The following is a 72089-nucleotide window of genomic DNA, read 5'->3' as shown; positions in this document are numbered from 1 at the left end:
AAAACACATGTTCAAGTTGATTGAGAATAATAATAATAATAATAATTCTGCCATGGTAATTATTTAAGGGGGGGGGGGCATACAAGTCTTTTGGCCATTCGTAGTGTTGATCAGCAGAGAAATAATTTGTCCGCAAAGACGGTGACGTTGCTTAGCAACGGAAGACGCTGGGGTTGACAAGTCACCTGACTACTACCCATGCAAGTGAACGGAGCGTTCCACGGCATTGAGAAGACCCGTGTAATAAAGGCCTATAATATTTCTGTTTATGGCATCGATTTCTCCTCAGATTAGGCCAATAAACCAATGATAAAATAAAAATAAAAACGCTCGATCCAAGGCCCGCCCCGAGGATAGTGGTGGGAAATATCGGCCCGACCCGGCCCGCGTCGGGCTCGGGCAGAGAATCTAAACACTGACTGGAACTACTTAGCAAGTGTCTGTAGGCCTATATCAGGAGTTAATGCACGCCCTGCAGCCAATCAGAATACGAGTATTCCCCCCCCCCCCAGAATACAGGGGGGGGGGGGACCTCGGACCCCCTGTCTATTACTTTGCCCCGCCAACATTTTTGATCACCAGCCGCCACTGAGTAGGACTGCATTTTCCCTCTGCGGTGGTTATCTGAGTTTCTGACGTTATCGGAGGGGCGTTACAGTTGATCGGAATAGCTTACGATGTGGCGTGGCATGGAGAGAGGTGGAGTTGCGCTGTGTACAGTAGTACGGGAGATGTTTCTACTGCGCATACAGGATAGGGTTAGTGTTGATAGATTGATTTTGATTCCCTGATTGATTTAGAGGATTTCATTTAATTTGTATGATTTAGATTTTCTAAGGAGGATATGATTGATTTTGATTAAATTTGGCATCAAATTAAGGCGGCAGCCAGCTCGTCAGGAGCAGTCAGGGTCAGACGAGCCGACAACACTGCTGCTAGGTAGGTGGTATGCATGAATCGCCTCTTTTACCCTTCAGAATAATCCAAGGTTGACCACAACGAAGGGATGTAAGTATTTGCTTCAAACCATGCTAGCCACGTTCACAAGCTAACCCGCGCGTCCTTTTTACACGTCACAAAGTAATCCTGAGCTCTATATAAACGCCGCGAGGGAGGGCTAGCGGAACGAGTGATGTGTACGGATTGAGGCGGTAACAGGTATGGACGTTTGGTATCGCTAGCGAGCCTGTCGCGGCTAATGCGCTAGGCGGTCGATGGCGCCTTCGTTCGGGCGTTTAGCTTGCGTCTCTTCCCATTAGGTGGTGTGAGTGAGCGAGGGTTTTCACTTAAAGGGTTTGGCCAAATGTGGTGGTGGTGGAGGTGGAGGCGGAGGAGTGGCGGTTTAAACTGGTTTTACGCCAGTGGAATATTAATAGGGAGAGCGATTAGGAGGTTTTGAAGGCCGTTGGTTTTGCGGCAAGGTTCCGCAAAAGGAGTTTTACTCCAAAATAAGTGATTGGAAAGTATTGAAAACAGTTATATTTTGCCAAACAACACAATATTTGTTTAAGCTGTTTCGCCAAAAAAATAGCAAGAGGGAGAGATAGGGGGGAGAGAGAGACAGACAGACGGGGGACAGAGAGACAGACGGCGGGGGGACAGAGAGACAGACACTTTTACATCACTCCCTCCAGCACCTTACCACCACCACCACCACCTTCTCCTCCACCACCACCTCCACCACCACCACCTTCACCACTTCCATCACCACCTCCACTACCACCTCCATCACCATCTATACCACCACCACCACCACCTCCACCAACTCCACCATCACCACTACCTCCTCCACCAGCACCACCACCACCACCACTGGGCTAAGCAGCTCGCGACAATTATCATTCAGGGCCGGTGAAGGACTGTGTGTGAGACGTGCCAAGGTAATTTAGCGGGAGAGATTGCACCAGCAACTCCCCACCCCTCCCTCCCCTCAACAACCCCCTCCACCCACTCCCCCACTCAGATTGGGAGAGTGACCCCCACTGCATGTGAAGTACACCAGCTGATTCTCTCGCAGAGAGAGAGAGAGAGAGAGAGAGAGAGAGAGAGAGAGAGAGAGAGAGAGAGAGAGAGAGAGAGAGAGAGAGAGAGACGGGGGGGGGTGAGAGAGACGGGGGAGAGACCCCACTGCATATGAAGTACCGAGGCTGATTCTCTCTCCGACGGCGAATGCTGTGGTCTCTGATGGGGAATATCAAAATAAAAGTCCCCCCTGAACTCATTCAGAGAGACATGAATAATGCAAATAAAGGTCTGAAATGGAAACTACGTCCCTGGACTGGGCAGAGGAAGGAGTGTTTGAGACGCAAGGTGGACTTGAGAATCGCTGTAAATAACTCCCTGATTTGTGTTCTGATTTGAAATGGGCAGCACTTTATTGGGTGACCTTTGATGGCTTTGCAGAGAGGCTACAACTGTTGTTTGGTGTGTTTGTGATTTGGGTTTGGAGTAAAAAAAAAACGTAGCAAGTACCGGGTTCAGAACGGTGATACACGACTGACCTGTTTGTGTCAATCTCGAGATGTCGGAGTGGAACTCACTGGGACTTCCAGTTGGCGGTTTGGAGGGCCTGAGTGAGAGATACTCTTACATTTTGTAGCTTTTAGTTATTTTAGTTGCTGGGAGTGTATGAACATTATTGTTAAAAGGTATTTTGCCCAAAACGTAATTTTTTAAAGGTATTTTGACATTTAAACACAGTATTCTTTTAAGGAATTTTGCCTGAAAACTGTTTTTATAAGGAATTTTGCCCCGAAAAGTATTGCAAGGTATTTCACCAGCTAATGGTCGAGTGTAGCTTTAGCTGCAGAAAGTAATGTGTTTATTCCCTTTTCCCCGTGTCGGTATCGTTCCTCGTCCAGGCAACATTCCCACGTCCTTCCCTCATTATCATCTAAAACAAACAAACTGTTGTGTGGCGTTTCCATTCCATCTTGCTAGCTCGTCCTCGTTAAAGAAACACAAACAAACTCTAATCTCTGGAAAATAGCTCTTTCCCCGCTTCCATTATGGATTATCCCATTTTCTTCCGCCGGATGAAACCCGACCTCGTTCTTGACGTGTTTTTAATAAACGTGCGATTAATCGCTTTAAATTACGACTAAATGTTCACCCCCCGGGTGTTTTGTGGTTATTGTGTTTCTGGAATGATGAACGTTTTCCGACGGGCTCCCCCGTTGGCTATGCAGAACAATGTTCTGTTGTTATGAGTTATTCTTGTTTGTTTGTTTGTTTGTTGTTGCATTTTCTTTCCACTATGTACAGCGACCTTGGGATTGAGAAAGGCGCTATATAAATGCAAGTTATTATTGTTATTATTATTCTGCCCCCTCTACAGTAGCGTCTGTCTGGAACTAGGCGAAACGTTGGTTTATTAAACTCTGACATGCGGCAAGCCGAAGGGCGGGGTCTGGTTAGCTTAGCACTGGAGAGCGGGAAATGGTGACACGTGTGGTCAGATGATGCAGCGGTCGCCATCATCCATTCATAAACACAGGGGAGTTTGTGTGTGTGTGTGTGTGTGTGTGTGTGTGTGTGTGTGTGTGTTTTGTGTGAGAGTGTATGTGTGTGTGTGTGTATTGCATGCGTCTGCGACAGTGTTTGTGTGTGTGTGTCTTCAAGTGTGTCTGTCTGCGAGGGTGTGTGTGTGTTTCTGCGTGTGTGTGTGTGTGTGCATGTGTCTGCGAGAGTGTGTGTGTGAGTGTCTGCGAATGTGTGTGTGTGTGTTTCTAAGTGTGTGTCTGCGAGAATGTGTGCCTGTGTCTGTGAATGTGTGTGTGCGCACGTGTGTTTGTGCCTGTGAGTGTGTGTGTGTCTGTCTCCGAGAGTCGACGGGGTGACTGTGGCCTGCCAAGCTAATTCTCCGAGGCGACCAGGGGGCTGAGATTAATGTGCGGCCTCTCCGTGTTTCAGTGAAGCGACAGGCAGAGCAACGGCCGTCCGTCTGTCTGCGTCTGGGTTTTATTGCCTGATAGATGGACCCTTCCGGACCGGACTGTACCACGTTTAACCGCGCAGCTTCCATGACGAGACAATAACATTTTTTTTATTGTGTGCTGTTTTTCGGTGGAGCGGTGGAGACTGGAAAGTGTTGCACACGCAAGCGCGAACACGCACACAAACCGGAATGTACCACACACACTCGCGAACACGCACGCAAACACTCACAGGCAAACACACACACACACACACACGCTTGCACCAACAGAGACACACACACGGACACACATGCACGCACTCACAAAAACACGCTAGCACACAAACAAACACAATTGCTCGCAACCAAGCATGGATACACACAAACACACACAAAAACACGCGTAAACACACACCCACACACACACGCACACACACACACACACACGCGCTTGGTTCCTGCGTTCAGTTGCTCAATCAGGAGAGATGGTTTTTCAAGGAGATTTACTTTCTGCTGGATTGTTTTGTCATCGAGGATGTGTGAGTGTGTGTGTGTGTGTGTGCCTGCCTGAGTGTGTGTGTTTGCTTGCCTGCATGAGTGTGTGTGTGCATGCGTGTGTGTGTGTGTGTGTGTGTGTGTGTTTCTGCAAAGATGGCTTTGAAAAGTATTCATCTTACTGTTTGGAGGTCGGCAATTGTGTTGAAAATAATCTAAAATATATATATAAATCCTATGCAGAAAGAGACGGTATCTGAGCGAAGTCGAAGAGGTCAAAAGGATTGCATCCTATTTTTGTGCTCACACGAGCATGCACCCAAAAAGATTATGTACCAACGGACAGAGTTAGATAAACTTTGAGCAGACGCTTTTATCCAAAGTGATATACAATGTTTCATGCACACATTCACCAATTCATACTCACATTCACACACCGACGGCGGTGTCGACCCCTCAAGGCGACAGCCAACTCATCAGGAGCAGTCAGAGTGAGGCGTCTTGAGAGAGAGAGTGAGAAAGAGAGAGACCACTTTATTGAACACCTGCTTTCACAATGTAAATGTTTATTTCTAATGCTAATAAGCTTTTTTCAATTTAATTGAGAGAGGGAGAGGGACAGAGAGGGAGAGAGATCGTCAAGGTGAGGGGACAATGGCCTTCGTCGCTGACAGCATGCAAACGATGTTGCTATTGATTCTAGTACACCCTCTCCTCTCGTCTGTACACCCACCTCTAGCATCCCCTCCACCACCCACAGCACCTCCATCCACACCACCACCTCCACCACCAGCACCCTGTCCTTCTCGAGGTGCCGTAATGTGCAGCTTGTAATTAGATATTGATTTGCCGTTGTTGATGAGTATTTTTAACCCTCTCTCTCTCGCCCCTCTCTCTCGCTCTCTACTGTCGTCCTCCAAACCAGAGGGGAATTGGGGGGGGGGGGGGGTGAGTGGGGGGGGGGGGGGGGAGCTCTGACTGAATCTTGTTAGGGAATAAATGTTACATCTCTGTACATGTGGGCTGTCAGTCGCCACGGTGAATAATAACTGTTACAGAGCTCTTTATCGGACAGCAATGAGCGCAAATTGCTAACGTTGCCCGGATTTCGAGAATTAGTTTGGATGCCCTTGTATGTTTCGCGCATGAATCAAAGGCTGGTTAAAGGAAATCCAAAATAAATACTGTTCAGTTACTGATTGTGCGTCGGGGCTGGGTCAATGATGATGGTTATTGGTCGTACGAACGATATCGTGCGTTGATAGGAAACAAGTTTAATAAGAAGTGCGTTCCGTTGTTTCCGAAGTAATTTTTAAGGCTCGATATAAACAACATTTTCTGATATGCGGTTCTTTAATGACCCCTGCGGCTCATTCTAGCCATCCGATAATCTCTCTTTGTCCCAAACGTGCAGACTCAAACCCACGCACGCAAACACACACACAGGAGACCAAATCCACAGAGGGTCTTTGTCTCTCTCTCTCTCTCTCTCCGTCTGTCTGTCTCACTCTCTCCCTCTCTCTCTCTTGCGCTATTTCCCAGCGAACCTGGTCCCTAGTTGTTGGTCTTCAGAGTGGGCTGTGGCCCCGCTTTATTAATTCACTCCATCTTTGGTCCGTGACTCATTCCGTCGCCGTGGCATCAGAGTAATTTTGCTAGGGGATTCGTTCAATTGCTTTAAAGTTATCAGTACAATTGGAACTCCCTTCTGTGCCTTGGAGGTTTCTGTCTGTCTGTCTGTCTGTCTGTCTGTCTGTCTGTCTGTCTGTCTGTCTGTCTGTCTGTCTGTCTGTCTGTCTCTGCCTTTCTACGTTTTTCTCTCTCTCTCTCTCTCTCTCTCTCTCTCTCTCCAAACGTCTCTCTCTCTGTCTCTGTCTCTCTCTTTCTCTCTAATGGGTTGGGTGGGGAGGTGGAGGCGGGGGTGTTTGGACGTAGCTGAAGAAAGAGCGAGGACATGGGGGGGGGGGGGGGGGGGGGGGGGTGGGCTAATGGAGCCAAATGAGGGGAGATGGATGCTAGGGTTGATAGAGGGAGACAGAGGGGGAGAGAGGTTGTGTGTGTGTGTGTGTGTGTGTGTGTGTGTGTGTGTGTGTGTGTGTGTGTGTGTGTGTGTGTGTGTGTGTGTGTTTTGCTGCCAGTGTTTGCCGACATCATTTATTATAGGGTAACAGGAATATTCTTAGCTTAGCTACTTTAGCTCGTCTCTTTGGTGTTAGCTGTAAGTGACGGTGTCTTTGGTGGTTCTATGGACATACTTACTGAACCGAAAGAGAGAGATATATTGTTGTTTCTCTCTCGTCTGACAAATGGACTTATTGTAAATCTTTTTGGTCAAAAGCGTCTACTAAACACCCTGTATGTAAATATAAATGAGTGAAATTATAGATTGATTTAAATAAGATATTTGTGTGGGAAGCCCTAACTGGTATCAAAACAGGAATGGTTCTCGTGGGCTTTGCTGAGTGAACCTACTGCAGTCAGGCCAGCAGGAGAGTGTAGACCACTTTCAATCAGTTATAGAAGTCCTGTTCGCCTGCAATTGCTTTTCCAACCTCGCTTTCCAGACAAGCGCACGCACAAACGCACACATAAACAAACCACACACGCACACACACAAGCAGACAAACACATACACACACACAAGCAGACACCCGCGCGGATGCACACACACTCACACGAATACCATACCATTCCATATACACATATAACATGTACACACTGTGGCAGACGCCAGGGAGGAGTGAGGGGAGTGGTAGGTCTGGCAACCTGCTGGCTCCACCCCCAAGCCATCTATGGACTTCCTCACGTTAACGAGGCGAGCCTGGGGATCATTAAGCAGGGGTGCTCTAGCTTAAGAGGGCTAGCCAACAGACATGTGGGGAGGTTGGAGTTGGAAGAGGAGCTAGGGCTAGGTAAGGACAGGCAGGATCTGTGTGATCGCCTGGCAGTGTGGTACGCCCAGAGAGAGAGAGAGACAGGTGGAAGGTGTTTGACGGACGATAGCATAAAGGAGGTGGATGTCCCTTTCCCACCCTGGTTTCCATTTACTAGGTAAATAAACCATTCTGCACGTGAACTGCTGTGTGTTGTGTCATTTATCTACTCAACTTGGTAGCGTGGAAACCCCACACCCACTGGCCCGCTACAACACATACCATATACCAACCCGGTATCACGCCGAGGCGTGAAATAGATACGTTGGTCCACATCGCAAGGCGTGTTCAGTGTCGCGCTTTGCCTGACCAAAGCGTGAGGAGTACACGCTTTCTTCTCCATTCTAAATGAATGGAGGAATAGCACCAACAGGGGGCGAGACGTTCTCCTAGCATTTGGTGAAATTGTTACGTAGCCTATATTAATCTTTATTATCTGAATGGGAAATGCAATATTTTAGGACAGATACACCATTAAACGTGTTTCTAATAACATTTATAGCGAGAAATATACATTTTCCTTGCATAATCTCCAGTAAGTGAATGTGTATGATGTTTATTAATCTTTATTATCTGAATGGGAAATGCAATATTTTAGGACAGATTCACCATTAAACGTGTTTCTAATGACATTTCTAGCTAGAAATGTACTTTTTCCTTGAATAATCTTCAGTCAGTAGCTGCGTTTCCATCTAAAAGGTGATGCAAATCTTTACAAAGTTCGCAAAAAAGTAATTCGAATTAGGTGCGTTTCCATCAAGTGTTTGGAGCGGGTAACTACCCTAGTTCTGCCTGGAGGTGGCGCTGTAGGCAGAAAATGTGTGCCGATACGTGGCTATAATAAATGGTAGAAGTAGAAAAGCTGTAACAAATGTAACAAAAAGCGGTTAGTCCGCCAATAGAGAAGAGTAACAACAAACAACAAACATGGAGAGAGGAATTCAGCAGCAATTGGTTTCCCTTGGGCAAGTCATAACTGTTCTTTCAGTGAAGTCATCATTGGCTATTTTAACTTCCATCCGTAGACGAAGAATTAGAGAAATTACAATGTACACAGTGGTAGCAAGGGAAATACGAGGAGGACGTTGAGTGCCTTACGTATGGGAGAGCACAATAGGGTGATGACGTTACACGTTGATGTTGGCAGGGTTGCTATGCCCGGTCATTATGCGGAAATCTAAAAGACTGTCAGTCCTGTGTGTTCAAAGTTCGCTACGTCACAGCTGTTTCGAAAAGTGTGTTTCCATCTCCCATTTTGCGAATTTACTCTCTTTCGCATTTCTCAAAAACCACCTCAAGCGAGCGGATAAACTTTTTTTCGAATTACAGGATTTGTATGTGAATTTTGGTGTTTCCATCACCGTTTACTGATTCGATACTTCAAAGTTCGCATAAAATCAGGGGGATGGAAACGCACCTAGTGATTGTGTCTGATCTTTAGTTTTATAGTTATTAGGAAGATTTTATCGGCTCGCTCGCATGTTTCAACGACGTCAGTTTGCTAGGGACCCTGCTTTCGCTAAACTAGCAGCTCACGTGTTTCCTGCGTTTGTGTTATTAAACCGTTACTTTATGTAACTTTTGATGAAATCCAATGATATCATCTTGTTAGAAACACGTATATCTGAGAGCCAACCCAGTCGCCAAAAGCATACGTTGACAGTGTACGTTTTCGTGAACACTGGATTACGTCGCATTTCAACATAAAATAGCGTGTTATACACACACACACACACACACACACACACACACACACACACACACACACACACTGCATTTCGCTGCTAAAACAACAAAAAAAATATTCCCTCAAATTTTATTACTTTCAAAACATTGGCCAAAATGGAATATCTTTTAATTTGGGCTGCTTCTAGGACATTTTGGGTGGATTTTGAACGGTATGTGGGCAGTATGTTTTTTGCAGGACCTGGCAACCCTGCGCTGTTGCCCGAGGTGCTGAAATGCTCCGGGACAGATCTGGATCCACCATGGCCAAAAGACTTGTATGCCCCCCCCCCCCTTAAATAAATACTATGGCAGAATAAAGAATAAATTCATGCATTATCATTCAACTTGAACATGTGTTTACACAGTATAGAGTGGTGGAGAGATGACGTATCTTGGCCAACCTGGAAGTGAGGGTCGCCCTGGGTTCCCTTGACAACAAGCCAACAGGTTTTTCCATTGGATTTTGGATTATTGCAGAAAATCTTGCATTTTTGAAGCACTTCCTCAAAAACTGAAAAAATAAATAAATAAAAATAACCGTGCTCCAAAGAACGAAATGTAAACCAATGCATTCTGAATGGGAGTGTTTCTCCGATTTTTCCATGCTAAACAGAACGAAATGTAAACCCATGCAGATAAAGGCTCCATGGTCATAATAATTTTCATATAATTAATCTGTGTGTAGGGTGGTATTCTATGGTTGCTATGGTGGTTGCTATCGACCGCCCCCTCTAATCCTTACATGGCTCTAAAAACACCGCGGCAAAGGAGCTGCCGTCAATTGTGTTGTTTTTGTCGTAAACCATGGTCCAATTGTTAAAAAATAGACAGATATTCCAAGGTATCCTTAAAAGGCAGCTTGGATGTTTTTATTTTCTACAGTTTAGACTTCTTCTATTACCTATTTTTTAAAGCAAAACACCAAGCTCATTTAACGAGGCAGGGTTATTTGAAACAATTGATTGAATAAATATTTGTGAGAGGTCATTCCTCCTCCTGAGTTTGCTTCCTATTTATGTCTAGTGTTCACCCCTACTGTCCACAAGCATCCCCCCCCCTCCCCATATGGATTTGGAGAATTGTTGCCACGTCCCAGTGGTGGAGGTATCATATATATGAAAGAGGCCATTCAATTATGCTACAATGATCAATTAGGAGGCCGAAGCCCTAAAGGAAGTGATGCAATAGGTGACTGAGTTGAGAACATTTAAGTAAGCTATACCTTGGGGTCTCTTATAAATCAAAGGGGGTCTCAAAGGACGCATAACCTGTGGCTTCAACCTGTGGCTCCAGCCCTACAGGAAATTACTCAGCAAGTGCTCCACCTCACCCAGCGGCTCGCTTGCAAGATTTTGGCCTGAAGTTCTTCCAAGACCTACACCTTAGCCATCCAACATGCATATCTGAGAATCAGGCCTCTCTTTAATAATGACAAAACGTTATGAGAGAAATACACATTAACTTTTTGTTATCTCATAAGTGGCGTGGTGCCGGCTCCTTTTGACCTTTTTACCCCAGACTTCAAAAACGTGGCCACAGGCCAGCTGTGTCTACACACCTTAAGCCAGAAATGCACACCTCCATCCCACAAAAAATGGGGAGTAGAAACTAACCTCTGTCTTATGTGCATTAACTGTACTGTTGGAGGTCACGCCCCTTTTCCGGCCTTTTCAAGATAGCTAGGGATGCTAAAATGTTTACACACATTTCCCGGCGTCCCGAGAACGACATATCCGAGATTTGGAGCTTTAGCACTTACAGAAAAAAAGTTTTCCCTAATGGACTGTTATTTGGACAAAGCCTCTCAGAAGTGTTGCCTGCAAGACCTAGTGATTCAGAATGTGGATGAAAAACCGTTTTTCTGATACGAAGGTCATACCGCCCTGAAATTTGAATACCCTATTCTAGGGCCTAACTGGGACCCCCGCGCAAAACTTGGCCCGGTCGGACCCCAATTGTTGAAAAAAAAAAATTCAACAATTGGCTTGTTGTCAAGGGAACCCAGGGCGACGCTCACTTCCGGGTTGGCCAACATACGGCATCCCTCCACTACTCTATACTGTATAAACACAGGTTCAAGTTGAATGACAATGCATGAACTTATTCTTTATTCTGCCATAGTATTTATTTAAGGAGGGGGGGCGCATACAAGTCTTTTGGCCATGGTGGATCCAGATCTGTTCCGGAGCATTTCAGCACCTCTGGCAACAGGGCAGGGTTGCCAGGTCCTGCAAAAAACGTCCTGCCCACATACCGTTCAAAATCCACCCAAAATGTCCTAGAAGCAGCCCAAATTAAAAGATATTCCATTTTGGCCAATGTTTTGAAAGTAATCAAATTTGAGGGAATATTTTTTCGTTTAGTTTTAGCAGCGAAATGCATTGTGTGTGTGTGTGTGTGTGGTGTGTGTGTGTGTGTGTGTGTGTGTGTGTGTGTGTGTGTGTGTGTGTGTGTGTGTGTGTGTGTGTGTGTGTGTGTGTGTGTGTGTGTGTGTGTGTGTGTGTGTGTATAACACGCTATTTTATGATGAAATCCAGTGTTCACGAAAACATACACTGTCAACGTATGCTTTTGGCGACTGGGTTGGCTCTCAGATATAGTCTTTCTAACAAGATGATATCATTAAAAGTTACGTAAAGTAACGGTTTAATAACACAAATGCAGGAAACAAGTGAGCTGCTAGTTTAGCGAAAGCAGCGTCCCTGGCAACCTGACATCGTTGGTTGCGAGCCGATAAACTCTTCCTAATAATGAATGAAATGCGACGTAATCCAGTGTTCACGAAAACGTACACTGTCAACGTATGCTTTTGGCGACTGGGTTGGCTCTCAGATATAGTCTTTCTAACAAGATGATATCATTAAAAGTTACGTAAAGTAACGGTTTAATAACACAAATGCAGGAAACAAGTGAGCTGCTAGTTTAGCGAAAGCAGCGTCCCTGGCAACCTGACATCGTTGGTTGCGAGCCGATAAACTCTTCCTAATAACTATAAAACTAAAGATCATACACATTCACTAACTGAAGATTACTGAAAGAAAAAGTACATTTCTCGCTAGAAATGTCATTAGAAACACGTTTAACGGTGAATCTGTCCTAAAATATTGCATTTCCCATTCAGATAATAAAGATTAATAAAGATCATACACACTCACTTACTGGAGATTATGCAAGGAAAAGGTATATTTCTCGCTTAAATGTTATTAGAAACACGTTTAATGGTGTATCTGTCCTAAAATATTGCATTTCCCATTCAGATAATAAAGATTAATATAGGCTACGTAACAATTTCACCAAATGCTAGGAGAACGTCTCAAATTCATTTAGAATGGAGAAGAAAGCGTGTACTCCTCACGCTTTGGTCAGGCAAAGCGTGACACTGAACACGCCTTGCGATGTGGACCAACGTATCTATTTCAAGCCTTGGCGTGATACCGGGTTGCATATACACACACACGCATGCACGCACAGACAGACACACACACACATACCATGTACTCACATACTATATACACACACAGGCACGCACACCAGAGACACACACACCACAAACCAAGAAGACAGACAGATGCAACATATCATATGCACACATGCATACGCACACACACACACACAGACACACAAACATAGACACACACACGCCGCCATACATGCTCACACAAGCAGACACCCACACACACAAACCATCTATATATATAAACAGAAACAACATATCACACACACACACACACACACACACACACACACACACACACACACACACACACACACACACACACACACAACTCCAGCCAGCTATATATTTAGCGCAAGCAGCAGGTGGTAAAATAACTAAGTGGACTCTTTTATGCAGAGCTTTTCACCACAGCTACACCTCACCTCCCAGAACTACTGTGCAATTAACGCACACTGTGTGTGTGAGCGAGGCGAGCTCGTTAACATCATGGTCTGGCCTCTGATTGGCTGCCAATTAACGAGCCGGCTCCTATTAATTACCGTCATGGACACGGTGAGAGAAACGCTGGGGCAAACAGATTCACACTCAGTGTTTGGCCAATGCTTTGGGTTTGGAAACTTATAACAAGCAAAATTTAAATACTTTTTGGGGGTTATGGTACTGGTTTATTGAGCAGGATATCAATATGTAAATATTGCATATATAATAATATTTACAACACAGTAAAATATAAATACTTATTTGGTTTATGGTATTATTTGTTTCATGAGCAGGATAACAATATATCACTCTTGAATATTGTTTTTAATGTTGTATAATATTGTTTAACAATATTATTTGACTGTATTGTAAATATTAACAAAAAGTAGAAACACACAAGCTGACACTCTCACACAATACACACACATTCAAACGCAGACAAGCACCATACGCACGCACACATGCACAACCACACACGAACACACACGCACACACTCTCCGGGGTCGGAGCTCAGAGCTGATGATGACTCCATTCGGCGGGCTGTCCCTCTGCGTCGCCGCGGTGACCGCTCGATACCGGGCGGCCATTTTGGAGGGGACGCGGCATGCTTAGTAATCAGAGGGGCGCAGACACACACACAGGCGCCAGTGAACGCACCCGCACACACCAGGACATGCAGACGCGCACTCACTGCACTAAAGGCACGCAAACGTGCACACATGCACACACAAACATGCATGCACGCACACATTTCCAGACACCGGCTCACGCATGCACACAAGTGTGCCAGACGCGTGAACATGCACACACACACACGCACATGCACACACACGTGCGCACGCGCGGATCACACACACGATGTCTCTCTTTCTCTCTCTCGCTCTCTCTAAGGAAAGAGTGTAACTCAAACCAAACTAAAGTGAATCACCATTCCGTGCAATAACCCCTTACCTCTGTGACATGACTCGTTTTCTGACAGAACTCTTAACTTTTAACGTTCCAACTTCTACTCCTGCTTTCCCTTTCCTCAGTGTTGCGTGAGGTTGCGAGTGCGCTTCTTTCTTTGCTGCGGCGGGAACTTAAGATGGCATTGGCGACGGCTACGTTTGAGAAAAGCGCAAACAATGAAACTGAAACTCCGATACCGAAGTGCAATATGATTTATTTTTATATATTCCGTTGCTTGCACTTTATTTAGTAGTCTTACAGAATAGAAAGACTCCGAGACTTCATATCATTGCAATGGCAAAATTAGTTTTGTGTTTTTCGAATTGGAATATCCAAAGTATTTTTTACCCAGCGTGGACGGCTGCGATGCGAAACGCTTAAACAAACTAAACCATCGGAAACTCAGTTGATGCAGAGCAATGTTTAAATTTGTTTCACATTTATCGTTTCAAATGTTCTTATCTTTCAAAGTGCGAGCCCTTCACTGATCAAACGTCTTTTACGGTAATCTGGATTTATACTGGGAGTTCAACCGGTGATCATCGGGTACACATTTCTAGGTTTGTGACTCCGAAGTCATGCGTTTGATGTCTTCCTGTTCGTCGTCCTTTGACTTCCTGTCTCCCCTGTTGGGTTCTGTCATCTCCAGCCGGCGTGTAATTATAGAGAGGTCTGTCAAGGGAGAGGGGAGATGAGACAAAGATGATTTGGGAAGAGAGGGGGGGAGGATGGGGAGAGAGGGGATGTGAAGAAGAGGGGGGCAGGGGGGGAGGGGAGAGAGGATGATGGGAGAGGGGAGAGAGGAGGGAGAGAGGGGAGAGGGGAAGGTGGTAGGAGAGTATGGAATAGGGGGAGGATAGGGGAGTGTTGGGAGGGGGTAGGACGAGGGCGGAGAGGGGAGAATGAATGGCAGGAATGGGAGTTGGGGGAAGGGAGGGGGAGAGAGAGAATAATGGCGCACATTTTTAAAGACATATAACTAAGAAATAAGAAATACACAAACTGTTTTGGGTTCAGTTTTCATTCGAGTCCCTACGGATAAAGGAGTGAATTCAGAAACAATGTTTAGAAAAGACCACAATTTCCAAGAAGCCCAACAGATCTACCGTGCATTCAGACGTTTCTGGGCTATGTTTACTTATACATCGGAAAGCCACGTGGATAAAATGTAGATAAATATGCTCACGGGAGCGCTGCCTGTACACTAGCAATCAGAATCGGATTTACGGGCAAGACAAATATATATATATATATATATATATATATTAGTGCTGTCAGTTAAACGCGATATTAACGGCGTTAACGCAAACCAATTTTAACGGCGTTAAAAATTGTATCGCGCAATTAACGCAATTCTTTTTTTTTTTTTTTTCTTGGCTCAAAACAGAGAAGCAGTAGCCTGACTGCTATGTTCAAGGCAGTATGTTTGCATGTTCATCGTTTAATTCCCCTATAGGCTTTTTTTTTGTATCGTCCTGTTTTGATCAGTATATGCCAATGTTGTTATCAATAAAAAAACATTTGCACAAGGCAAGCCGATGCACTTCTCCATGTTGATAAAAGCATTAAAATGAGAAATTAATGGGACAAAGAAATCAAGGGATATTTAGCATAGAAAAAACATTTGCGATTAACTATGGCATTAATGTGATTAATCGCGATTAAATATTTTAATCGCTTGACAGCACTAATATATATATATATATAAACAGTATAGATATATAGAAGGCCGTTATTTGATGAAAGCTCTTGCCTGGGCCCTCGATGTGCTTCAGTTAAAATCACACAGCTCTCTCTCTCTCTCTACATCTACTGCTCTCTCTCTCTCTCTCTCTCTCTCTCTCTCTCTCTCTCTCTACTAATTTCTCTCTCTTACCCTCTCTCTCACTGTCTCTCTCTCTGTTTCTGTCTCTCTGTGTCTCCCTCTCTCGCCCTCTTTCTCTCGCTATAGATGGAAATTTAGTGTAGCAAGAGAGGTGGAAGAGAGAGAGCGAGAGAGCAAGCAGTTGAAGCAGAGAGAGAGACAGAAAGATAGGTAGGTAGAGAGTGGTAGAGAGCGAGACAGACAGACAGGTAGGTAGAGAGAGGTAGAGAGCGATACAGACAGAGAGGTAGATCGGTAGAGAGAGAGAGTGCATTAGAAGCAGATGTAGACAGAGATGTCTAAAGATAGAGCACAGCAGGTAGACAGCTTGCGGTGTGTGTCCGCGGGAGGTGGTGGTGGCGGTGGTTACATTAGGCTCCACTCCGTGGGCGATCAACCCTAAACGGGTCGGGTGCAGAGGACGGCCGCGGAGGACGGCTGCGGTTCATTTGCCTGAGATGGCCAGCCCCGGCCCCGCACCACCCGAGATAATAGGACGGAGGTTAGGTGATGGTGCTCTCTCGCTCTCCCTCTGTCTCTGTCCTTCTCTCTCTCTCTCTCTCTCTCTCCCCCTTCTCTTTCTCCCTCTCTCTCTCTCTCTCTCCCCCTCTCTCTCTCTCTCTCTCTCTCCCCCTCTCTCTCTCTCTCTCTCTCTCTCTCTCTCTCTCTCTCTCTCTCTCTCTCTCTCTCTCTCTCTCTCTCTCTCTCTCGTTCGTCCCCCCTGCTGTATAAAGAGCCACTTTATATACCGATAAACTGCAGTCAACTAAAGGTCCTCACACACACACACACACACACACACACACACACTAACACAATGGCCGATTAAGATTAGGACAGATGCTTAGACACAAATGTAGACACACACACGCACATTGACACACACACACACACACACACACACACACACACACACACACACACACACACACACACACACACACACACACACACACACACACACACACACACACACAGGTGAATATTCACAGCCTTTCCGTTTGAAAGTACAATAGTCACGATATATTCGGACGGTTGTTATCTTAACTCCTTTATGCTCGCACAACAATGGACTCCATTTTGTGGATTCGCACAAAAGAAGAGACAAAAGCACTCAAGTAAAAACGGGTCATTAAGTAAAACTTCAAATGTGCTTTTTTAAAAGGTCAAACCTTTAAATAAATAAATAAATAAAGAAAACCTATCAAACAACTTAATAGTGTCTCGCAGGTTTTAGCGGTAGCATTGCGAATGCGTCCGGTGGTGGAGTAGACCACAGCGCCCCCAGTGGTCCGCGACGATACTGCAGATACTATCCGATTCAATTCTGGAAACACAGATGTACAATAACATAAATAAAATAATAAAATAAAATAAAAGAAGAACATAGAAAAATTAAATCTCTCCTGGGACACAATTTGGCCCGTTTTTCGGGGGAAAAAGCAAACACTTAAAATTGTCCCCGTTTTCTTCCCGTCTATGCGTACCAGGGATGGAAATTAACACCCGCCACACGCCATTTGCGGGTGGATTTGTATGGTGGCGGGTGAATTGTGTCACTTCACCCGCCACTGCGGCGGGTAATACTTTCCAGTCAGGTCCGATCAAATTTGCATATCTAATACATTCGTTATACGGCGCTGCACAGTTCCACAACCATTACTGTCAACATCCGGGCCCCTTCTTCCTCTACGCCTCTTTTGCTGAACTGCGACTGTCAATATCCGGGATAATATCGGTAACAGGGCTCTCAAGTCTCATGCGTTCGGCGTGAGACACACGCAATTCAACCCATGCACATGCTCACACGCCACACGTAGGGTAACCACTGCCAGACGTCCTCTTTTGCCCGGACATGCCCTCTTTTTGACACACTTTTAAAAAATGTGTGTCGGAATTTCAAAATCGTCCGGGATTTTATTAAAGCCTCATATATGTTCACATTGAATTTGAGTTGCGTTTCTCTGGGTCGTTCACAAACTAGTTAGGCTACGCCCTCCCCTACTCAGTTCTGTTCGCTTCGCATTGGTGGAAGTGAGTAGGGGGAGTGGTTAAGTAGAGCCTTCAGATTGGACGGTTTGACCTACTCAGTTACCGTCGTGTTTTGTATTTATTATTTTACCATTATTGTTTTATAGGGACAAACATTAACAAATTTCTCCTACAGGGGATTGATAAAGTTCTATCTATTGAACAGAAAGAAACACTTGGTCATACTTTACACACTTTACCACAGCATTGGCCTACTGAATGCCACAGATATATTTTCAGCATTGGACTGAATGCCACACATATTTTCTTCTGAATATTAGTGTTAAGGGCATATAATGCTTACTATCATACGTCAGTTACCATGTCTGTGTGGACACATTTGTATGCAGTCACATGTAAATACAAAAAAACAAATGTTCCTATTGACTTATGATGGTGTAGCCATGCATGTTGTTTTATTATCAATATGTCAATTCGTTTTTTAATGAAAATACTTTGTATAGATGAATTATCCCCAAACTTGTCATCGTAACACCAACTGATGTGTATGAAAAACACTTTTCTTATCTATTGTTACTATTATATTGTTTAAAATGTACGCATATATTAAAAAATATATAGCGTATAAAAAGTGGCTGGTAAAAAAGATGAGTGGCTGGTAGATTTTTAAATCTACCTGCCACAGTGGCTGGTGGGCAAAAAAGTTAATTTCCATCTCTGATGCGTACGTGACCGTGTCGCCCCATTCTTGCGCTTCTCAGACCGAGCGGGAACACAATTTCAAACATAAACATATTAAAGTGGAGGAAAGTCACTCAGTGTGAGTGGAGTCGAGCGCTGCGTCTTCATTTGCAATGGGAGGAGAGACTGACGAGGAAGGAGATGGAGCAAATAAAACATGCAAGCCACCAGTACGAAAAAAACAGTACTGTCAACGGTAATCTGATTTACACGCAGACCATTTTTTTCTATAATATCCACAATTTGCTCATATATAGCACGGCTAGTTTCATGGGGGTCTTCATAAAATTCCAATAGCCCATATTGATTTATTGATTATTGATTAATTTATTTTTTATTGGATATCCATTTGCAGCAGCACAGTAGCATAGCTATTCTTCCTGGAGTCCATAAATACAGTTCTATTAACCATACATTCCGAGTCTCGTACAAACATAAACACATACTAATCTAATCACATACGTATAATCAAACACACACACACACACAAACACACAGACACACACACACAACACCAAAACAAACATGAAATACAAAAATATAAATGCTGAAATAATAGCAATGTTGAAAGTTTGTGATCAAGTCTCATGTGATGTCTCTCTCTGTGTTCTAGTCTAGTGTGTTCTAGGCCTGCAGCGGATTCGAATTGTATCCGAATCCGTTCGGTTCGTTTACCACAGTTCGGAGCATTCTGGAGATCCGCGGATTTCGGTTTCATGAAGGCATTGCCTTATGTAGCGTATTTTGCCTACTGTAGCCTACGTCCGAAACAAAAGGGTGTTTAGGACCCAGCGGAATGCATTCTCTCCAGTGCTGCCCGAGCCAATGATACTTTTCCCGCCCCTCCCTTCAGCCTGTCAGCGTTCAAAACAAACTGGGCTTTTCAAGCGCACGATTCCTAAATTTAAAGAAAGTAATTGATACAATTATATTCTAAATATACGGGAGATAAATACAAACGGGTGATAAGCGGGATAACGGCCTTCGAGGTCGACCGGTTCGATGGAAATAATGGACAGGTAGAGGCAACTCTGGCTTCATGCTGCGCTCGTCGCCAGAGTTCTAAGCCTCGTCGGCCGTTATCCCTTACATGTTACACTCAGTGCACCATGTTTTCAAATGCATTTAGGGGAACATTTATTGCACAAAAAAGCCTTGCAAGTTGTCTGATTGCAGTCAATTAACACATTGCAAATAGCCTGTGGGTCTCATTCATTTTTGTGTTTCTCCCCCAAACCCTCCGTCAAAAAAAAGTCCGCCTATTTACTATCACGGACATGATCCTAATCCGAACCGTATCCGAAACCGAGGCCCAAAACGGTTATCTGAACCGAACCGTGGACACACTGATCCGTTTCACCCCTAGTGTGTTCACATTGCTGCTGGACTGAAATTATCTGCTGGTGTACATTCACCCTGGTGACCCCTGAACGAATACATTTATTAACATGACTTTGTTTCCGTCTCCTTTGTCCGAATTGTATGTTCATTGGTCAGTCTGAACTGGTAATAATGGCCGAGCCCTCCGCCCCAAACATTTGATCGAGTGTCCCTTTTTTTCCCAAATCCAAGGTGGCAACCCTAACCCTCACGCCCTCCCCCATGCTTTCTGACTGTGTCAACTCCACGGGGTGACGGAAGAGGGGTCTCCTCCATAAACCCTGGAGGCTAGGCATCACACATTGCATCTCGGTCACAGCAGGAGGGTGGAGTCGGCCTTTTGGGTGGAGGCATTAAGAGCTGACGGACGGCTAAGTCAGCTTGCACGCCCCGCAGCACAAACTGAAAATCTTTTTTAGTTAGGGGCGTGAGGATGTTCATCTTTTGTCGGATACGCTGTGATAATGTGTGCGGGTTTGTGTATGTGTCTTCTTTCTCTCTCTCTCTCTCTCTCTCTCTCTCTCTCTCTCTCTCTCTCTCTCTCTCTCGTCTTTTGTCGGACACAATGTGGATAGTATGTGTGGGTTTGTGTGCGTGTGTGTGTCTATATAAATATATAGATATATGTGTGCGTGTGTCTTTGACCTGTTAAGCTTTGGGTCATCAAGCTCTACAATATCAGACACGTGCGTTCAATCGTTTAAAACCGATAAAAGGGCACCATTATCAAACGAGTATGAATTAATTAATGAATTAATGCATGTAGGCTGTGAATGAGCTAAACCGCATTCCATAAAGCACCGGGGTATCGGTCAGTGAATGAGTGAATGAGTGAGTGAGTGTTTGATGTAATGAAGCTCAGAGACCTGCTGTCTGCGTCACAGAGCCAATAAAACAAGAGCATCCAGCGGTGGAGGACACAAACATTGCTCGCATGCAGAACACATCGCCCCCTTGCTCCTCGCTCCTACGATGTGGGAGCACACTAGTTATTTTCTCCCCACCAATTGCAGATCCACACTGCTGCCCGAGAGGCCAAGCCATTACACTCTGCTCTCCATCTTGTTTCCGGGAAAAGGGAAATGCAATTTTTATGTAAGTGAGGAAGTGTGTGTATGTTTGTGAGTGAGTGTGTGTGTGTAATATATATATATATATATATATCTTTTCTTCTTTAAATTCAAGGAGTATATATATATATATATAAAAGGTCTTCTTTAAATTCAAGGAGTATTCAAGTATGTGAGTGAAAGAGTGAGTGAGAGAATGCTCATGCGTTTGGGAGAGAGAGGGAGAGAGTGGAAAGAGAGAGAGAGGGGGGGGAGCCAGATGTACAGAGGGAGGGGAAGAGATAGAGCGAGAGAAAGGGGGGGGGAGCGAGATGTAGAGGGAGGGGAAGAGATAGAGAGAGAGTGAGAGAGAGAGAGAGCGAGAGAGAGCGAGGGAGAGAGAGAAATAGAGAGAGAGAGATTAATGTAGAGAAACGGCAGAGGGTAAGATAGAAAAGAGTAGAGGTAGAGAGAGAGACGTTGTGCGTGCGTGCGCATAGTTCACACTGAACTCCTTCTAGGGCATTGGGACTGTTGACTGGACTGAAAGAGGTTTGATAAACAGCAAACAAGCTTGTGATGAAACGAGGGGGGGGGGGAGGCAGTTTTAAAGGGAAGCCAAAAAATAAACCCAGGTTCTTACATTTATGCTAACAGCGTAACAAAACCCGAGAGGCGGTTGGCAGAGGTGGCAGGAGGTCAACGGGGGAATCTGTTTGACGTGCTAGGTTAGCTGCCACATTAGCCTGTTAGCATTTTATCATGCTAGCAGAGCTGGGCTACGACGTGGAGCTCTTAGCCGTTATGAAGACGAAGAAGACGAAGGGGAAGAGAGGGTGACCGGAGCCTAATTGAGTAGTCTTGCGTTATTTTAGGTCGCCGATGGATACGGCAAAGGGAGGAAGAGGGAGAGTGGAGTCAGACGTATAATAAAGAATGAGAGTAGATGGCGGCGTTATCGTTTCATCACAGCGGAGGGTGAGTAATGAGCGAGCTGATTGGAAGGGAAGTCAGTCGCCGGATATTATAATGCAGGGAATACCACTCGTTAGCAGACCGGGAACACTGGGCGCTCTCGCTCTATCTGAGTATGTCTGTCTGTCTGTCTTTCTCTCTCTCTGTGTTTCTCTTTATCTGAGTCTGTCTGTCTGTCTCTCTGTCGCTCTCTATCTGAGTCTGTGGGTCTCTCATTGTCTGTCTGTATGTCTTTCTCTCACTCTTTTGCTTGCTTGCTCTGTATCTTAGTCACTCTCTCAAACGATCGGATTGACGTGTTGATCGACATCGGATTGACATGCTACCCCATGCCTTACCATTCCTTATGGAGTTGTCGTCATGTCTCTGGTCTAGTAAATGTCTGCATTGTGCAATGGGGTCAGGTCCCAAAAGACGCTCTCTCGTTCCCTCTCTCTCTCTCTCTCTCTCTCTCTCTCTCTCTCTCTCTCTCTCTCTCTCTCTCTCTCTCTCTCTCTCTCTCTCTCTCTCGATGGAATCGATGGAATTGATGGACGGATTTCTTTTGGAGTTGTCGTGCGCTGGGGTCCAGTCCCCAATGTGTTGTATGTTTGCGCTAATTTACTCAAACAAGGTCAAATTATGAGTGATGAGGAGGGAGGAGGGGGGGGGGGGGGGGGGAGAGGGGGAAGGGGGGAGGAGAGGGGAGGAGGCGGGAGCTGAGGAGAGGTGAGAAGGGGGGAGGAGACACTAAACAAGTGAGGAGGGGGGAGGAGGGGGGAGGAGGGGTGAGGCGCTCTCTCCAAACTCTTCGTTCTTGGTTTCTAATTTTGTAACACATCTCTTAAACCAGTTGTTCTGAAACATTGTCATCTAACATAACCCCCCCACCCGAAGGGCAGAGCATGTATAGGGCAGTAGCTCAGGAGGCATAGTGGGTTGACTGGTAACCTGAAGGTTGCTTGTTGGATCCCTGGCTCCACCTAGCTGGGTGTCGAGGTGTCCCTGAGCGAGACGCCTCACCCTGACTGCGCCCTGACCAGCTGGCTGACGCCTTGAGGGGTCGACTCCGCCATCAGTGTGTGAACCGTTGTAAGTCACTTTGGATAAAAGCGTCTGCCAAAATGTATATTATATATTTTTTTTTAGAACCTTCTGAAATGGTTTTTGTTTTTTTTAATCTGACATTTAATTTGTATAACTTTTTTCATAACAAAACCCTGAAGCATTTTGAATCGTAAAGGGAGATATGAAAACCTTTCTAAAAGAATGAATATCTGAAATTTCATCCTCAGCGCACACCATCTTGTTTTTTCCAGAATCAAATCCAAGTCAGAAGAACACAGAACACACATCCAATCCAATTTTATAAAATCGTTCAATTAAATTAAGTTACCTTTAATTTGTATAGCCCTTAATCATAGTTCCAGTCTCAAAGGGCTTTGAACCCATGTAGGCCTACCTTCCTGACTGCGATTCAACCTTGACTCTCAAACTGTTCTCTCTTTCCCTCTCCTCCCTCTCTTCTTCCTCCTCCTCCTCTCTCCCACTCTCTCCCTCCCCCTCCCCCTGTCCTCTCTCTCCCCCCTCCCTCCCCCTCTTCCTCCCTCTCTCCCCATCTCTCCCTGTTCTCAGGAGGTAGAGCGAGGTTGACTTATAACCAGAAGGTTGGTAGTTGGTGCGTGGAGGTGTCCCTGAGCGAGACGCCTCAGGCTGACTACTCCTGACGAGCTGGCTTTCGCCTTGAGGGGTCGACTCCGCCGTCGGTGTGCGAATGTTTGTGTGAACCGTTGTAAGTCGCTTTGGATAAAAGCGTCTGCTGAACGCCCTGAATGTAAATGTAAAATTTAACCACTTCGCCTCCCACAAGCTCAGGGAACCGACCCAAACGACAAACACTTAACAGTCCGTCGCGTTTAGGGACCTCTTGGGGTAAGCGAGAGCCTCGTAAACAGCTCCAAAAAAACGCAAGAGCACTTAAAACACAAAACATCCACATTGTCTTCAGCCTTTTATTTCCTCACTTATTTCCCTATATTTTTTTAATTATTTACTGAATGAGCATCCTTATCCGAGAGGCACCCCGGGCCCTTCACATATCAGAGCGGCTCTTCGCTCAAGCTCGGGGCCCCGCAAGCTCCCATAAAAACAGCAGTGCAGGAGATTATTTACGAGGCTGAATATTAAGTGTGAGATCTCCGTCGTTCTCTCTCCGTCCTCGTCGGTGGCTCAGCGTTTTACTGATAGAGTTACCGGCAGATTAATGTAAAGACGCCGTCTTGTGAGGGTGGTAGTCATATTTCAGAGTGCCCCGGGCGTAGCTTTGCAGGGCAAAACAATCAAACGACAAAAACCCACTCAGCGGAGTGAGCATTTTCCCTTTGTTTCAGTTTCAGTTTCACTTTTTTTCACTTTCACCTTCACTTTCCCTTTGTTTTAGTTTCCGTTTCACTTTTTCACTTTCACCTCTCCTTCTCCTTCACCTTAACCATTCCCTTCACCATCTACGTACGTCTGTATCTGCCCACGAGATACATGTACTTCTATGCCAGGGATGGGCAACTTTCGTGATAAAGAGGGCCATGATAAATGTGTGTATATTCATGTTTATCAGTTGCGGCTGGTGATCAAATTTGTGGGTCAAAAGATTTGTGGAAAATGTTGAATTTGGTAGGTGTGATTTCCTGTATTCTGGTTCATTTTGGGGATGGCCAGTACCTAAAAAAGAATACAGATTCATAGCCCATGCATGTAATAGCTATTTCTCTTCAGCCAATCAGGACACAGCACAGAACAACTTGTCCGTCCCGGTCCCGTACTGTCAGCAGTACACGTTAGCTAAAATCGTTGTTATGGTTAAATGCGGCCATTCCAACATGCCCCACACACCTTTTCGTAGGCCTACCGCCATTCCGACAATCTACCAATCAGTGGCGGTGTCACACAAAAATTGTACCAGGGGCGAAAATTGTACTGCCTACTTAATCCAGGTTCCAACATTCCAAACCTGCCTGGCAACGGACGATCGCGTCGAACGAGGAAGTAGGAAGGTTCATGAACATCCGCGAACATTTGCGCTCATTCATTGAGCGTCACAAGACGAAATAACCTTAAACAGATAACACTTATTTTACAAATGACATTTAATATGATTCTGACTGAAACCTGGCTCCACCCTGCTATCCCCGATAACGCTGTGCAGTTAGCCGGCCGCACTATCCACCGACACGACAGGAACCGAGACTCCGGAAAGAGCAGAGGGGGCGGAGTTTGTATGTATATAAATAATAACTGGTGTTCACAGAGCCAAGCAACCCACAGCTACTGTTCCCCACACATAGAGGCATTGACGGTCATCTGCCGCCCTTTCTATTTACCTAGAGAGATAACTGTAGTAATAATTATGGCAGTGTACATCCCTCCAGACGCTAACGTTAGTATAGCTCTAAACTATCTTCATGGCGCTATTAGCAAACAGCAGCAGGCGCACCCAGATGGGGTACACATAGTCGCCGGAGATTTCAACCGGGCTTGTTTAAAGGCTGTCCTCCCTAAATTCATACAGTATGTGAAGTGTGCCACCAGGGAGGGCAGAATACTCGACCATGTCTACTGCAACATTAGGCATGCATACAGAGCAGTACCCCAGCCACACATTGGCCTGTCAGACCACCTCTCACTGCACCTCATTCCAGCCTACACCCCTCACATTAGGAAAAATAAGCCCACTACTAGAACCATCAACACCTGGCCAGAGGACGCCCTCTCCCAGCTCCAAGACTGCTTCTCAACAACAGAGTGGGGTCTATTTGAGGGTTTGGACCTGGAGGAGTACACAGAGTCTGTTTTATCCTACATCACATTCTGTGCTGAAAATGTCACCATCAAAAAACAGACCTGGGGCCGGTTGCACCAACTGGGCGTAACTAAGCCTGGTCGTAACTGCTAAGTAGGTCTTAGTTACGACCTGGCGTTAGAATGGAACTAACGCCGGTTGCACCAACGGGACTTACGACTGGTCTCAACTACGCCCGGTCTTAGCCATGCGCGGCCATGTGAATGTTCCATGTGATGCGCATATCACCGCGTTGCTAGGATACCTCGTGACAACAGCTGTTTACTATTTTACCAACATCCGACAAACCGACAAATCCGACAAACCGACATGATGGAGGAAAACAGAAAGAGAAAAGTTAACTTCACCGTTGGAATTAGAAAATTAATAGAATTATACAGTGAGAATAAGACGGCACTGACTGCCAAGCAGTCCAATGTCGTAACAAACAAAACAAAGCAAGAGACATGGAGATTTATAATGGAGAGTCTGAACAGCTGTTCAGACTCAGGCTGTCATCGGACGGATGGTGACATCAAAAAGAAATGGAAAGACCTCCTGTCCCGGGCCAAGAAGGACGTCTCTTCTCTAAAGCACCATCCCACTGGCGGTGGTCCTCCCCCGAAAACATCACCCTATAGTGACATTATCGTCGCTATTTTCGGGGAGGATTCACCAGCCTTCGTCGGGTTGGACGGTGTGGACAGCGGATGTCCTCAACCGCCGGAGCAGTTGGAAGAAGGTATGTAGCCTAGCATATTTATTGAGGATGGTTTGTTAGTTGAATAAGCAGGACTAGCCTTATTGCCCAGAATTAATAAATTCACATTTTGTTTCAGACTTGGAAAGTGCCACTACCAGCTCAACACCACCACCACCGATAGAACCAGCAGTGGCAACCCCTTCCTGTCCATCCCCACCCCCGGCAACGAAGCGGAGGAGAAGTGAGGACCTTCAACAGGTCCTCATGGAGAAGGATATTGTCAGGGTGGAGAAGGAGACCATTAAATTAGAGGCAGAGACCAAAAAAATTGAATTAGAACAAATTAAATTACGGCTCCAAATTAATTTGCTCCAGCAACAAATTAGGCCCCAAACAATTATTTTTGAAGACCAACCGTGACCATCCCTAATGTAAATAAATATTTTAGAGTTAGGATAATTGTTTGATTATATTTATTATATTTATTTATTATATTATTATATTTATTATATTATATTTCTGTGTTTTAATGTTTTACTTTTTACTGTTCAAATTAAGATTTACTGTTCAAATAAATATTCCTTCCAATCATTCTTTCATTCATTTTCGTTCATCAATTTTTTTAATGCATAACAATAAAATACAACGAGCAGGCATTTAGACGGGAATGGTTATTTTTGACAGAAGCAATGCAGTGAACATCATCAAATGACAAGGAGCTAATTGAGGTGTTTCGATTCTGTAGGAGAGATATGTTCGAATAAATAGAAGAGCTGTCACCGGATTTACAGTTCGTGTCGGCCTATAAAAAACATATATACATAATTAAAACAATATTTACAACTGATTAATGAGCTGAGCACGGACTAATCGGCCAGCGATGTCCTCAGGCCGAGTGGCTTGATGCACATCTTCCTCGGGGACTGCCGGTGGCTGATGGTGTCTGGGGAGAGGGATTCTTTTGGCGATGCAAATGTTGTGCAGAACTGTGCACGCTGCTATTACAGTGCAGACCCGTTCTGGGTGCATCCGCATCTCCCCATGAAGACAGTGAAACCTAAACAAAATAAGAAAAATTACATCTATATCTAGATATTTTTTTATGTCTTTTTAAGGGATGCATATTACTTATGGTTTACCTGCGTTTGAGAACCCCGATACATCTCTCAACAACTGACCTAGTTGCGGAGTGTATTGTGTTATACCTCCGTTCTTGGTCAGTTGTTGGAGCAATTAGCGGGGTCATCAGCCACCGTTTCAGCGGGTATCCACTGTCCCCGAGGAGCAGCCCGTTGCACCTATGAAAATATACTTTAATTAGGTTGCTGTTCATTACTTAAAGTGAAGCTCAAATTGTTTCAGTGTAGCTGATTAGAAAAACACGAGGCTATAGCCTACCTTCCTTCCTCGAAGTCCTGCAATAACGCACTCTCCCGGAGGATGCGGGAATCGTGGGTGGATCCAGGCCATCTCGCCACCAAATTAATGATGTTATAATTTGCGTCACAAGCTATTTGTACGTTAATCGAATGGTAACCTTTTCGATTAACGTACAAATACTCGTTCTCATGTGGGGCCTGGATCTGCACATGTGTCCCGTCTATGCAGCCCACGATCCCAGGCATACCGGACGCCTGGCGGAACCGTTCCTTCATCGCCGCCGCCTCTTCCTCGTTCGGGAGGTGGACTTAACGAGCGATGCGGCGGCTCAAAGCCAGGGAAACCCTCCGGATTACCCGACAGGCGGTCGATCTATGGACCCTCACCATGTCGCTTAAAGTGTTCTTAAAAGCCCCGTTTGCGAAAAAACGAAGCGCAATCAGCAGTTGCAAGGACGGTGGTAGCGCTGCATTGCGGTCCGACACGAACTGTAAATCCGGTGACAGCTCTTCTATTAATTCAAACAGATCTCTCCTACAGAATCGAAACCTCTCAATCAGCTCCTCGTCATTATAAATGTCCAATGGATTGCTTCTGTCCCTAATTACCCTTTCCCGTCTAAATGCCCGCTCGTTGTACACCCTATGGATAATACGTGCCATATTAGCGCTGGATGGATTGATTGTAACGTTTTTTTTATTATTGTAATTGCTATGGAAACAGCAGAAATTTCGACTCTACGCCTCCCCCTGACCAGGCGTAGGATTTACGCCTTGGTCTTAGTGAAAAGAACGCTAAGCCCAGTTGGTGCGACCGGCGTAACGGTTAGGTTGGACTTAGAACGCCAAGTTACGACCAGGCGTAGTTACGACCAGGCTTACGCCCAGTTGGTGCAACCGGCCCCAGGGTCTTTCCGAACCAGAAACCCTGGATGACGAGTAAAGTGCGGCCCCTTATCAAGGACCGCAACACTGCTTTCAGGTCAGGAGATAGGGCTCAGTACAGCACAGCCAGAGCGAACCTAAAAAGGGGCATAAGGGCTGCTAAGTTAGCATATAAAAGGAAAATAGAGGGCTACATCATGGACAAAAACCCTCGTCAGGTGTGGCAGGGAATACAGCACATCTCTAAGTACAAGGGCCACAACATCACAACTACCAACTCTAATGCTACAAGGGCAGAGGAATTAAACAGTTTCTTTGCCCGGTTTGAGGCGGATAGACAACCAACGCCCCCCCACAGCCTTCACCAACACCCCGCTGACCCTCCAAGAACATCAGGTTAGAAAGACACTGAGGAAAGTGAACCCGAGGAAGGCGACAGGACCCGACGGCGTACCGGGGAAAGTACTCAGAGCTTGTGCAGACCAACTCACAGGGATTCTCACCAAGCTCTTCAACATCTCTCTGTCCCTAGCCACCATCCCATCCTGCTGGAAATCAGCAATTATCATCCCAGTTCCAAAAACGTCAGCTGGTAAAAGCGGAAATGACCTCAGGCCCATTGCACTCACGTCAGTGGTGATGAAATGCCTGGAGAGGCTGGTTGCCCAGCACATCAAGGCCTGCCTCCCAGCATCATTTGATCCCCACCAGTTCGCTTATAGGGCTAACCGCTCTACTGAGGACGCCATTGCCATCACCCTCCACTCTACGCTGAGCCACCTCGAACACCCAGGCACCTATGCAAGACTGCTCTTCATAGATTACAGCTCAGCCTTCAATACAATAATCCCGGACATCCTGATAAATAAATTACTGGGCCTACACCTCCCTGCCTCCACCTGCGCTTGGATAAAGGACTTCCTTTCCAACAGACCACAACAAGTGAGACTCGGCCCCCATCTCTCTTCCCCCCTCACACTCAGCACTGGCTCCCCCCAAGGCTGCGTGTTGAGCCCACTTCTGTATACTCTATACACATCTGACTGCTCCCCCTCCCACCCCTCCAACCTCATTATAAAATTTGCTGACGACACCACTGTGGTCGGACTCATCTCTGGGGGCGACGAGACGGCATATAGAGATGAGGTCCAGCAGCTGTCAGCATGGGGTTCAGCAAATTACCTCCAACTAAACACATCCAAAACTAAGGAAATCATCATAGACTTCAGACGACACAGCCCAGCCCATGCCCCTCTGCACATCAACGGGGATTGCGTGGAGAGGGCTCCGTCCTGCAAGTTCCTGGGAACATACATCTCTCAGGAGCTTTCTTGGTCCACAAACACAACGGCAATAAAAAAGAAGGCCCAGCAGCGACTACACTTTCTGAGAATTCTCAGAAAAAACCATCTTGAACGAAAGCTGCTGGTGTCCTTCTACCGCTCAACCATTGAAAGTGTGCATCACAGCATGGTATGCTGGGAGTTCGGCGGCAGACAGGACGGCACTTCAGAGGGTCATAGGCACAGCTCAGAAGATCACAGGCTGCCAACTGCCCTCCCTGGAAGAGCTGGCCAGCTCCCGCTGTCGAAACAGGATGAGTGCCATTCTAAAAGACGCTGCGCACCCTGCTCACCACCTGTTTGATCTGCTTCCCTCTGGCAGGCGTTACAGTTCAATGAAATCACGCACCACCAGACTAACCAACAGCTTCTTCCCCTGGGCCATACGTACGCTAAACAAAAATAACCCCTGTGCAATACATAGACAACCACATAATCGATCACCACTACCTCTGGACATTCCTCATCTTGCTTTCCTTCCTGGAACTGCTGCTATTTAGATATATGTGGGCAGAAGGCGTTGTTGTCTGAGAGGGAGGGGAGGGTGTAGGACACTTTAATGTGCCTTAAGTGGAAGGGGTTATTGGGGTTATATATTTATTAATATTTCTTACTGCATTCTTATTTATTTATTTAAAAAAAGCACTGAACAAGATCTGCACCTTAATTTCGTTGTGTAAATACTTTGTATTTAACCCAATGACAAATAAAGATTCTAAATCCAACACTTAGTCAATTTTAACACCATTCCAGATAACATGCGTTCCCTATCTACAAAGTGTTAAAATAACACTGACCATAGTTACATTTTGAAAGTTAATCCAACTCTGATAAGAGTTAATATTTAAATAAAAATGTGTCCGCAGGATAAAAGCAAAACACAAGAATATATCCATGTCTTAATAAAAAATTAAGTTTTACAAATACTTTCAGGTGAAAAACAAATAAAAAATATTTAAGAGACAAACTTGCATACACAACCAGAACATACTCAAATTGACGTAAAGTTTAGTTTGACTCGGACATTAGTGTTAGGGTTGAAGGTGCAGGCAGGCAGGAAGGACCCAGACGCGGACGGTTTAGGGAGAACAGCGCTTTATTTATGCCTAAAGGCTAAGGCAAGGAACCAGGGAACTCAGGTGACAACAGGGAACAGGCAGGACGAACAACCACAATGATAGCACAAGGAACAAAGGAAAGACAAGGGCTTAAGTAACAAACACAACGAGGAACAGCTGAGACACATTAGGGGAGGGAACAGTAATCAACACAGGAGGGAAACGCAGGGAAACACACCAAAACACGACAAGCAAAAAAACGAAGAAAGTCAAACCCAAAACGGGTGGGTGGAGGGGCGCCAGGAGGGGGGAATCAAAAAAAAAAAAATGGACTGGGGCAGAGCGGAGGGACGTCAGGCGGGCGGCCTGGGGGGCAAGCAGAGGCAGAGTGAAGGCGGAACCCTTCAGGAGGCCGGCGGCAAGGAAGATGAGGGCTCAGTCCCTCAGGAGGCCTGCAGCGGCAAGGAGACCCCTCTGAAGGCCAGCAGTGGCGAAGTCGGAAACCTTCAGGAGGCCGGCAAAGGCGAGGTAGAGGGCGGGTCCCCTCAGGAGGAAGGCGAGGTGGAGGGCGGGTCCCCTCAGGAGGAAGGCGAGGTGGAGGGCGGGTCCCCTCAGGAGGAAGGCGAGGTAGAGGGCGGATCCCCTATAGTGGAAGGCCAGGAAGAGGGCGGGTCCCCTCTGGTGGAAGGCCAGGAAGAGGGCGGGTCCCCTCTGGTGGAAGGCCAGGAAGAGGGCGGGTCCCCTCTGGTGGAAGGCCAGGAAGAGGGCGGGTCCCCTCAGGAGGAAGGCGAGGTGGAGGGCGGGTCCCCTCTGGAGGAAGGAGAGGTAGGGGGCGGATCCCCTCTAGTGGAAGACCAGGTAGAGGGTGGGTCCCCTCTGGTGGAAGGCCAGGAAGAGGGCGGATCCCCTCTGGAGGAAGGAGAGGTAGAGGGCGGATCCCCTCTAGTGGAAGACCAGGTAGAGGGTGGGTCCCCTCTGGTGGAAGGCCAGGAAGAGGGTGGGTCCCCTCTGGTGGAAGGCCAGGAAGAGGGCGGGTCCTCTCTGGTGGAAGGCCAGGAAGAGGGCGGGTCCCCTCAGGAGGAAGGCCAGGTAGAGGGCGGGTCCCCTCTGTAGGAAGGCCAGGTAGAGGGCGGACCCCCTCTGTAGGAAGGCCAGGTAGAGGGCTGGTCCCCTCTGGAGGTAGGCGAGGTAGAGGGCGGACCCCCTCTGGAAGGCGGAACCCCTCAGGAAGGCAAGGTAGAGGGCTGGTCCCCTCTGGAGGAAGAGGGCGTGCCCCTTCCAAAAGGTTTGGAAGGCGGGACCCCTCTGGAAGGCCTTGAAGAGGAACCCCCCTCGGGAAGGAGTGGAGGAGGGCCCCCACAGGCAGGAGCGGAGGGCGTGCCTCCCCTGGACGGTCTGGAGGGCGGGCCCCCTCCGGCAGGAGCAGAGGCCGGTCCCCCTCTGGAAGGAGCAGGGGGCGGGCCTCCCCTGGACGGTCTGGAGGGCGGACCCGCTCCGGCAGGAGCAGAGGCCGATCCCCCTCTGGAAGGAGCGGAGTGGGCTCAGGAACCGGACAGGGCTCGGGGACCGGAGTCAGTGCGGGTGCTGGAGTGCCAGGAGGAACCGGGTGGTACCCAAAACTCACCACCCCCACTCTGATTGTCCGCAAGGGAGGAGGCTGGTAGCTAGGGACCGGGGGCAGAGGCTGGTAGTGGGGCCGGGGGCAGAGGGTGAGAGGAGCGTGGAGGCTTAGGCCGGTCACAAAAGTCTGGTGGCACCGGCATGTAGCTCTCAGGCCAAAAGACTGTGGGGCTGAGCAGCTCAACTGCCCACTCGGGCATGGCATCCTCCAACTCGGGCCTTGAAGAGACAGCCCTGCGTGTACGCCCCACGATAGCCTCCTGCTCCTTCCTGCTGGGAATGTTCTCCCAAAAATCCATTGCTTTCATAATGAACCATAATAAATCCTCCAACTCACGGCAAAATTGATCGTCCGCTGGGTCCAATGTTGGTGCTATCATTCTGTTATTTTTGAGGGTGCAGGCAGGCAGGTAGGACCCAGACGCAGACGGTTTAGGGAGAGCAGGGCTTTATTTATGCCTAAAGGCTAAGGCAAGGAACCAGGGAACTCAGGTGGGAACAGGGAACACGCAGGACGAACAACCACAATGATAGCACAAGGAACAAAGGAAAGAAAAGGGCTTAAGTAACAAACACAACGAGGAACAGCTGAGATACATTAGGGGAGGGAACAGTAATCAACACAGGAGGGAAACGCAGGGAAACACACCAAAACACGACAGACCATGACAATTAGGGCTTTTAGAACACAGCCATAGAACAATCTGCATTGTTTTTAAACACACCAGCATGTCAAATATTAATGTTTAGACTATTCTTGTTACTGATTCTACCTTCAACAATAAAAACACTGGTCAAGGCTGCACTAGATGGCAATATGGAACTATATAAAGAGAGGAATCTGTTGATCCATACACCATTTGAACATCCACTGGTTTGAAGTAGACTTAACTCTTGAACATCAACCACCTTAACTGCCTGGAATGGCTTTAAAACTATTTTAAATGCGTGGTAATGCTCATCGAAACAAACCGTTTCTGAGCCAGTTAGTGTTAGTTGCTCATCTTTCACAATAACAGTCCGGATTTGACAAAATACTGGCATCTCATCAGCTACCTAAAAGCACACCAATAATTATTTCTCAGGAACACCTGCCTTCAGTCACTACTCTTGCTGTTGTTGAAATAAATACAATTAGGGCATTTAGTAGACACTTTTATCTAAAGCGAGTTACATCGGTTAATACACACATTGACACACCGACAGCATAGTCAACCATGCAAGGCGACAGCCAGCTCTTCCGGAGCAGTTAGGGTTAGTGTCTTGCTCAGGTACACATCAACACAGCTAGGAGGAGCTGGGGATCAAACTAGCAACCTGTCGGTTACAAGACAACTGTTCTACCTCCTTAGCTAAGCCGACCTGCTATAACTCTCAAAGAGTCCATGTGCTTTAACACTGTACATTTTAACTCTGAAATTTTACACTTACACTGGTTGATATCTTACTCTAGGTGTGTTGCAGTTACTCTCAATGTTGTTGTTATAACTCTGAAAGAGTCCATATATTTTGACAATGCCTTTTTGACACTAGGGAATTTACTGTGTAGATAGATCGATAGATAGATAGACAGATAGACAGATATATAGATTTTAGGATTAAAGGTGTTTCTTTTTTATTGAAAATCATCATCATCGCCTTTTACCCCTACTGGGGCTCTCCAAGCATCCCGGTCCTGCGATAACTTCTCCAGCTGTCCCCACGTGTAGCCCATCCGCTTGGTGTCTGCCTCCACCTCTCTGCGCCAGGAACTTCTTGGTCGTCCTCTCTTCCTTTTTCCTTGGGGGTTCCACTTCAAAGATTGCTTTGTTACAATTGTAGCGGGTTTGCGGAGAGTATGTCCTATCCATCTCCAACGTCTTTTGATGATCTCTTCCTCAGCAGGTCGCTGGTTGGTTCTTTGCCACAGATCTTTGTTACTGATGGTGTCGGGCCAGTGGATACGGAGTATTTGTCTAAGGCAGTTATTGATGATGGTTTGGATTTTGTTTATGGTGCGCACAGTGGTTCTCCATGTTTCGGCTCCGTACAGCAGAACTGACACCAACTACATTGGTGTTGAAGATCCGGATCTTTGTTGTGATGGCCAGGTCCCTTGAACTCCAGATGTTTTTAAGTTGGATCAATGCTCCTCTGGTCTTGCCAGTCCTAACGCGTACATCGGCATCAGTTCCGCCCTGTTTGTCAAAAATGCTGCCTAGGTAGGTGAACTCTTCTACCTCCTCAAGTGTTTCACCTTCCAGATTGATGGGCGAAGTATCGGCAGCATTCACCCTTAAAATCTTGCTCTTCCCCCTGTGGATGCTTAAACCGAGGCGAGCTGAGTTGGTTGCGATGGTGTTGGTCTTATCCTGCATCTGCTGTTGGGTATGGGAGAGAAGGGCCAGGTCATCTGCAAAATCAAGGTTGTCTAGCTGTGTCCACATCGTCCACTGTATGCCATTTCTCTTATCTTCTGTGGATTGCTTCATTACACAATCTATCGCCAGTAGGAAGAGAAATGGTGACATCAGGCATCCCTGCCTTACTCCTGTGTGTACTTGGAAGGCGTCCGTGAGTTGCCCTCTGTGGATCACCCTGCAGACCATCCCTCCGTAGGACTTTTGGATGATGTTGGTGAGCTTCTCTGGAACTCCATGATGTCTGAGCAGCTTCCAGAGTGTTTTTCTATCTAAGCTGTCAAAGGCCTTCTCATAATCAATAAAGTTCACATACAGAGGTGAGTTCCACTCCAGTGACTGCTCTAGGATGATGCGCAGGGTTGCAATCTGATCTATACATGATCTATCCTTGCGGAAGCAAGGATAGAGCTGGAGAACAACAGCTGGAGAACAACAGCATCTATCATCCTGTCCAATATGATTCTGTAGAAAATTTTACTTGGGATGGATAGCAGTGTAACACCTCTGTAGTTTGCACATTTACTTAAGTCACCTTTCTTCGGTATCTTGGTGAGGTGTCCCTCCTTCCATTCCGTTGGGATGTACTCCTCTTCCCAGATCTTCTTGAAGAGAGGTTGTAGGATCTCTTCCATGGTCTGCGAGTCGGCTTTCATTGCCTCTGCTGGGATACCATCGGGACCTGGGGTCTTGTTGTTCCTAAGCTTCTTTATGGCCTCGCGGATCTCTTCCTTTGTGGGTGCATTACAGTTTATTGGTAGATCTTTGTCTGCTTGTTGGATGTCTGGTGGGTCCTTTGGGGTTGGTCTGTTGAGCAGCTCCTCAAAATATTCCTTCCATCTTATTTTCTTCCTTCCTTTCCAGGGATAGGCTTCCCCTCCTTATCTTTTACAGGTCTTTCAGATTTACTAAACTTTCCTGCAAGCTTTTTGGTGGTGGCATACAGGTCTCTCCAGTTTCTGTGCTTGACTGCCTCTTCTGCCTCTCTAGCTAGGGTGTTTTATTGAAAATGGTGTCACTGACAGACAGACAGACAGACAGACAGACAGACAGACAGACAGACAGACAGACAGACAGACAGACAGACAGACAGACAGACAGACAGACAGATATATAGATTTTAGGATTAAAGGTGTTTCTTTTTTATTGAAAATGGGGTAACACTTTACAATAAGGTACGCAAAAACGTGGGTAGTTACTGAGGAACGAATGAGTAACGAATGATGAACGACCAGGGGGCCCTGACAGGGCCCTAACAGGCCCCTAAGTGAGTTACTCAGTAACTACTGAGGAGTTACTGGTAAACAAACTAGGGGATACTGTATTCGTTACTGAGTAACGAATGATGAACAACCAGGGCCCTAACAGGGCCCTAATTGAGTTACTCAGTAACTACTGAGGAGTTACTGGTAAACAGACTAGGGGATACTGTATTAATTCATCATTCTGTGAATTAGCAAACTGACCAATTGATTATGAAAGCAACTGAATTTTCCTGGGATTTCACAATTAGTGATTAAATTAACAGGACACAGACGGGATGATTGTCATATTTTAATAAAGATATTCACAATACATACACACAGTACATACATTAATATTTACATGAAAGGTTTATTTTGTGGCATTAGTAATGCTGAAGGCTTAAAAGCAATCGTCCACCGCTGCAGGGCACGCTTTAAACCTGCCGCCCTTGATTTCAAGCGCTGTCGAGGGATGGCTTGGGTCCCACACTGGATCGACTGGTGGAGCTGGATCTGACTGATGATGAGTTGTTACTCATTCGCGAACCATTGGTTCACCAGTAGTTAAGCTTTTTGAACCATTCGTTCACCAGTAGTTAAGCTTTTTCAACCATTCGTTTACCAGTGGTGAAGCTTTTTGTGTACCTTCATGTAAAGTAATGCATCATACTGAGTTGTTACTCTTTCGCGAACCATTCGTTCACCAGTAGTTAAGCTTTTTCAACCATTCGTTTACCAGTAGCGAAGCTTTTTGAATCATTCGTTTACCAGTAGTGAAGCTTTTTGTGTACCTTCATGTAAAGTAATGCATCATACTGAGTTGTTACTCTTTCGCGAACCATTCGTTCACCAGTAGTTAAGCTTTTTCAACCATTCGTTTACCAGTAGAGAAGCTTTTTTAATCATTCGTTTACCAGTAGTGAAGCTTTTTGTGTACCTTCATGTAAAGTAATGTATCATACTGAGTTGTTACTCTTTCGCAAACCATTCGTTCACCAGTAGTTAAGCTTTTTCAACCATTCGTTTACCAGTAGCGAAGCTTTTTCAACCATTCGTTTACCAGTAGCGAAGCTTTTTCAACCATTCGTTTACCAGTAGTGAAGCTTTTTGTGTACCTTCATGTAAAGTAATGCATCATACTGAGTTGTTACTCTTTCGCGAACATTTCGTTCACCAGTAGTTAAGCTTTTTCAACCATTCGTTTACCAGTAGCGAAGCTTTTTCAACCATTCGTTTACCAGTAGTGAAGCTTTTTGTGTACCTTCATGTAAAGTAATGCATCATACTGAGTTGTTACTCTTTCGCGAACATTTCGTTCACCAGTAGTTAAGCTTTTTCAACCATTCGTTTACCAGTAGCGAAGCTTTTTCAACCATTCGTTTACCAGTAGTGAAGCTTTTTGTGTACCTTCATGTAAAGTAATGCATCATACTGAGTTGTTACTCTTTCGCGAACCATTCGTTCACCAGTAGTTAAGCTTTTTCAACCATTCGTTTACCAGTAGCGAAGCTTTTTCAACCATTCGTTTACCAGTAGTGAAGCTATTTGTGTACCTTCATGTAAAGTAATGCATCATACTGAGTTGTTACTCTTTCGCGAACCATTCGTTCACCAGTAGTTAAGCTTTTTCAACCATTCGTTTACCAGTAGCGAAGCTTTTTGAATCATTCGTTTACCAGTAGTGAAGCTTTTTGTGTACCTTCATGTAAAGTAGTGCATCATACTAAGTTGTTACTCTTTCGCGAACCATTCGTTCACCAGTAGTTAAGCTTTTGCAACCATTCGTTTACCAGTAGCGAAGCTTTTTGAATCATTCGTTTACCAGTAGTGAAGCTTTTTGTGTACCTTCATGTAAAGTAAAGCATCATACTGAGTTGTTACTCTTTCGCGAACCATTCGTTCACCAGTAGTTAAGCTTTTTCAACCATTCGTTTACCAGTAGCGAAGCTTTTTCAACCATTCGTTTACCAGTAGTGAAGCTTTTTGTGTACCTTCATGTAAAGTAATGCATCATACTGAGTTGTTACTCTTTCGCGAACATTTCGTTCACCAGTAGTTAAGCTTTTTCAACCATTCGTTTACCAGTAGCGAAGCTTTTTCAACCATTCGTTTACCAGTAGTGAAGCTTTTTGTGTACCTTCATGTAAAGTAATGCATCATACTGAGTTGTTACTCTTTCGCGAACATTTCGTTCACCAGTAGTTAAGCTTTTTCAACCATTCGTTTACCAGTAGCGAAGCTTTTTCAACCATTTGTTTACCAGTAGTGAAGCTTTTTGTGTACCTTCATGTAAAGTAATGCATCATACTGAGTTGTTACTCTTTCGCGAACCATTCGTTCACCAGTAGTTAAGCTTTTTCAACCATTCGTTTACCAGTAGCGAAGCTTTTTGAATCATTCGTTTACCAGTAGTGAAGCACTTTAGGGTTAGTTATAAAACGCCAAACCACTGTTGATGACAATGAGGGATCTACAGCCACTTAAGTTAAACATTTATAACATAATAATAACATCATAACGGGGTAATACAGAAAATATTAACCATTTAAAACACAAACAGAAACAAAAAAAGTAATTTAAAAATGGAACAAAAACAAAGGCTGCACTTTTAACAAGGCATTTCTCGATGTCACTGAACAAATCAACCAAAAAAAAGGGCATTTTAAAATGGACAAAAAAAAAGGCACCCTAAAAACAAAACAAAAACCTGCTCTCTTCTTTACTATGCCCGGTGTCCAATTTGCAAAAGTTCCCCGTTGCATTTTTTTTCATTTACCTTATCCTGAAGGTTCCTGCCAAGAATTTCTAGGTTACATTTTGCCGAAAAAAGATAAAGCGTCTCTCCCTTGGGCATTGATGCCCTCAGCTGGTCATACAGGTCCTTGTCAACAGCGTGTAGCTCCGAAATGGCGGCCGTTGCTGCTACCGTTTTTCGGTCAACCCCGACTTTGACGTATGCCTCAGTTTTTGTCATGCCCTTTTTCACTGCTACAAAGACGCGCCTGTAGCGATCCATGGACTCTTCTGGGGTGAGGACTGAAACAAAGAAAATTATAAACATGTGTTAACTGTAATTAACAGTAGTATTTTGTCAGGATGATGGTGCAGTTGGTTAGGGGTTTACTAGTATTAATACTATTCTTGTATTAGTGTTATATAGTGTACAGAGGTATAATAATAATTATCATTACATTTCCAGTAGTATCAAGAGTACTGTGAGTGTACTGTTTATTCGAGTAGCATTATCTGTTCTCTTAACAGTAGGTTATTATAAATCAAATTAGCACAACTAGAGAGTAAAGTGGAAGCACTGTATAGTTTAGATAAGTGGTAGAATAAGTCAATTATATCGTTAAGTGTTATTTGAAAGCCATGTTCAGACGTGGCTTTGATATTATAAGCAGACTTGGGACCAGCTGATCAACCAGCTGATTGATCCATACCATAGCATTTGTATGGCAGGCTTTTCCTTTTTATACAGTGGTCAGTAATATTTGTTGGAAGTTGGAACAAAGACTGGGTTAGGCATTTCAAAGGTGATAACTGTAGTACACCACAGATGCCCCGCCTTATCCCCTGGTTGCCAACGTACCTCTCTTTCCTATCTTGGTGTTCTTTTTGTTTCCTTTCTTCCCTTTTTTTTTCTTGCTGTCTTTTTTGTTGTTGCTGTTGTTCCTCTTGTTCTTCTTCTTGTTGTTCTTCTTCTTCTTCCCTCTTTCTGAAGATGATGAGGAAGAGGAGGAACTGTCGGAGGAGGATGAGGAGGAGGTGGAGGAGGAAGAGGATTTTTCAATACTCTTTTCGTGCAAGGAGGGCGCTGCCATCACTTGGTCCTCTTTATTTGCAAGCGCCAAAGCTGAAACAAGCAAGACGATAAGCACGTTACTAGTGTTACCAATAGGGGTGTGAAATTATCACTCACTCCCAATCATTCTAGCGTTATACTTATACTTAAATGTACACCTGGGCTCCCCCACTTTAGGGTAGAGTGATTTAGATTTTTGGGATGGCATAGAAAAGACAAACAATCAGATGCTTCCACCTTAATGAAAATAGAGGCTGCAAGACAAAAACGATCTATTTTTTCTAAACTGCCATGCAGCCCTTAGCTGTGACCATCACTTGTTAGCTGCCATCACAAGTCAAAAGTGAAACTTAAAAGTATTTTACATTATGCCCAAATGTATCAAGTGTAAAATTAATAATAATGGATGAAAAGATCTGCGAGTTCCTGGCTGTTAAGGCCATACAATGTACAGTAAACAATGAGGTCTCTGCAGCACACCTTTGGCATCATATACTGCCTCTTCTGTTAGCTAAAGTGCTGCCTTTTGGCCAATCAACATGAAATTCACGCCATGGCCTCCTTGCACAACCGTCTACCAGTGTACCAAATTTCATTACTTTTCAACATACAGTTCTATGGGCTCCCATGGACTTCAATGGTTGAATAAAAAAAGAGGGTTAGGGTCAAATAAGAAGGGATACAAATTCAATGCTTGGCCCCCAATAAACAACCTGAACACATTTAACGTTTTTCCTCCTCAATCCCACCCCTCCACTGTCTCTTCTTGTTCAGTGAGAGAAGTAGGCAGTAGCCTGTCCTCTCAGGGTTTTTGATCGGGACTGAAGGATGGTGTGGTGTCTGGGTCCGGCCCAGGCCCGCCATTTGGTGGTGCCTGTCTTATATGGTATGGTTATTGAAATGTTTTGATGCCAAATGACTGTTACTCGTGATGCAATTGTTTACTTCAGCCAAGACATGTGGACTCTGCAAGCAATTGTAGATGAGAAAATCTGTAGGGGTTGTTGTGTGTTTTTTTGCCTTAAAACCATCAGATGCCAATAAATCCTAATACTGTTTATTCAAATAATTTTTCATTATCGATTACCCTCAGACAGTTGGTTCCTTAAGAAGTCCCTTTCATTCTCCAAGGACTTAATTTTTTCTTTTGCATTCTCCAGCTTTAGCTTCCAGACAACGTTTTCTTGTTTGCTGCGCTTCAAAGATGAAATAGCTGTTGGAGCTACTGAAGAACCTGTAATGACATGTAAAGACATCAACTAATAACATTCTGGTTTCTCTCGTCATTAATAGCACATAATCAAAAACAGTGACAGCAGGACATAAAATGGAAATGTAATGCAATGTGACTACACAACCTTACCTTGAGCTGCTACTCTTTTAGTAGGCTGGTGTACTGTGTCTGACTCCAAGTCAGACCCATCACTGCAGCACACTACAGCTTCAAGAGGAGAAAGAAAAGGCAATTAGTAATAGTGTTGGCAAAAGTATACTCAATATATGTAATGGTTTTAGGTCAAATATGTCAAATTGAGCTCCAGTTGTGGTCACACTTTAGCAGCAGCATGTTAGACCAAAAAAAAACCTGCCTGTCTGCTACACCACTGTTTGGCTAACCTGACCTCTACCAGCAATGCAGGTGTGGTAAAGCACAGAGGAAAAATCCCCCAACATAGGAGATAACTGGGGGCTTCTCTTTCTGCTCTGGAACTCTTTAATCCACTATATGTTTACACATCACAAACGTAGGCAATGTCCCAACAAAGTGTTAAATGAAAGTTAGTATTGTCACATAACTTATCAAAATGAGATCACAAGGCACCATGGTGTGATTTATTTTGTCCATAGTTGGAGGAACCATGTCAAGTGCATGATGTGTTAATGATTATTAACACATCATAATCCCATAATAAGTATAATCTCAACTACATGTCCATTAAGCAATTATATTTCATACTTTTATACATTTCACAGTCAATTGAATCCGAGTATATATTTTAAGTATGCTTAACATTTAAAATAAAATAAAAATAATTACCTGCTTCCTCTGCTGCAGTTTGACTACTGTGCTGTTCAGATCTTTCCCGCTGACTCGAATCTGATGGCACTGTAACATTTTGGAGTACAGAAAGCATGGTTGGTGTAAGGGCCTCAAAACTGTATGAAAGATCTTGATGAATGCATACAGAGTGACGTTTTGGTTAATTTGAAAATTGTATGGATACCTTAAAATATATACAGTTAATACTATAGTTAAGAAATAAGAGTTTTATTCACTTTGGGCAATGACATTATCCATTGTCTTTAATGTTATAATATGTAATAATAATATGTATGATCATATGTCATTTTGATTAGAGAAAAATCTTCATCAACTCATTTGTCATCGTTCCACAAACCCATTGTGTATAAGACATGTTTCAGAGATTCAGTTGTTAACATTACACATACTGAAAGTAACTATGGACTAAAGTGAAAAGAAAAAAACCCGGAGAAAAGTATTACCGTAATAGCACTATAACAGTGCCATTAGCAGCCTTCGAGTTTTCTAGTAGTTAAAAACAACTCCAAAAACGATTCAAAGACATGTGGTAACATGTCTAACAGAATAATGTGGCTAAGAGAATGACTTTACAAGTCCAATTTCAAAGCTTGGACCACATTTTCGTGGCATATCGCCTAATTTAACATTAGATAAATGGTTGAACCGTCGGTCTTTTGACCAGTTAAGAGTTAATTTTTCGTGTTTGACAGATAATTTATCTGCTTGCAACGTCGGCTATCTAGCCAGCTAGCAATCCATTGGTTAGTGACAAGGTTAGCTAGCAAGGCCAAAAAATACGTGATAGAACAGACGTGGTACGATGTCAAATTAGCTCATTTTAGGAAGCTAAGCAATGTGACCGAATTATTAAACTCTCAATTAATAATGAAATAACTTTAAAGCATGTACTTACATTCTGCCATGGCTTTCTCCACGCGTCCAAGATCTCTTGTAGGCTGCCTTTTACGCTTGCTCTTCCTCTGAGCCTCCATTGCCAAGTTCTTCTTAGTGAGACACGTGTAAGAACTGCGCATGTGCAAGACGGTTTGATGCAAAGTTATCATGACCCTGCACGCCAAAGTACTCAGTCTTATTGAGGGAAGACAGACTTTAAAAAATAAATTAAAATTGATAAAATGGCTCCAAAAGAAGAAGTTACTTCAAGCCAAAAGAAAATGCAAACTCTGCAAAAAGAGGATGAAACTGAAGGAAAACGCAAACGTTGACGGACTGCAGTGGTAAGTATTCTTCTTTTGGTACGGTTTTAATCGATGACTTCCTTTGTTAACTGATAAGTCATGTTATAAATTCAAGTTCAGTAACATTAATTAAGATACATATTTATCATGAAGAAATGTGTTGTCTTCTGTAGGCAGTGCCGACGTAATAAACACAGAGGGAAAACGACGAGGAAGTCAGTCAGGTGCGGGTCACTGTTTGAGAGGAGCAAATTGTCCCTATTCAGCTGGATGAAATACATTTATAGGTAAGGTGTGCAGTATGGCTGTATGTTATGGACTACAATTTATATCATAATTGAATTGAATGATTGTTGAATGACGTTGATGGTTTTTAGGCACTGTGTTGACTTTTTATCACTTAAAGTCGCCGAGGGATGTGTAGATAGACCTCTCACTTATGATGCTACAATGCTAACAATGCTAGACACAACGAGAATATTTCTGCATCCGGCACGTCATGCACTAGCAGGAAATAGTCATGAAATAGCATATTAGCTGTTGGTGCTGGATGAATTTGTATTCAGATGTTTCTATTTCTATTTAATATTTAATATTGTTCTTTAACAGGTTTTCCCAGGGGCTGCAGTTAAGGCAAATTGATATGCTTCAGGATGGTGTGGCAGGAAGCAGTCGGACGCTGTCAAAGATGAGCTACAAATTGAGAAAAGTATGCCAGAGGGCAATCAAGAGGAGAGAAAGAAGGGGAAAGCAGAGAATTGGAAGAGGGAATGAATTTGTGATGCTGGACGAAAGCAACTTCTACCACAAAAGGAAGGTGTGTGTAAACTGCAATGCCTCAGCTTCACTAAAACTTGGACCTTTGTTTTGCAATAGAATGTTGTAGTCAGAGCTTTGGATAAAATGGCAGGGGAAAGAAGAACATATCATTTGAGATCAGAGGTTAATGAATGAATCAGCGAAGAAATTTAATGTTATTATTGTGTCATGCACACAGTTATGACTTGCTTTAAAAACACTTTGAAACTCATCAAATTCACATCGGTTGCGCATCTTTTCTTTTTAATATGACCAAACACAATGGCCAGCGTAATTTCTTAACCGTGCAAACAAAATAATCTTTGACTTTTACATGTTCTAGAATTTTTCATTAATTGTCGGTCCTAATGTTTATTTTCCTGTCTGCTACTACTTTATCAAAGTATGGAAGGGGGAGATTTGGAGCTACCTGGAGGAGGAGAAAATGGGTCTTCGGAATGCTGGGAATCAAAGGAAGAAGGAGAAGACCCATCCTCAGGCTGGTGACGAAAAGGTCAAGGCGCTACTTAATTCCGCTGGTCACAAAATACGTCCGTCAAGGGACCACAGTTCTCACGGACAGGTGGCGGGTCTACATGACTGCACTGGCACAGAGTGGCTATGTACATTTTTCTGTAAACCACAGCCAGTCATTCGTCAACCCAGTCACAGGAGCCCATACCCAAAACATTGAGCGGGCTTGGTCAGCCTACAAATCCAAGGTGTGGAGACTGCGGGGAAACCGCACAGAGAGGACACTAAAGAGCCATCTCTCATTTATCGAGTGGACTCATTGGTTGGCGAATGACCACAAAGACGGTCCCCTTGGCAGATTGCTGCATGACATTCGCCACGAGCTCCATCAATAACATTTCATTGAGTTTTGTTGATGTAGACAGCTCTTTTTCTTGTTTGGTTTTTTCAGTGTTCATTGTTCTTGAGAAATGCCTTGTTAAAAGTGCAGCCTTTATTTTTGTTCCATTTTAAAATGCCTTTTTTTTGTTTCTGTTTTAAATTGTTAATATTTTCTGTATAACCTTGTTATTATTATGTTATAAATGTTTAACTAAAGTGGCTATAGATCCCTCATTGTCATCAACAGTGGTTCGGCGTTTTATATACCTAACCCTAACGTGCTTCACTACTGGTAAACAAATGATTCAAAAAGCTTTGCTACTGGTAAACGAATGGTTGAAAAAGCTTAACTACTGGTGAACGAATGGTTCGCTAAAGAGTAACAACTCAGTATGATGCATTACTTTACATGAAGGCACACAAAAAGCTTCACTACTGGTAAACGAATGATTCCAAAAGCTTAACTACTGGTGAACGAATGGTTCGCGAAAGAGTAACAACTCAGTATGATGCATTACTTTACATGAAGGTACACAAAAAGCTTCACTACTGGTAAACGAATGAATCAAAAAGCTTCACTACTGGTAAACGAATGATTCCAAAAGCTTCACTACTGGTAAACGAATGATTCCAAAAGCTTAACTACTGGTGAACGAATGGTTCGCGAAAGAGTAACAACTCAGTATGATGCATTACTTTACATGAAGGTACACAAAAAGCTTCACTACTGGTAAACGAATGATTCCAAAAGCTTCACTACTGGTAAATGAATGATTCCAAAAGCTTAACTACTGGTGAACGAATGATTAAAAAAGCTTCGCTACTGGTAAACGAATGGTTGAAAAAAACGTAACTACTGGTGAACGAATGGTTCGCGAAAGAGTAACAACTCAGTATAATGCATTACTTTACATGAAGGTACACAAAAAGCTTCACTACTGGTAAACGAATGATTAAAAAAGCTTCGCTACTGGTAAACGAATGGTTGAAAAAGCTTAACTACTGGTGAACGAATGGTTCGCGAAAGAGTAACAACTCAGTATGATGCATTACTTTACATGAAGGTACACAAAAAGCTTCACTACTGATAAACGAATGATTCAAAAAGCTTCGCTACTGGTAAACGAATGGTTGAAAAAGCTTAACTACTGGTGAACGAATGGTTCGCGAAAGAGTAACAACTCAGTATGATGCATTACTTTACATGAAGGTACACAAAAAGCTTCGCTACTGGTAAACGAATGGTTGAAAAAGCTTAACTACTGGTGAACGAATGGTTCAAAAAGCTTAACTACTGGTGAACCAATGGTTCGCGAATGAGTAACAACTCATCATCAGTCAGATCCAGCTCCACCAGTCGATCCAGTGTGGGACCCAAGCCATCCCTCGACAGCGCTTGAAATCAAGGGCGGCAGGTTTAAAGCGTGCCCTGCAGCGGTGGACGATTGCTTTTAAGCCTTCAGCATTACTAATGCCACATAATAAACCTTTAATGTAAATATTAATGTATGTACTGTGTGTATGTATTGTGAATATCTTTATTAAAATATGACAATCATCCCGTCTGTGTCCTGTTAATTTAATCACTAATTGTGAAATCCCAGGAAAATTCAGTTGCTTTCATAATCAATTGGTCAGTTTGCTAATTCACAGAATGATGAATTAATACAGTATCCCCTAGTCTGTTTACCAGTAACTCCTCAGTAGTTACTGAGTAACTCACTTAGGGCCCTGTTAGGGCCCTGGTTGTTCATCATTCGTTACTCAGTAACGAATACAGTATCCCCTAGTTTGTTTACCAGTAACTCCTCAGTAGTTACTGAGTAACTCACTTAGGGGCCTGTTAGGGCCCTGTCAGGGCCCCCTGGTCGTTCATCATTCGTTACTCATTCGTTCCTCAGTAACTACCCACGTTTTTGCGTACCTTATTGTAAAGTGTTACCGAAAATGGTGTCACTTAATTCTATTTTCTTGTATCTGTCGTCTTAGATGTATGAAGCAGGGCTCTCTCTCACAGAGAAACGGCAGATCCGGAAGGATGCAAAAAAATTCACTCTTGAAGGTATTCTCTAATTAAGTAAATAACATTTTATGCAGTCCATCTTGATTCATCTTCCATTTTCATAAATTATTCAGGACCCCCTCGAAAAACAAGATGCTTCATCTCAAGGGGCTTATCCTGCCAATAAATAAATAAAATGAAATTAATGGTTTGACTTAATATCAAATTTTCTTTAATTATATATATATATATGTATATAAACCAAAAACTTATCTAGCTCTCTCATTGATGTTGTGACAATAAACCTTGTGCAGCTGGAGACCTTGGATGGAAAGCCATTGAAGACCAGGAAACCCTATGCTTCAGTGAAGCCTGTGCGGAGAAGTATGTTAATTTAATGATTAAAATCTAGACTATAGACTCAGTACCGGTTCTTTCAATACGCACACTACGCACGTTGCGTAGGGCCCCGCAAATTTATTATTTATAATAAAGGCCCCGAGGGGAAAAAAACAAAACCTGACAACGTAACTGTCCGTCGCGGACGTGACGTCAGATAGCTACCCATGCGCATCATTGCATCATCAGTGTAGAAAGATGAAGCGGAGCTATCCCTCGGGGAATGAAAAAAGGAAGAGGAAGGAACTTGAAAATGAACTGCGGGAGCAGCAGTCAGGTAAAGCCTTTAACTCTCCTCTCCTGGTGGTAGAGAGGGAGGGACAGTCCGTGTTAGACCTACAGGGCGGTGAGCCCTTGGGGATCCCCGGTCTCTGTGTGCGTCTTGCTAGCTTCTATAATTTTAGTTGTAGCCTTGTATAGTTACAACTGCACTTAACAAAATGGAAAGTAATGGATACATATTGACTAAGATTGAAGTTTGTTTGCTTGGATAGCCCACAGGCAAATATAGACGCAGATACGATTTATTCTTGGTGAATAAATAAAACTCGTGAAATATTATGACAATGGTGCTAAATAATAAACACTTATTAATAGAGTGAGATCATACCGAGAAATATCAGGCTCAGGCTCTACTCAGAAACAACGCTGCATTTTGTTATTGCTGTAAACTGTTTTCCACACAAAAGCACAAAATCATAGGAGAAGTTGTGAATGACTGGTCCAATATCAACGCAATTCTGAAGCAGCATGAGGGTAGTTCCGAACACAAAAGCAACATGATTAAGTGGAGAGAATTTGATCTGTGCTTAAGTCGTGGAAAAACTCTTGACCACATAGAAATGACAGCTTTGGAGGCTGAAAGAAAGAGATGGCGAGATGTCCTTACACGCCTCATAAGCATCACACAGTCTCTGGCTGAAAGAAACCTCGCATTCAGAGGTTCATCAGATAAGCTCTTCCAACCAGATAATGGAAATTTTCTAAAAGAGGTTGAATTATTAGCTAAATTTGACCCTGTTTTGGAAAATCATGTCAGCAGAATTAAAGATGGGGATACACATGCTCATTACCTTAGTAAGGACATACAGAATGAGCTGATACAGCTTGTGAGTGACAGGATTCTCACAACTATTGTGACTCAACTGAGAGACTCCAAATACTTCTCCATTATCTTAGACTGTACACCTGACATTAGTCACCAGGAGCAGATGTCCATTATCCTCAGAAGCGTGGCTTTAAAGGGACAGCCAGAGATAAAGGAGCACTTCCTCGGCTTTGTTAATGTTGAGGCTACAACTGGCTTAAATCTGTCTACAATCATCTTGGATAAGCTGACTGATCTGAAAATTCCATTTGACGATTGCAGAGGGCAAGCCTACGACAATGGGGCCAATATGAAAGGTAGACTCCAAGGAGTACAAGCCAGACTGTTGCAAAATAATCTGAGAGCTGTGTTTGTCCCATGTGGTGCACACACATTAAACCTCGTCATTGCAGATGCTGCCAAATCTTCCAGAGATGCGGTTGTTTTTTTTGGCTATGTACAAAAGCTGTTCACCTTTTTTTCTGCTGGCACACAAAGATGGAATATCTTGAAACAATACGTGAACATAACAGTGAAGTCATGGAGTGACACAAGATGGGAGAGCAGGCTCCAAAGTGTCCATGCAGTCAGGTATCAGGCCTCTGAGATTCGAGAAGCCTTACTGGAAGCCAGACAGAAGATTAATGATCCCGTGGCCAAAGTGGAGGCACAGTCAGTTGCAGAGGAAGTTGGTTCTTACCGCTTCTTGATTTGCTGTGTAGTGTGGTGTGAGATACTGTCAAGAACAAATACAGTGAACAAGCTCCTCCAATCTGCTTCAATACAGCTTGACATAGCTGTGCAGTTGATCTCAAATGCAAAAGCCTCTCTCACTCTCTACCGGGACACTGGATTCTCAGATGCCCAGACAACAGCCAGAAGCATTTGTGAGGAAATGAATGTAGAAGCTGTTTTGAAGGACAAGAGGCTGAGAACCAGCAAGAGGCATTTCAGCTACGAAGCACCTGATGAGCCAGTGGCTGATGCACTGCAGAATCTTGAAGTCAACTTCTTCAACATTGTGGTTGACTCTACAATAGCATCCATTGATGAACGATTCGAAACTCTGAACCAGGTGAAGACTAAATATGGAGTAGTGCTGAACTTCAGCACTGCATGTCAGATGTCCAGTGACTCCTTGAAGGGCCAGTGTATGCAACTCGAGAAAACTCTCACCTTCAACCAAGACTGTGACATCAGTGGAGTGGATCTGGCAAACGAAATCAAGACTTTACCTGACCTACCATCAGGTAATATGACTGCCTTGGAGCTGCTTTCTTTCCTTTGTGAGAAAAATATGGAGGAAATCTATCCTAACCTTTGGATAGCCCTTAGAGTTGCTGTCACCCTGCCTGTGACAGTTGCCTCAGCTGAGAGGAGCTTCAGCAAGTTGAAGTTGATAAAAAGCTATCTGAGATCTTCCATGTCCCAGGAACGACTGAGTGGTTTGGCCATCATGAGCATCAACCATGATGTGGGGAAGCAAATATCTTACGATGACATAATTGATGATTTTGCATCCAGGAAGTGCAGGAAGGGACACTTTTAATGGTAATTGAAAACATTAAAATGTTTACATGCCCAACATTTAAGACTCTATAATTGTTTGTTAACACATTAAAGTTCGATTTGATTTGTTCTGATTTGGTCTGTATTTATTCTGAGTTGGACCAACAGGTGGCGATGTGCAATATATTTAAAGGGGGGATGAGTGGAAGCACTGGGTGTCAGGTGCGACGGTTGAAAAATGTGGGGGTTCAGTTAGGAGGGCCCCTTGGCAGAATTTTGCCTAGGGCCCCATGGAGGTCTGAACCGGCTCTGTATAGACTATACTAATAGACTATACTGAGAAGTGATCATGAAGCTTTTTTGATAAGGTGCTTCTTTCCCCTTTAGGATCCCAGGCTGCCTGGCCCACCAAGGAACTTTGTCCAATCTATCTGAGCCAGCAGATTCAGATCATCCTGACCTGCTCAGCTCAGAGTTGGATGAGGACCCACTAGAGGGAAATATTTCAGTCAGTCTTAACTTCACTGGTTTTGCAAGTTAAATACCTTGGTTGCTCATCTATTATATGCTCACATTGTTGCTAAATGAGTGAGATGTTTGTTTTGTTTGTTTCAGGACTTGTCCAGCTTCACTGAGCAAAAGGGTGGAGGACTTCAGGCTCAGTACCCTAACATCATGGGGCTCTACGCCACCACCTCCCTAGCCTCACTTTGACCAAGCCAACACAAGGGTTTGTACAGATACCTAATGTTGCTGCAAATCACTGGATTACGGTAAGTGACATTGGCTGCCGGGGAGGTTCAGAAAACATTTTTGACTCCCTACGACACACCAGGACAGAGGTCTTCATTGAACAGGCCACAGGTCTGCTTGCTTTTCCAGGGAAGAGTGTCAGACTGCAGTGGCCTGACATACAGCAGCAGGCAGGTGGCTCAGATTGTGGACTGTTTGCTATTTCCAACAGTTTTGCTCTCTGCAGCGGTGAGGGTCCCACCACAGTCCAATACTATCAAGGCCAAATACGCAGTCACCTCTTTTCCTGTTTTCAGGCTGGAGAAGTGCAACTCCTATGGTCTCATGCAGGAGGTGTGGAAGGCCCTTTCACCAGTCCTGTCTTTCCCATGTACAGAATATTTATGAATACATTTGTCTAAATTGTCAAATCATATTCTAACTCTTCTGCTCATTTTTTTTTTTACCCATTGAAATTTAAGGAACGTAAAATGTAAATATGCATAATATGGAGGGATGCCTTTGTAGGACTGGTAGGTATGAGTCCCTTTGCTGGAGACTTATTTGATTCTTGTCAATATTCAATTTTCCTTAATAGTTCTACTGTCATTATTGCTGTTCGTATGTTATGGATATTGTATATATTTAATGCATCTTCTAAACAGTATAATATAGCCTGATAAATAATTAATTTCTGGAACAAATAAAATATATTATATATATATATTATATATACATTATATATTTTGTTATTTTTTATTGTAGGCCTACAGCACTTTGATCAACAGTTGTTGTTTTTAAATGTGTTCTATGAATTAATTTGAGTTGAGTTGAGTCAGCCTTAAAAAAAAGAAAAAAAAAAGGTCTAAAGGTCTGTACCTTGACGTCGGTGAGAGGGCTTACTACTAAAACCGACCATTTTTCCATTCCATTTCTGTTTTTCATTGTGGTTTTGTTTCCTTTATGTCTATCCTTATCTCAAAGACCTTTTCCTATCCTTACCTCTCTCACCTTTTTCATTTTATATTGAAGCATGATCATTACATATACGATTGTTGTCAATGTTGGTTGTATATCAGAGGCAAATAATTAAATGTTATTCATATGTGGCCTGGTGTTAGATTAATTGAAATGAGATTGAAAGGGTTAAGTGATGCTATGTGTAATGGTAGGGTCAGTATGTTGTGTTAGTGCAGTGGACAATAGTGCAAACAGTGTTAATAGATTCTACATAGAGAAGACAGACAGTTTCAGAAAATCATTTATGCCCTAGCATTCAGATTTATTTAACTCCTACTGAGATGAGATAAGAACTAGTCTATTACAAAGATCTATTCTGTTCTATTCTTCGATCACAAAATATCTGCCACTTTGTTTAATAAATTTAACAAATTTCCCCATCCTGTGATTGTTTTGTTTTCATTTTCAACTTTACTTACCTTACCATTTATTAATGGTAAGGTTTAGCCCAAAAACCCACTATATCAAGGATATCTTTTTTATAGTTTTGATTATTTTAAGTTATCTACTTTTCTATATATACATTATAAACTTATTTATTTATATTATCAATATATTTATCAATTCTCTAAACAGTAATAGCTAAATGTTATGGGGATAACGTGAATAAAAAAAAACACATTTACCAGATAGTAAATGCCTGCTCACCTATTTACCCATCATCTATCTATCTATCTACTATCTAAATTAAATTAAAGAAATTAAATTAACACAAGCTGGCTAGACTATGATTCACTTTAAACACTCCCTTATTGGCCCTAACTGGCGCATGTGTCGTTGCTAGTTTACAACTGGCGCAGAGCGTTCTTTTCCCACCACCGCCACTCGCCGGTAAATTAGGGATTGATCATGCGCCCCAAGGGGCGGTTCGGCGGAAGGAGGAGGCGTGTTCTGGCGCAAACGGTATTTTGCCGTTTCTAAAAAACCATTACGCTTCTGAGCAAGAAATACCTGGTTTAAAGTCAGTGGCGCGTTGTTCAGATGCTATTTTAAGGGCGCATGCATATATGCGCATGCGATGCATGCGGATTGCTTGTGCACCTCGCGCATACACTTTGCTTCTCCCATCTACCTAGCCGCACATTCTTGGTAAATTATTTGGGAAAGAACAGCTGATGCAGCGGTAATAAGTTGTACTTTTAAATCAATGCATCTGCAAACACCGTACAGCAAACACATATTTTCTTGACAGAGACATCGTGTAGGCCTACATGCCCATAACTTTTAGGATTGATGCGTATTTGATCGTGAAAAACATTGTTTTACCGTGAGTGAGTCTTAAAAAGAATGAATGAATGCGGGCGCGCGTGTGTGCTCTGTTTAAACACACACAAACTAAACACGTAACGCATAATACAATCAATGGCAATGTCTGTTACCGCGGGGACACATGCATATTAGGATAGCATACAATACTGTCGTGGAAATATCAATCATAACTATAAATATACATCACATACAAATTATATTAACCTTGTTTATATAATTATTACATTAGAAGGAACTGCATTCATTCTCCCTGTATCTTAAATCACATCCCTTCCTCCACTGGAGCCAGCCAGTCTGGTATTGAAATCGGGCCAATCTACTGACTTCTTTGTTGTGTAAACTGCTTACAACCATGTCTTACAGACCTGCAGACATCCAATATCCATCCAATATCCACCCATTGTATTACAAATTTACTTGGCCTAAAGTCACTCCCACTCCCTTCCCAAGATGAAAACGTTCCCTATAAGAATCTTGTGAATCTATTGTCTCGTCGAATGTGTTCTTGGTAACCTTTGGAGCCAGGACTTTTCCCATGATCATGCCTTAAGATTAAATCTAATATTTCGCTGTCCGACGTGTCCGTGAGAGAACTTTCTCTTCATCAAATGGCGTTGTCGGCAGGATCCCAATATGAGATCATCAGACTGGTAAGTTATGTTTTTTTTTTTAAATGACTATCTTGCCATTCTGACCCCCTGACGGGATCCGGAATTTGGAAAATAGATGAACACATGTGATTAGGATCTGACCCGGACCTTTGGAGGCGATAAGCACCAAAACAACTATTCAGCTCACTTCTTAATAGGGACGAATGCAGGGGTGTTGGCGGAGGTTTATAACGACCTTGGACTGCAACGTTTTGAGATTCCTATGAGCAGATATACAATACTATTGGTAGCTCCTTTGTATTGACTCTACTCGCTAAAATACGACTCTTATTAAGGGTAATAATCCCTCCAGAAACTTCGTACATTAAAAAAAGAAAGAGGGGATAAGTGGACATAGTTGCCTGCCTTTGGTATGATGAATGTAAACTAGTGGTTTATTTTATATAAGGGTTAAGATAACGCCCTCGGGAAGATCGATCTAAAAGCATGAGGTTTCATTTAAATTCTTATTTAGGCGGAGGCTCTGTCTGATATTTTTTGCTAAAATATCCAAGAATTAGGAATCCCTACGAATTGCTAGTCCGTACTACGTAGGCATCAAGGATTGGCCGGTAGTAGACTGTTTGTTCCTACGAATGGAAAGCTTGTGCTTTGTGAATCATTAGCAAGATTTCGCACTGCAGACTAACTCTTGTTCTGTGACGAATGCAGGGATGTTGGCGGAGGACGTTTTGATTACTCTCAGTAAGGGTAATAACCCTCCAAAGAACTACGTACATTACAAGAGTTACGTTGGTGTGAAAAACTGTGCATCCCAAGTAAAGCCCATTCAGTAAGTAGCCCAGTAATAAAACACTTTGGGACCCCACATACGGCCAACCAGTCTTGGACCTCAGATGAATGGGTAGTGTATGTCCCTCGGAAGTTATGCAATTCTGACCCGGACCTTTGAACGCCGTTTTGCACTGACAGACCTTTCACAGACCTTTCTCATCCCAATTGTTATGTTATGTATTTTTCGCGCCGTATCTATATCCTTTCTGTCCATGCTTGCTTTCATGTAGTCTACAACCTCTTGTAGACCCTTCTTCTCTCCACAGTGCTGGAGAAGCAGTTTTACGCCGTCCCGAAATTCTAAATCTATTTGAATGCGATTGTAATAGATTTACTGCTGAGTTGTATTAATATGATCTGAGAGATCGTGTAGATTTTTTCAGATAAATAGCAATGTCCAAGGAACGAATGCCCGAAAAACGTAGCAGTTCAGGACACTGATCCAGAGCCAGAGGACAATTCAACTCCACAAAAGTTTATTCTTAAAACAGGTTTGATTGACAAACCACGAGTGAGTACCCTGAAACTAACATAGAAATAAATAAATCGGGCTCCTTTGAGACATTGACTTTACTCTGATTTACAAATGTGTACAAAATATATTAATATCATTCAGTTAGGTAACATTTCTTTGTTTCGTTGTCAAACAGATCTGTGGTCTCCATTTACGTTGAGTTCCACATGTCTTAAAATTATTAAATAACATGAACATAGCCTACTTTTAGCATTAAAGAATTCATGACGTAAAACTATAACCCAAGTGATTGTGTTTTGTTTCGTATATCCCTATCTGTTGTATCAGCTGTGTGTGTATTCCTTTATTTGTATTAATTTGTTTGTGTTTTCTTTCCAAAAGAACGTCTGACTCCCACAATCCTAAGGAAGAGTAAAATGGGCGCCCATTCATCAAAACGGGACGCTAAGGTGACAATAACGGTATCTAAGCAAATTTAAAAAAGAGCGGACGTGGTAAGAACTCGCTATAAAAAAACAAAAACAATCCTATAGTGCCACCAAGATCCCCCGCAGATATAGTCTTGAGAGAAGAAGGCATATACTCGGTCTTTCCATTTATTTATGATGTGTACGTACCACCTATTGGCTGTTGGCCAATAGGTGGTTCTTTTGATTCTTGCAAACTACAAGAATTAAAAGAAACAATAACGTCTGGACCAGATCCGAAATGGGATTTTCATTACACACAGAATTGTTTAGATGCATGGATTCGCACGGCAAAAACGACACCCAATCCTGAAACCTGTTAAACAAGAAGTAACTCCAGAAATTGCGTCTAACATTTTCAAAAAAAACGATGCAAATCAACCCAGATTGGCCAGAAGTGTATAGAACAGCTCTGTTGAACATAACAGCAACTAGTAATGCAGAACATGTTGATAAATTAATGACTGAAATAGAGTTAACAGCCGCCGAAGTAGACGCTATTAAAACAGCGCAAAACAACATAAAAGAAAAAACCGTCCTCGCTACACTTTGTGTATGGAGCCAACGTCAACTCGTTATAGACCTAAACAGATTGCAGAAACTAGCGCGTAAAGTAGGACTTTCCGTTAACCAAGACTGTACAGGATTGTTTCCCAAACTGCCCACAGATAACGGACTAGACGACACCGAACTCGCCGCAATAGCAATCGCCACCCGAAAATCCATAGAATCGAATCAACTCGGTGCTTCAGGTACAGTGTCTAACGCTGCACCAACAATACCCATTACAACCTCTTCACAGCCGTGTCAAATTGAGCAATGTCCGAAAATAACAATAGGCGACACCGCGATATTGAAACCTTGGTCACCAAGTGAAGCGCAATCAATGGCCAAAGATGCTCCAGATCCCCTTCGCGCGCCAACACCTTTTTTACATTGGTTGAATCAAATGTGTACAATTTACAGTCCATTACCAGGAGACCTGTTAATCATTCTAAAATTGGCATACGGTTCAAAATGACAGTTAGTTCGAGAATTGTTTCATGTCCCTCAAAGAGCCGAATGGGGATCAGAAGAAAGGGGAAACAACATCTCCCTAGACATTTGGTTGGACGGACACAGTCTGTGAAAGAGTGGTAAAAGGCGAAGCATCAAGTCAAGCTGACTTTTCCATTGTTACTCGGACCATACAGAAACCAGATGAAGCCCCCGTAGATTTTTCTCAACGTTTTAGACACATATAGGAGGAAAGCGCTGGAATAACAATGGACTCAAATATGACGTTTACTGTACAAACGTTTATAAACTGCCTTAACCCACAAACTCGCTCTCTTCTCATTCTAACTGATTTGCAATGGCAGAAAAAAACACTAACTCAACTAACCACGCAATTGGCTAATATGGAACGCTTAGGCATGTTTAAAGATAAAAAGAAAACTAACCAAAGTAACCATCAATCAGGAATGTTTCTACAGCACATCTACAAAGAATGGAACAAAAGACAGTTCCAAAAACAGACCCAGGAGTAGAGAGAACGTACTAATGAGATGACCGAGACCAACACAATTATAATTCGAAAGAAAGTCACGTTAAAGATTTTAATAAAACATCATCAGGAGAGATATTGCAGAAAGAAACACAGCGACGAGGCCAAACCGTCGGCCCCGCCCATGGAACCAGTCCGCGCCCCCCAAACCATGAAGAACCCGCTCCAACGCCCAGGTGAGTATAATCATTACTAGGACCCCTTGGAGAAGGAAACAACGATCCAGGCAACGCTTCTTCAACTGTCTTCCACCCCCACCGAAAATCCAAAATGCTCCGTGCAGGTAGGACAAAACATTTTTTGAATTTCTTGTCGATTCTGGTGCTACAGTATCAGCTATTAACAAAACTGGTATTTTACAAGAAAGTAACCAAACATTGAAAACGGTTGTTGCTGGCATTGCGATGAGTGAAACAATATCAAAGCCGGTTCCTACTATTGTATCAAATGTCCCATTGGAACAGAAGTTTTAAATATCTCCCTCCTCTCCTGTTAATTTAATGGGACGAGATATGTTGTGTAAACTAAATGCAGTAATCTTTTGCACTCCGGATGGTATGTTTATGCGAATACCCGATGATAAGTAACGCTACATTGTTTAACAACGTCGTACCAATAGAATATCAACAGAAGACGTGCTTGTTTCTATATCACACTGCTGCATTTAATCCTATCACGCAACTATACATTGGTCCGGCCGGTTGTACTGCAGTTGTGTCTCTCACAAAAGACCAATTTTCTCTCCTTCACGACAATACAACTGTACCACACATCATACTAGCTATTTCACCAACACATACACCCCAAGAATTAGAAAACATGATTAAAACCATACACAACACAAAACCCATTAGTTCATCAGCGAACTCTACAGGTATACTGCACACACTACAGTCTGACGGTTGGAGACTAGATTTGAAAACCCTGTTGTTTGCGAATTCGAGTTGTACATTCGAAAAACACTCTCCAGCACCGTCTCCTGATTACAGTTCACCCCAGAGTTTATCCCAGGTACCATCTAAACTACGGGCCATGCATAAATATCATGCAGGATTTGTAACCTCTTCACCATCTCTTAAAGTTACATTAAAGTCAGATGCTACTTTTACTTGTATTCAACAGTATCGTTTGTCCCCCGAAGCATTAGATAGAATTCAGCCAGTAATAACTTCTCTTTTATCTCAAGGTATTCTAAAGGAAACAACTACTAGTCCTTGTAACACACCCATATTGCCCCTCCCGAACTCGAGGGAGACCAGATGAATAGAGATTTGTACAAGATTTGAGAGCAGTCCACAATTGCGTTGTTCCTATCACACCCATAGCACCAGACACACATACAATCTCTATTCCAATACCATCTGACAGCCCTACCCATGGCTTTCATCCTGGTGATATGATCATGTTAAAGTCACTTAACCCAAATTTTCTCCTCCCCAGATGGCAAGGACCAATCCAGGTGTTACTGACCACGAGGACTGCAGTCAAATTCCAAGGAAAACCAGAATGGATCCATGCAAGCCGATGCCGCCCAGCACCTCCAGAAGAGGAAAGCACCAACTCCTCGGATGGACCACACCTCCGGAAGAGGAAAGCACCAACGCCTCGGATGGACCACACCTACCGTGATCTGCATAATACTCCTGATGAGCCCAGCAGACCAATGCAACGCAACCACCAGTAACAACGACCGACTCCCGACCATAGCGGAACCCCAGCTAACCACATCATCACACAACCAGTTTGCAAGCCCACTTGCTGCAATTCAAACCCACTTCAACACCACCAAGATCTGTGGAATCAGACCCCACTCTGTATCCTCAGAATTACCCTTGATGGCCGTAGTGCTATCCCCATGTGCTATGGCAGCCGCTTTATACTCCTACTACAACATCACACAGTATCCCCTAAGAACATACCCCTGTGAAACGGATTTCCTTCTCAGAATAGGCCCCTTACTCCAATGAAGAGATACCAAATGGAAAATGAGTGACCTAACATACCAAACATAATTTTTAATATTTACTATGTTTATTAATGATTGACACATAGTTAATCTTAACCTCTCTATTTACAAGTTTTGCTAATGTACAAATTTATTGCTTTATTGGTTATTTTTACAAATTTCTTCGACTTTCATTTTATTACTTTATTAATGATTACTTTACTTTTACTAATTTCTTTGAATTTTGTTCCTATTATTCTGTGTTTTAACTTGTTTTAACATCATTTGTAATCCGGTGCCATAATATATCACCTGTAATAAGTGTTGATCTTATGATCAAAAAGGGAGGAACTGTCGTGGAAATATCAATCATAACTAAATATACATCACATACAAATTATATTAACCTTGTTTATATAATTATTACATTAGAAGGAACTGCATTCATTCTCCCTGTATCTTAAATCACATCCCTTCCTCCACTGGAGCCAGCCAGTCTGGTATTGAAATCGGGCCAATCTACTGACTTCTTTGTTGTGTAAACTGCTTACAACCATGTCTTACAGACCTGCAGACATCCAATATCCACCCATTGTATTACAAATTTACTTGGCCTAAGGTCACTCCCACTCCCTTCCCAAGATGAAAACGTTCCCTATAAGAATCTTGTGAATCTATTGTCTCGTCGAATGTGTTCTTGGTAACCTTTGGAGCCAGGACTTTTCCCATGATCATGCCTTAAGATTAAATCAAATATTTCGCTGTCCGACGTGTCCGTGAGAGAACTTTCTCTTCATCAAATACTGATAAGAAACAATGTTTATAATGTATTGCGTATATCATTAAATAGAACCACAGTTACCGCACATCATATGTTATATCATATACGTTTTCTTTGCCGAAATTTATTTGAGGACTCAGTATTTCTGAAGTTGTGGAAGAAAACCCCTTATTCCATGTGTGAATTAGGCCATATTATTTGGCAATAAACTAAGCCATTTGCAGTTTGAAATTCATGTGCATCTGTCTCATCGGAGACTGCAGACGCGCTGTCAAAATATCAACTCGTCCGATTCAAATGCGCTCATGGCTCTTAAAGGGGATGGGAGCTGGCACTCTCATTGGTTTGTTGGACGTTACGCCCAAACCACACCTACGGGTAACTAGGCTGCTTCAGACCAACCCTTTTGACACTTGTGCCGCGACGCAAGTGTCATTTATCCGCCTGTAAAATAGCGATAGCGCCGTAGAACCGCCCACAAAGCTACTTGCGCTTTGCGCTTCCCACTTGCGTTTCAGACCGTTAAAATAGGGCCCTCAGTTTACTAGCAAAATTCGATTAAACAATTAAATACATACAAATATGAAGTAAAAACAAGTGTTATCGGTACTATGCTATTACGTCTTCGGCAACATGAGCGCAAATGTTTTTTGAAACCTGCCTGGCAACAGAAAATCGCGTCGAACGATGAGGTAATGTTTCGAACGCGGATTACATAGGCGGTACAATTTTCGTCCCCGGTACAATTTTGGTGTGACAGCGCCAACTTCAGGTCAACATTGGGGGATCATAAATATTTCGTTTCGACGTAATCAGCTAGGTGGCTACATGACGACCGTCTCGGTAATTGGTAATAACGACAGCTGGTGGAATGAACTACAGCATTATGCGCGCACGTGGACGTAATCGGCTAGGTGGCTACATGACGACTGTATTGGCTAGGTAGCTACATGACGACCGTCTCGGTAATCGGTAATAACGACGGCTGGTGGAATGAACTCCAGCGTCATGCGAGTGCGCGGAAAGGGAAATTGCAGTTTATATTGTAAGTGGGCGGAATGGAAAATAAAGTCATTGTTGTTTGACGTCCCCCTGAGGTCAAATGTCACCAAATTGTTTGACTGTCATGAGTCTATGTAGCAAGTTTGGCTATGATATGTTAACAGTTGCTGAGAACAGGCTTACTTCCTGTTAGGCGGCTTTGCCGTCAAGTATGATTGGCTGCCACGGCCAAACGGTTTGGAATGAGCAAAAGATCATATAGTGCAAGTTTCATGATGATTGGACATAATCTGTGGCCTGTGGATATGTAATGTTGATTTTGACAACTTTGAACATGGCGGCCAATTTCTGATGTTCAAATGGGGAATATTTTATGAGCTAGATGGGGCGGTCTGAGGGTATCACCAGACATAGACAATTTGTTCGAAAAATACTCATGTGACGAGAGAAGAGTTAAAACATGTCTTTGTTGATTATAGCGCCCCCTAGAGGTTTTGACATATCGCTTTTTAGCGATATGTCAAAGGGCTGTTGAGATATTGGCTTACTACCGGTTTGGCGACTTCACGGTCAAATTTGATTGGCTGTAGCGAGCAAACGGTTTTGAATTTGAACAATAATTCATTGTTTTGTATCAAGCCTGGCCTGAAGATCATGTGTGCCAAGTTTCGAGATGATTGGACCAAATCTGTGATAGGAGTAGCATTTTGAATGTTTTTGACATAAACCAAGATGGCGGAAAATCCATCATGGCGCAGCAACAACGATATAGGGTGCGTTGAACTCGGCTTGGCCCAAGGAATCCAATGATATCTTGTTTGTGAATATTGGATGAATGGGTCGAAAGTTATAAACATGAATGCACGTCGAACTTTGACCTGTTGGTGGCGCTAGAGCTGTTGGGCTAGCGACCTCAAATTTGCTTCATGGGCTAATGGGACAGTCCTGAACCAATTTCTCAACTTTTCACCAAGGCGTTCTATGGGCTGCCATAGACTCCCATGGCAGGTAAATAATAATAATGATAGGAATTGATACAAAAACAATAGGTTGTCTCGCAATTTCGTTGCTTGACACCCAATAAACCAACAGTTTTTGCCCATAGAAGGCTCTCTACAAAGGTTGGCGTAGGCACCCTATTTCTGCCGCTGAAGTAGGCCTACCCAACTGAGGCTCCATATTCTTGGCTTTCTAACTCGCCGTCTTATCCTTTCCATTAGGCCTTTTTATATTGCCAAGCTGGTTCGGTCGCGCCTTGGCACGCCCGGCGATTTCACCGTCTTATCAAGTTTCCTGTATAAAACCGAGGCTAAAATCCCCCGTTTGTCCTGTAGACCTCTTTAGAATAATTTGAATACTCCCAAATGTTATTTTTTATGAATGAATTTATTTAGCTGATCACTTGTTTTTCTATCCCAACAAAAGCCTCCTAAGGACAGTTCCTCTGCGTCTCTCTCCTAGATCCAACCTGGTCTCACAGGAATCCGTGTAATGACTACGGACGCTTAACTCAAAATCCGTGGCCACATCACTGAAACACGCCGATTTCGCCACGGAATTCGCTCCAATACAAGTTAATGACACTGATGTTCCGTGGCTCACACACGGATCCCCGTTTCAACGAGCGAGTCGACCACGGGGATTAATTCAAAACCCGTGGTGGTCTCACTGAAACACTTAAATTGTCCTTGATGTGTCCATGGAAGTTGCTCCAATGCAAGTAAATGACACTGATATTCCGTGGCACACACACAGATTCCCGTTTCAATCTGTGTGTGTGCCAAAGTTGACCACGGCGGGGGCTTGACTCAAAATCCGTGCTGGTCTGACGGAATCACTTAAACACATTCTCACTCCGAACGCGTCGATTTTTGACAAACGGTCAGTGACTTTGGCTTCAGTTTCTGACGCAAAAGGGTACCCTTGTGCTTCTTTTTTCGACGCATGGGGTTTTCAACTCGTTACAATGTAACCCCTTCACGGGGGACCCGACGGCTGCGCATAGAGACGCTATGAGCAGTCATCCCATTGGCTAATGGTGGACCTTGCGCTTCTTTTTTCGACGCAGGGGGTTTTCCACTCATTGCAATGTAATCCCTCCACGGCAATATATGAAGCTATGAGCATTCATCCCATTGGCTAACGGAAGAGCCGATGGCTGCACATAGAGACGCTATGAGCATTCATCCCATTGGCTAACGGAGGACCATGTGCTTCTTTTTTCGACGCAGGGGGTTTTCCACTCATTGCAATGTAATCCCTCCACGGCAATATATGAAGCTATGAGCATTCATCCCATTGGCTAACGGAAGACCCGGTGGCTGCACATTAACGGCGAAGTTACAGTGAAATCTGTGACATTCCTCAACACAACTACACCAACGTGTCCTTGTTAATTACAAAACATGTATGGGTTAAGTTTATGGGCATCAGTTGTCCTGTTTTGTGTTTTGATTGAGAGAAACAATCGGTTTTTTGATCAGTGCTGGGTAGCTGAGGTCGTTGCTATAGAGGCCACGTCCGTGCGCTTTTTTTGACAACTGACAGAGCAACCCTTTCTCATCAAAATGACGTTCCCAGAGAACTATTCGGCATTCTCAATTACGTTTGTCTAAAAAACGTATTTTGTCCGTGATTACGTTTTATTGAACATATTGTAATGACCTCGCCGGTGACATAACGATGTTGAGTCATTAGTAATTGAAGGAACTTTTAATGAACCAAAACCAGGTCACTGAAACCCGTAACCAACGGCAGAAATCCCACCCAAAACAAACCCCGGTTACCCCGGCAACCCCCAACACGGTCTCACTCACGTGCAGGCCCCCACCCTCGTGTTCTTCCAAGGCCCTCCCCCAGCTGACCTAATGATTCGCCCCCACACTGATTGACAAGAAGAACATTACAATACATGCACACAGAACAACTGGCATAACGGACAACGAAATACAATGCAACACATAACACACAAACTATTTAACTGTCCCAGGGTCGCTACAATATCGTAAATACGAATTCGTTCTCAGCCTATTTTTGCCATTTATTTACCGTGTTACTATGGCAGAATAAAGAATAAATGGTAACACTTTACTTGAAGGTACCGTCATAAGAGTGACATGACATTGTCATAAGAGTGACATGACACAGTCATAAAAATGTCATAAACATTATGTCAATGTCATTAAACGTTTATGACTGTTGTCATTAAGTGTCATTCGATTTGGTAATGACAAGTTGACATTATTTTGGTTGTCTTCATCATGACAACTTGACATTAATCAAGGTGACATAACCAGAATTTGTCTTTGTCATGACAACTTGACATTAAATTTGTTTGCGATGTCCTTATTATGACAACGTGACATTATTCAAAGTGACATTACTAGAAAATGTCTTTGTCATGACAACTTGACATTAAATTTGTTTGAGATGTCCTTATTATGACAACGTGACATTATTCAAAGTGACATTACTAGAAAATGTCTCTGTCACGACAACCTGACATTAACGAAATATGCATCTATTTTTGTGTTTATGGCAAGTTGACAATGATGATTATAATTAGCTGTGCAAGCTTAAAGACCAATTCTAGCACTTGGTCATTGATGTTTGACAGAATACCAAAAACTGACTGTCATGACATCATTATGACAATGTAATGACAAAATTCTTTGACCTAAAGTAAAGTGGTAGCATTTTGATCTGTCATTAACATATCATGAAGGATAAACTGACTGTCATGACATCATTATGACAATGTAATGACAAAATTCTTTGACCTAAAGTAAAGTGGTAGCATTTTGATCTGTCATTAACATATCATGAAGGATAAACTGACTGTCATGACATCATTACGACAATGTAATGAAGAAATTCTTTGACCTAAAGTAAAGTGGTAGCATTTTGATCTGTCATTAACATATCATGAAGGATAAACTGACTGTTATGACATCATTATGACAATGTTTTTATTATCATTATCATTAACATTGACAATTTTATTTTCTCAAACATATGAACTGGTTGTCACAACATCATACACGTTATAATGTGCTTAGAAACAGGACCTCTTCTGCCCAACACCCACCCACTCAGGAACTAAACAATACCATAATATTCATAACATGCATGCTCATGCATAATGACATTCAATAAAGAACAGACAGTAACTATTTATGAAAAATAAAAATAAAATGGAAGAAACATGTCTGTCATGACTGACTGTCAAAAGTGATTACTTTTGTGCCTTCTTTATGTCATGCACCAGTCGACCCAAAACGCCACCGTGATGTCGAATCGCCAGCCAGTAATACTACTCAATCATCTGTAGGTGTATTTTGAGTGATTCTTTTGTTCTATTACCTCTCAGGCGCCATATTTGTTGTTTGTATGTCTGCCATGCCCGCTCTATGTGCTGGGTATGGCTCCAGTTTGTGGGTTCACAAAATTCTGCTTATGGCAAACACTAAATTGTTTGTACCCATACTGGGCAAGGCGGTCCTTGTAAGCGCGCCACTCATCAGAGACAATGTTGGCATTCCTCCTGACATGCCTTCGGATTTGGCGCAAGAGGGTTGTCCCGCGGCGGTTCCTCACTAGTTTCAGGATGGGTGTCCTAGATTCCTCCTCCACTTCCAACATCCCAAAGACCCAGGTGTGAGAACGCCTCCAATTGTTGCCGCAACGGCCACGATGATACTACAAACAAAAAAACAAAACAAATACAATGTGACATAATGTTCTTTGTTGTTTTGACTATGTGGTTATGTAACCCTCATGCTCCTTTAAGAAATACTAATGCAAAACATTGCAATTTGATCTGACATCAGATGTGACGGGACAATCAATATAGATATAATGTATGTGCTGATTAAGATCGTTGCATTGAATAGTGGTTGTTGTGATTATTTATTCCATTAGAACGGGCCTGAACTGAAGCTGTGGAAACCTACTTAATATGTGACACTTCCCCCTCCTGCGCCGCCACTCCCATCGCGTATCGTCCCATGTGATTTCATTTAGGATGGTAATCTTTTGCACCAAAATGGAAAAGGAAAGTAGGATGGGGTGGGTTGTGAACAAACACACTATCTACTGTACCTTTCGTTTGTGAGCAAATTTGCTTTCATCAATCGCAACAAATCGATGGCGACCTCCAATCCTCATCCCTCTCTTCCTGAGGCGTTTGACGGCAGCCACGCAAACCTGTGAAAACAGAAGTAAAAAATCTATATACTACAACGTAATTGAAAAATCTTTTCCAAATATGTTAAATTGAAGTAGTACTTATGAATGGAGTTCTATGTGTATTATACGTAATTCTTTTTTTTTTATGTATCAGCTATCAGCCACTGAATAAGTAAAATATAGTATTAATTCTGTACTGTAAGTCTTGTGGTCTCCGACTTGTTTGAATCAATATTGCATAATTTGCCTAAAACTATTCACAAAAAAGTCTTCATTCCATCAAAACATGAAAGTTCCTAGGGATATCTTTTAACCAGGGTGACTTATTTTTTTATTTTTTTACATGCATTAACACAGAATGAGATAACAGAGTCAGAGCGCACATATTAATTTCGTGCCTACCTGTGTATGAATTCGAGCCATTTTGCCAAAGGAATGTGGGATTTTGAGAATATTGTTCCATGTCGTACTGACAGCAGGTGGTTTTTATGACGATTACAGACCCTAAAGAAGGAAAAAATTATCACCAATTATAGCCTTGACTAGTCAGTAACGTTACTGATTATGATATTTTAATAGAGCCCATCTTACCTGCGAAATCCATCGCTGCATCTAGATTTCTTCAGATGCATCTTGCCATTGCATCTTGCGCAGGTTATATTGCTTTTCAATAGTCCCCATTTACACATCCATTTCACAGCTTTTCTTTTGTTTTCTGTTGTGTCGGGGCGCCGACTGTTTCTCAAAAGTCCTCGTAATAATCTTGTCATCGTGCTTTACTGCCTTGATGTCTCCTTTCTACCCACAGCACAGAATAGCGCTTAAAATTAGGCGGCAATCTTGAATTTACCGTAATTACACCAATACTGTCGCAAAATAATAATATATATATATCACTTGTTGAAGAAATTTTAGAAAGTGACACGATAACAAGCCATGAATCATTTGAATAATTTCCTCTTTTGCTTCTCTTATCTGGATGCATAGTTTGTTTTAAAGTTGTACATGAATGCGTTAAGTCTTCAGTGCACTGCACTGCAGGTATTGGTCTATTACCTGCTTTACGGTAACAGGCACTACTCAGCAGAAGTTCCGGACGGTTCCACAGGACGCTTGTTGAAGACGACAAGAGGGAAAATAACTACTACGACTAAAGCGAAGTTCGAAAGAGAGGTAATTCAAACGAAGCATATTATAACTTATTTTTTTGTAAATACACGTTATATCTCTGGCAGCTGTCTTCCTTGGTCAGTATTTGGTAGTTCATTGCTCACTATGTTAACGTTAGCTAACATTAGCTAGGTAAGGACAGGGCCTGGATTTCTGCGTGGGGTGTAACTTATTGTGCACAATTTAATTGATTCCTGCAAATTAATAATGTTAAATAATGCAGGGATTCCCCATACATTTACAGTGGTGTAACCTTATGTTATTCAACCAACGTCTGCAGCGGTGCTTACTGCCGGAGTCTGGCCGCAACTGCTGTGTCCGACTGTCTGACTTTGACCCTGAACACATCTGTAGCTCTCTCTGTACCAACCGCTAACGTTAGAGAGAGAGAGAGAGAGAGAGAGAGAGAGAGAGAGAGAGAGAGAGAAAAAAAGACAAACTAACATACGGTAATAAGTTTGAGGAAACAAACACAGAGGCTGGCTAAATAGTAAATATATATCATGTGAGGCTGGAACCTGCGCAGAAAAACAAACAAACAGCAAAGACCGAAAAACGAATGAAAATAGCGCCACGTGATGTCAGCATAACAACCTTAACCTTAATCCTCAGACAGGTAATGTTAACTGTAACATTATAGTAAGAGCTTCAATTAAACAAAGGTGATAACGGTGCAATGAGTAAATGTTGCCCTGCTGCGTTTTATCAACTGATGTTACAAAACGTCTCTCATTCAGCAGTCCTGAAGAGAGAACTTCCAGTTAGCTAGAATGCAAACTTATTTTATAGCCTATTCTAGATTTTAAGAGAGGTTGTGAGATGTAAATGGCTTTTTCCCTCTTTTTTATGCTGGTCTAGATGGAAACTCGTGGCAAGAAGAGAGGTGAAGGGAGCAGCAAGACTAAAAGACCATCCAACCCTAACCTGTGTTCCTCTATGACTGGTGAGTTTAAAAACATTAGAAATCATTGAATAAATATATAGTTTTCCAATAATTTTGAAGCCTCGTACTGTATGAGGCATGCATGTATAAAAGTGGTATCACCTTGGCAGCTCATACACTTTTGTGTGTTCCATATAATATGGAACACACAAAACATTACATACATGATGTCCCAGTTTCTTCAATACTATGGATAACAATAGGCAACGTCTTGTAATGGTTTTAGGCTAGATAAATTGATTTTTACATGACTTAGGCCAAAAGACAGAGGGATTTGGAGTAATGCATCTCAAAATCTTGGGTTATCTTTAAATTCCTAGCTAGGAGATTTGACTAAATGTCATTCTGTTGGTCGTGCCACCTCAGGATGATCAATCTGTAGATGAGGTTGGCATGCAACCGAAGACCAAAAAGGCCACAGTTGGTTGTCTGATTTGTCAGATTTTGCCCTCAGTCGACTAATCGTTGATTCATGATGTTTATTGATTCATGATCTCATTTGCATTTCTTTCTGCTACAGAAAAAAAGAGTTTAAACACCCGAATAAACAAATACTTCAGTCTCATTATAATATAAGAAAACATAAATTCTGTGTAAAATCAGATGTTCAGCACTGCAGCAGGGAGCACCCCTATATATTCAGAATCCTTTTTTTTTTTCCACAACCACATTTTGCGACTATTTGACGAGGTTCAGTCGAATCAGACTTCTCCGAATCGAATTGTTGAATAGTTGACTATTTGAATAGTATTCAAATTAATAAATATGAATAAATAATAGTATTCAAATAAATGTTCTTCTTTTTCCTATGGACCACATGTGATGAGCTTGAACAATGGGGCTTAGGTCTAACACCAAACTTCTCCTTTAAGGAAATCAATCATAACTAATTCAAATTTTGTCATCTTCTCTTCCAAGTGACAACCATCGATGGCGTGGTGCGGCGCTACATGAGGGCTCTCAAGAGCTTCAAAAAAACTGGATCCATGAAGCGAGCCTTTGAGCATTTGGGGGTGGACCGGAACACCATAGCAAGGACCGCCCCAATCGCTGAGGTCCACATCATTTTCCCAGACATATTTGAGGGTTTGAGTAAAGATAGCCATGACAAAATCTCCACCTTCGGACCTCAGAACAATGGTCAGGCAAACCTGGATTAATCAGTTGGTCCAATAATGTAAGACATGAAATAAACGAGCTGGTCTTGGAGCTGTGCATAAAGCCAATTAGTCAATAGTTTTTATTGTTGTTCATATTTTGTTAAGAAACTTCCAGTATTTGTGTTTGTTTGTTTTGTAGCAATGATGCAGTTATTACAGGCCCAGAAGTCACAATGTATGCCAGCAATAGCTGGTTAAGTTTGATTTGAGTCATTAGACCTCTAGATTTTGAGTTAAGTTTGATATTGTTGATAGCTACTGGTCAGGAGCAGCAAAGCATTCTGTAAGGGTGATCAAAAGCAGCTTTTACCCATTAGTTCGAGTAAAAATGGTAAGGGAAATACATGCAACATGTTCATGGTCAGTAATCATGACATGAGTGTTGAGCAGAAGAGGTTTCTAAGCACATTGTAACGTGTGTAGTATAATGTTGTGACCTTGTGTCGTGATAATGATGATGACAGCCAGTTCATATGTTCATGAGAAAATAAAATTGTCAATGATGTTATAATAAAAACATTGTTATAATGTATATAACAGTCAGTTTATCCTTCATGATATGTTAATGACAGATCAAAATGCTACCACTTTACTTTAGGTCAAAGAATTTCTTCATTACATTGTCGTAATGATGTCATGACAGTCAGTTTATCCTTCATGATATGTTAATGACAGATCAAAATGCTACCACTTTACTTTAGGTCAAAGAATTTTGTCATTACATTGTCATAATGATGTCATGACAGTCAGTTTATCCTTCATGATATGTTAATGACAGATCAAAATGCTACCACTTTACTTTAGGTCAAAGAATTTTGTCATTACATTGTCATAATGATGTCATGACAGTCAGTTTTTGGTATTCTGTCAAACATCAATGACCAAGTGCTAGAATTGGTCTTTAAGCTTGCACAGCTAATTATAATCATCATTGTCAACTTGCCATAAACACAAAAATAGATGCATATTTCGTTAATGTCAGGTTGTCGTGACAGAGACATTTTCTAGTAATGTCACTTTGAATAATGTCACGTTGTCATAATAAGAACATCTCAAACAAATTTAATGTCAAGTTGTCATGACAAAGACATTTTCTAGTAATGTCACTTTGAATAATGTCACGTTGTCATAATAAGGACATCGCAAACAAATGTAATGTCAAGTTGTCATGACAAAGACAAATTCTGGTTATGTCACCTTGATTAATGTCAAGTTGTCATAATGAAGACAACCAAAATAATGTCAACTTGTCATTACCAAATCGAATGACACTTAATGACAACAGTCATAAACGTTTAATGACATTGACATAATGTTTATGACATTTTTATGACTGTGTCATGTCACTCTTATGACAATGTCATGTCACTCTTATGACAGTACCTTCAAGTAAAGTGTTACCGATATTTTCGTACTTCTAATGGATTGATTCATATTTTAAGGTTCTCGGAGTGAGACTTTAAGCGGCTGCAGCAGAAGTGTTGAGACGAAAGATGATATCAAGACATTTATAGAATATTCCCATTCACATTATGATTCTTCGTCATAACATCCGACCAAACATCCTTCACATTCACCAAGCGAAGATTATGAAAGTCCAGGCCCCACCTTCCTGCACTCGGGGTCCGACTGGGCCAAGTTTCAGGCAGGAAGGGCCTCCCCTTCCTGCCCTCGGGGTCCGACCGGGCCAAGTTTCGGTGCGGGGGTCCCAGTTAGGCCCTAGAATAAGGTATTCAAATTTCAGGGCGGTAGGACCTTCCTATCTCAAAAACTGTTTTTCCACCACATTCTGAACCAATAGGTCTTGCAGACAACACTTCTGAGGGGCTTTGTCCAAATGACAGTCCATTTGGGAAAACCTTTTTTCTCTAAGGGCTAGAACTCCAAATCTCGGATATGTCGTTCTCGGGGCCCCGGGAAATGTGTGTAAACATTTAAGTATCCCTGGCTATCTCGAAAAGGCCGGAAAAGGGGCGTGACCTCCAACAGTACAGTAAATGTAGATAAGACAGAGGTTAGTTTCTAGTCCCCATTTTTTGTGGGATGGAGGTGTACATTTGTGGCTTAAGGTGTGTAGACACAGCTGGCCTGTGGCCACGTTTTTGAAGTCTGGGGTCAAAAGGTCAAAAGGAGCCGGCACCACGCCTCTTATGAGATAACAAAAAGTGAATGTGTATTTCTCTCATAACTTTTTGTCCTTATTAAAGAGAGGCCTGATTCTCAGATATGCATGTTGGATGGCTAGGGTGTAGGTCTGGGAAGAACTTCAGGCCAAAATCTTGCAAGCGAGCCGCTGGGTGCAGCACTTGCTGAGTCATTTCCTGTAGGGCTGGAGCCACAGATTGAAGCGAGTCCTTTGAGACCCCCTTTGATAAAAGGGGTTCTCAAATGTTGACCCTCAGTCACCTATTGCATCATTTCCTTTAGGGCTTCGGCCTCCTAATTGATCATTATAGTATAATTGAATGCCCTCTTTCATATATATGATACCTCCACCACTGGGACGTGGCAACAGTTCTCCAAATCCATATGGGGAGGGGGGAGGGATGCTTGTGGACAGTAGGGGTGTTTACTCAACATAAATAGGAAGCAAACTCAGGAGAAGTAATGACATCTCACAAATATTTATTTAATCAATTGTTTCAAATGACCCTGCCTCGTTAAATCAATGAGCTTGGTGTTTTGCTTTCCAAAATAGGTTATAGTAGAAGTCTAAACTGCAGAAAATAAAAACATCCAAGCTGCCTTCTAAGTATACCTTGGAATATCTGCCTATTTTCTAACCATCAGACCCTAGTTTACGACAAAAACAACACAATGGACGGCAGCTCCTTTGCCGCGTGGT

General features: G+C 43.1%; 2 protein-coding genes and 2 long non-coding RNA genes across 5 annotated transcripts; 3 read left to right on the top strand and 1 right to left on the bottom strand.

Moving 5' to 3' along the window:
* Positions 1 to 38775: 38775 nt before the first annotated feature.
* On the bottom strand, positions 38776 to 43910 carry LOC130386690 (uncharacterized). Of its 2 annotated transcripts, XR_008896164.1 has the most exons (5): positions 43167 to 43910; positions 41573 to 42316; positions 41297 to 41443; positions 39997 to 40260; positions 38776 to 39440 (listed from the first exon to the last, which is right to left on the bottom strand). It is a non-coding gene; the product is annotated as an uncharacterized LOC130386690 (long non-coding RNA). The 2 variants fall into 2 exon arrangements; XR_008896163.1 differs by having other exon boundaries at positions 41573 to 43910.
* On the top strand, positions 39212 to 45237 carry LOC130386683 (uncharacterized). Its single transcript, XM_056595706.1, has 4 exons — positions 39212 to 43491; positions 43626 to 43739; positions 44062 to 44269; positions 44655 to 45237. Exons 1-4 carry the CDS (start codon positions 43316 to 43318, stop codon positions 45117 to 45119), a joined length of 963 nt encoding a protein of 320 aa, XP_056451681.1. The 5' UTR covers positions 39212 to 43315; the 3' UTR covers positions 45120 to 45237.
* Positions 45238 to 47784: 2547 nt separating this feature from the next.
* On the top strand, positions 47785 to 50596 carry LOC130385537 (zinc finger MYM-type protein 1-like). The gene is made up of 2 exons (XM_056594063.1): positions 47785 to 49843; positions 50490 to 50596. Exons 1-2 carry the CDS (start codon positions 48286 to 48288, stop codon positions 50594 to 50596), a joined length of 1665 nt encoding a protein of 554 aa, XP_056450038.1. The 5' UTR covers positions 47785 to 48285.
* Positions 50597 to 66945: 16349 nt separating this feature from the next.
* Positions 66946 to 70224, top strand: LOC130386687 (uncharacterized). Its single transcript, XR_008896161.1, has 3 exons — positions 66946 to 67144; positions 68000 to 68084; positions 69003 to 70224. It is a non-coding gene; the product is annotated as an uncharacterized LOC130386687 (long non-coding RNA).
* Positions 70225 to 72089: the final 1865 nt, after the last annotated feature.

Source organism: Gadus chalcogrammus, chromosome 7, assembly GCF_026213295.1.
Source record: "Gadus chalcogrammus isolate NIFS_2021 chromosome 7, NIFS_Gcha_1.0, whole genome shotgun sequence".
In the NCBI taxonomy this organism is placed as follows: Eukaryota; Metazoa; Chordata; class Actinopteri; order Gadiformes; family Gadidae; genus Gadus; species Gadus chalcogrammus.
Note: the sequence above shows the minus strand (reverse complement) of the source record. Positions and strands in the feature narration are given on the sequence as shown.

What these genes read in the sequence shown, in the direction of transcription:
- LOC130386683 (XM_056595706.1), top strand. Translation starts at nt 43,316, where the DNA reads ATGACCCTGCACGCCAAAGTACTCAGTCTTATTGAGGGAAGACAGACT. An exon ending in TGGATGAAATACATTTATAG is followed by an intron (nt 43,740 to 44,061) that starts GTAAGGTGTGCA and finishes GTTCTTTAACAG; the next exon opens with GTTTTCCCAGGGGCTGCAGT. An exon ending in ACTTCTACCACAAAAGGAAG is followed by an intron (nt 44,270 to 44,654) that starts GTGTGTGTAAAC and finishes ACTTTATCAAAG; the next exon opens with TATGGAAGGGGGAGATTTGG.
- LOC130385537 (XM_056594063.1), top strand. Translation starts at nt 48,286, where the DNA reads ATGATTAAGTGGAGAGAATTTGATCTGTGCTTAAGTCGTGGAAAAACT. An exon ending in TTTACCTGACCTACCATCAG is followed by an intron (nt 49,844 to 50,489) that starts GTAATATGACTG and finishes TTTCCCCTTTAG; the next exon opens with GATCCCAGGCTGCCTGGCCC.